Raw genomic sequence first — 72089 nt, forward strand, 5'->3', positions numbered from 1 at the left:
GCAGTCCAGTTCCTGATAGTCAGATTGAAGATGTCAGTGTTGAAGTACACCAGGATGAGGAGGATATGGGTGTTGCTGGCGCTGGGGAGGAAATTGACAAGGAGGATTCTGATGGTGAGGTGGTTTGTTTAAGTCAGGCACCCGGGGAGACACCTGTTGTCCGTGGGAGGAATATGGCCATTGACATGCCTGGTGAAAATACCAAAAAAATCAGCTCTTCGGTGTGGAAGTATTTCAACAGAAATGCGGACAACATTTGTCAAGCCGTGTGTTGCCTTTGTCAAGCTGTAATAAGTAGGGGTAAGGACGTTAACCACCTCGGAACATCCTCCCTAATACGTCACCTGCAGCGCATTCATAATAAGTCAGTGACAAGTTCAAAAACTTTGGGCGACAGCGGAAGCAGTCCACTGACCAGTAAATCCCTTCCTCTTGTAACCAAGCTCACGCAAACCACCCCACCAACTCCCTCAGTGTCAATTTCCTCCTTCCCCAGGAATGCCAATAGTCCTGCAGGCCATGTCACTGGCAATTCTGACGAGTCCTCTTCTGCCTGGGATTCCTCCGATGCATCCTTGCGTGTAACGCCTACTGCTGCTGGTGCTGCTGTTGTTGCTGCTGGGAGTCGATGGTCATCCCAGAGGGGAAGTCGTAAGACCACTTTTACTACTTCCACCAAGCAATTGACTGTCCAACAGTCCTTTGCGAGGAAGATGAAATATCACAGCAGTCATCCTACTGCAAAGCGGATAACTGAGGCCTTGGCATCCTGGGTGGTGATAAACGTGGTTCCGGTATCCATCATTACTGCAGAGCCAACTAGAGACTTGTTGGAGGTACTGTGTCCCCGGTACCAAATACCATCTAGGTTCCATTTCTCTAGGCAGGCGATACCGAAAATGTACACAGACCTCAGAAAAAGACTCACCAGTGTCCTAAAAAATGCAGCTATACCCAATGTCCACTTAACCACGGACATGTGGACAAGTGGAGCAGGGCAGGGTCAGGACTATATGACTGTGACAGCCCACTGGGTAGATGTATGGACTCCCGCCGCATGAACAGCAGCGGCGGCACCAGTAGCAGCATCTCGCAAACGCCAACTCTTTCCTAGGCAGGCTACGCTTTGTATCACCGGTTTCCAGAATACGCACACAGCTGAAAACCTCTTACGGCAACTGAGGAAGATCATCGCGGAATAGCTTACCCCAATTGGACTCTCCTGTGGATTTGTGGCATCGGACAACGCCAGCAATATTGTGTGTGCATTAAATCTGGGCAAATTCCAGCACGTCCCATGTTTTGCACATACCTTGAATTTGGTGGTGCAGAATTTTTTAAAAAACGACAGGGGCGTGCAAGAGATGCTGTCGGTGGCCAGAAGAATTGCGGGACACTTTCGGCGTACAGGCACCACGTACAGAAGACTGGAGCACCACCAAAAACGCCTGAACCTGCCCTGCCATCATCTGAAGCAAGAAGTGGTAACGAGGTGGAATTCAACCCTATATATGCTTCAGAGGTTGGAGGAGCAGCAAAAGGCCATTCAAGCCTATACAATTGAGCACGATATAGGAGGTGGAATGCACCTGTCTCAAGCGTAGTGGAGAATGATTTCAACGTTGTGCAAGGTTCTGCTGCCCTTTGAACTTGCCACACGTGAAGTCAGTTCAGACACTGCCAGCCTGAGTCAGGTCATTCCCCTCATCAGGCTTTTGCAGAAGAAGCTGGAGACATTGAAGGAGGAGCTAACACAGAGCGATTCCGCTAGGCATGTGGGACTTGTGGATGGAGCCCTTAATTCGCTTAACAAGGATTCACGGGTGGTCAATCTGTTGAAATCAGAGCACTACATTTTGGCCACCGTGCTCGATCCTAGATTTAAAACCTACCTTGGATCTCTCTTTCCGGCAGACACAAGTCTGCTGGGGTTCAAACACCTGCTGGTGAGAAAATTGTCAAGTCAAGCGGAACGCGACCTGTCAACATCTCCTCCTTCACATTCTCCCGCAACTGGGGGTGCGAGGAAAAGGCTCAGAATTCCGAGCCCACCCGCTGGCGGTGATGCAGGGCAGTCTGGAGCGACTGCTGATGCTGACATCTGGTCCGGACTGAAGGACCTGCCAACGATTACGGACATGTCGTCTACTGGCACTGCATATGATTCTCTCCCCATTGAAAGAATGGTGGAGGATTATATGAGTGACCGCATCCAAGTAGGCACGTCAGACAGTCCGTACTTATACTGGCAGGAAAAAGAGGCAATTTGGAGGCCCTTGCACAAACTGGCTTTATTCTACCTAAGTTGCCCTCCCACAAGTGTGTACTCCGAAAGAGTGTTTAGTGCCGCCGCTCACCTTGTCAGCAATCGGCGTACGAGGTTACTTCCAGAAAATGTGGAGAAGATGATGTTCATTAAAATGAATTATAATCAATTCCTCCGTGGAGACATTGACCAGCAGCAATTGCCTCCTCAAAGTACACAGGGAGCTGAGATGGTGGATTCCAGTGGGGACGAATTGATAATCTGTGAGGAGGGGGATGTACACGGTGATATATCGGAGGATGATGATGAGGTGGACATCTTGCCTCTGTAGAGCCAGTTTGTGCAAGGAGAGATTAATTGCTTCTTTTTTGGTGGGGGTCCAAACCAACCCGTCATTTCAGTCACAGTCGTGTGGCAGACCCTGTCACTGAAATGATGGGTTGGTTAAAGTGTGCATGTCCTGTTTATACAACATAAGGGTGGGTGGGAGGGCCCAAGGACAATTCCATCTTGCACCTCTTTTTTCTTTAATTTTTCTTTGCGTCATGTGCTGTTTGGGGAGTATTTTTTTGAAGGGCCATCCTGCGTGACACTGCAGTGCCACTCCTAGATGGGCCAGGTGTTTGTGTCGGCCACTAGGGTCGCTTAGCTTACTCACACAGCTACCTCATTGCGCCTCTTTTTTTCTTTGCGTCATGTGCTGTTTGGGGAGTGTTTTTTGGAAGGGCCATCCTGCGTGACACTGCAGTGCCACTCCTAGATGGGCCAGGTGTTTGTGTCGGCCACTAGGGTCGCTTAGCTTACTCACACAGCTACCTCATTGCGCCTCTTTTTTTCTTTGCGTCATGTGCTGTTTGGGGAGTGTTTTTTGGAAGGGCCATCCTGCGTGACACTGCAGTGCCACTCCTAGATGGGCCAGGTGTTTGTGTCGGCCACTAGGGTCGCTTAGCTTACTCACACAGCTACCTCATTGCGCCTCTTTTTTTCTTTGCGTCATGTGCTGTTTGGGGAGTGTTTTTTGGAAGGGCCATCCTGCGTGACACTGCAGTGCCACTCCTAGATGGGCCAGGTGTTTGTGTCGGCCACTAGGGTCGCTTAGCTTACTCACACAGCTACCTCATTGCGCCTCTTTTTTTCTTTGCGTCAAGTGCTGTTTGGGGAGTGTTTTTTGGAAGGGCCATCCTGCGTGACACTGCAGTGCCACTCCTAGATGGGCCAGGTATTTGTGTCGGCCACTAGGGTCGCTTAGCTTACTCACACAGCTACCTCATTGCGCCTCTTTTTTTCTTTGCGTCATGTGCTGCTGTTTGGGGAGTGTTTTTTGGAAGGGCCATCCTGCGTGACACTGCAGTGCCACTCCTAGATGGGCCAGGTGTTTGTGTCGGCCACTTGGGTCGCTTAGCTTAGTCATCCAGCGACCGCAGTGCAAATTTTAGGACTAAAAATAATATTGTGAGGTGTGAGGTGTTCAGAATAGACTGAAAATGAGTGGAAATTATGGTTTTTGAGGTTAATAATACTTTGGGATCAAAATGACCCCCAAATTCTATGATTTAAGCTGTTTTTTAGGGTTTTTTGAAAAAAACACCCGAATCCAAAACACACCCGAATCCGACAAAAAAAATTCGGTGAGGTTTTGCCAAAACGCGGTCGAACCCAAAACACGGCCGCGGAACCGAACCCAAAACCAAAACACAAAACCCGAAAAATTTCAAGTGCACATCTCTAGTTAAGTCTCCCATATCCAAAATGCTTGAGACCAGATGTATTTTGGATTTCAGATTTTTTCAAATTTTGGAATATTTGCATACCATAATGAGATATTTAGGGGATGGGACCAAAGTCTAAACCCACAATACATTTATGCTTCATATACACCTTATAGAAACAGCCCGAAGTCACTTTTATACAATATTTGTACGAATTTTGTGCATTGAACAAAGTTTGTGTATATTGAACCATCAGAAACCAAAGATTTCATTATCTGAACCATGCTCAAAAATTCCATATTTCGGGAATATTTAAAATTTTGGAGGACATTTTGTATGACAGGAGTGTCATAAACATCCTAAGCTTTTGCATTTTACACTCTATAAAGACACAATGGGTTAATTTGTGAGGGTTGTGGTTGTTTTGTTGTTAGTCAATAGTGTCTTGGCTTTTGTGGGTAGTTGATGGGCTTTGTGGTTCATAGTCTTGGTGCTTGTGGGAGGCAGTCTGTCTTTGGTTTGATTGTTGCCTACCCTCCTACCCTAGGTTTGTTTGGGTTATGTCCTCTTTATGGTTGTGAAGTTACGTGGCTGGTTTCAGAACAGCATTTGTTTTAAGTTGTTTTGTGTTTGTGTCCTGGGGTATTTCAAATACCAATGAGAGGTTTAGGCATAATGAACAGGATATTCTGTCAGAACCGGCTCAGAGGTCTGGTCCAACGAGGTTTCAGTAGCAGTAGAGGCTGACACTATAGGAGGGACAAGACGAAGATTGCGGATATAGTTCCTTCTCATGGGATAGACAGAACTGTAGAATAACTGGGATGGATCCAGCTGGATGGCTGGATTGCGGAGCAGAACCAAATTTATAAAACTGCCTGGTTGCTTAGCAGTATTGACTACTTAGGGTTTGCTGGGATGCAGAGCAGAACCAGCTTTGCTGGGTTGCGGAGCAGTACTGACTTCTTAGAGATTGCTGAAATGCGGAGCAGAACCAGCTTTTCAGGATTGCTTGGTTGCTGAGCAGTACTGTCTACTTAGGGTTTACTGGGCTGGAGTGGAGGTTAGGCGTAACAAGAGTACCGCACTCCAGGACTGGACCGGTGGTGGCCCTGAAACACGATCCCGCACAGAGATGGAGAACTGCACAGGATTCAATGGCTACTCCTATTCAACAGGTGTATTAGTAGGGACAAGCTGGAGCGCCAGCCAGTGGGACACTAACCCCTGCACACAGCAGTTGAGCCATTGGCCTTTTTCCTTATGAATTGTTTGGCAAGGATGTTATGCAGGTGGCCTCATCCTTCTCAATTTGTTGGCAGTTGGCCAATATTGTTAGGTCAGTTAGTGTATACTATACACTAGCCCAATCTTCTCCCTGCCACCATATCTAACTTTAATATCCAAAAAAATAAAAGATGACTCCCTTTCCCCCCCCCAATCTGTTGTCCGAATGATTCTTTATTGTATAAGGTATTATGTGTTTGGAGTGTGGAATGCATCAGTCAATACAGAGTTTAAGGGAGACTCAACCTTAACCAGTAGTCCACCCATACACATGGCCTGCGTAAGGGTGGACTACTGGCTTGAAAGAACAGTGAGCATAGAAGTACAAACAAGTACTGTATAAAATATACAATGTAAAGCAGTCAGTCACACCATGTTAGTAAAAAATAGAGAATCACCAGAATTCTCTTGGTTGGGGCACTCAACTACCAAATGTACAGTGTTGTGTATAAAACTTAACATTCATTTAAAATATTATAAAATGAGATATGGAGGTCTCAAATGGACAGACCCAACAGGCATATTACACAAAGGTTATGTACTCTTGATAATAAGAGATCACAGATCAAAGCAATAAGCCTAAAATGCTGACACTATGAACTCTTAGCTTAAAAGTACATATACAGTACCAAGATACGGACCAAAGGGCACACGGATAGTATATTAACCTATATCTTAAATAAAGCTCCAGAACACTGGAGGAATTGACATTGGGGGTAGTTCCAAGTTGATCGCAGCAGGAATTTTGTTAGCAGTTGGGCAAAACCATGTGCACTGCAGGGGAGGCAGATTTAACGTGCAGAGAGAGTTAGATTTGGGTGTGGTGTGTTCAATCGCAATCTAATTTGCAGTGTAAAAATAAAGCAGCCAGTATTTACCCTGCACAGAAACAAAATAACCCACCCAAATCTAACTCTTTCTGCACATGTTATATCTGCCTCCCCTGCAGTGCACATGGTTTTGCCCAACTGCTAACAAAATTCCTGCTTCGATCAACTTGGAATTACCCCCATTAGGAACAATAGGCAAAATGTATGCAGCCAGTAATGCAATGAGCAATGTGAGTGCACAATAAATAATTATATGCAATAAAGTATCAAAAGCCATGAAAGGATTAATGGTCACTGTCCCTAGGTGAGTATGTTAGGTATAACCCAAAATTGCAAACAAAGGCATATACCTGATGTTGAGCCTGTATTTACTGGGAAAAAAGGGACAACATTCCAGGATGATGTTAAGATACCAGCTGTTGGGATCCCGGCAGTCAGAATCCCAACATCCGCCAGAATGCTGAAGCCAAAATCCCAACAGGATCAGGTGACCAATGCCTGAGGGGGGCTTAGGGTTAAGCACCACCAGGGGGAGGTTAGGTTTTGGCACTAAGTACGGAGGGTTAGGTTGCAGGGAGAGGGTTAGGTTTAGGCACCACTGGGGGGAAGTTAGGGTTAGGCACTAAGGTGAAGGGTTACGGCTAGGGCGTAGGGGACAGGGATAAGATATTTACCTCACCCCTGTCAGGATTTCAAAGATCGGATTGCCGGCGTCGGTATTGTGACGGCCGGCATCCCATCCACCAATCAAACATACAGAATCCCAAAATTCCTTTGCAGCCACAGGGGGCAGTGTTCTATTGGTTTATAGGAATAATATTTCAAGCCAGACGCACAGAATCAGCAGAATTATAGCAATGTTTATTACATGTCAAACAGTAATTTATATAAAATTATATTAACATGACTTTGCAATTGTGATTTTTATTAAGGTATCCAAAATACAATTATAATTTCCTATTTCTTTATATTCTGTTTTCAAACTTAGCAAAAATAAGCACCAGTAAGACTTTTTCATATATATTAATATATATATTCTGTTTTTATATATATATATATATATATAAGATTTACATTTCTATTAAAATCAATATTTCTTTAATCTCTGGAACAATTACAACACACACCAGTTCCCATTATGTAACACATAGCAGTGCATGGACTTCAAGTTTATTCTTTAAGACATAATTCTAGAAAATAAAATAGGGGAAATAGTCCCCAGTTCTCTTTATATGGATGCAGCATTATTTATGGAAGAGAGATCAGTAGTGGCTATGTCCTGTAAGCAACAACTCACATTTATTAATGATTTGTCTACAACAGCTGACTTTCACATTTCATTAATCAGATCCTAATACTCGCGAGGGAATTAGAGATTCAGCATAGACGGGGGTAAAAGCTTCCACTGTGCACACAGCAATAGATAATTAAACAATAGGGTGTGGATTCCAAGCTTGATCACGGCACATATGGGTGATTCAGATCCTAATGGAATGAGGCTCTAATGACACGCCCCTTCAATGGCTGCGGTGGACGAAAGTTGTTCACCATGTGGCAGGGACTTTCATGTTCATCATTGAAGTAAAGGCCTCGGAACTTTGACAACTAAAAATAAAAACACAAATTAAAGTTTATTCATAAAAATAATATTTTTAAAACAGCATGATTGTAGTATTACTATGTACCTCTCAAAATATTGGCAGGACAAGCAGAGTGTGCCATGACATTAAGGGGGTGTGTGCGTTACTGAGGAGGTAAGGTCATGCTTCAGTGTGCGTTCCTAGTGTGAAAAGCCCTAGGTTGCCCCTTTGTCCCTTCTTGACTTTCGCAGTCACCTTTACCTCACTTGAAGATGCGTGCAGTACGCATTAACTGCTGTTCTGCGCAACAGAACAGCGGGAATGGATCATACCGCCCAACTCCCAGCCAGAGTGGAACAATAAGATTAATTAATCACCTGGTCCTGATGGACTTCACTCGAGGGTTCTTATGGAGCTTAGTTCACAACTAGCATGACCCCTATACTTGATTTTCAATAGTTCAATTAGATCAGGCATGGTACCGAAGGATTGGCGTATAGCTGAGGTAGTGCCATTATTTAAAAAGGGATCCAAAAATCTTCTAGGAAACTGCAGACCAGTTAGTTTACCATCTATAGTGGAGAAAATATTGGAAGGAATTCTAAGGGACGGCATACAGGAGTATCTACAGTCCGCTAGGATTATTAGCAAGAACCAGCATGGGTTTGTGAGGGACAGGTCATGTCAAACTAACTTAATTAGCTTCTACGAGGAAGTGAGCAATAATCTTGTTCAAGGAAAAGCAGTGGATGTGGTCTTCCTAGATTTTGCAAAAGCCTTCGATACAATTCCTCACAGGAGACTGATGATCAAATTAAAGGAGTTTGGCCTAGGAAAAACTATTTGCACAAGGATAATCAGCAGGTTGGATAGCAGGGTACAGCGAGTAGTGGTCAACGGGAAGTCCTCAACCTGGTCCCCAGTAGTCAGCGGAATACCACAAGGGTCCGTACTCGGACCACTACTGTTCAACATATTTATCAACGACCTAGAAATAGGCCTGGAAAGCGCAGTGTCAATCTTTGCAGGTGATACTAAACTGTGTAAAGTAATTAATTCAGAATTGGATGTGGAGTCCTTACAGAATGATCTATCTAAACTTGAACTCTGAGCGTCTAAATGGAAAATGAGGTTCAATACAGACAAATGCAAGGTTATGCATTTTGGGACTAAAAACAAACTTGCATCCTACATATTAAATGGGGAGCGCCTATGGAAAACAGAGTTGGAAAAAGATTTGGGGGTATTCATTGATAATAGGCTTAATAACCATACACAATGTCAAAATGCAGTAAAGAAGGCAAGTAAGGTGCTAGCGTGCATAAAAAGGGGAATTGAGACAAGGTACTCGGAAGTAATCATGCCGCTGTATAAGGCGTTGGTACGTCCGCACCTGGAATATCGTGTTCAGTTTTGGGCACCATTGTATAAAAAAGACATCAGTGAACTCGAAAGTGTTCAAAGGCGAGCTACTAAATTGATTAAAGGCCTCAAAGGACTGGACTATAAGGAAAGACTTACTAGGCTGAATATGTATACACTAGAAAAGAGGTGCCTAAGAGGAGATATTATTAATATCTTCAAATATGTAAAGGGACATCACAAAGAGTTATCAGAGGAATTATTTATTAAAAGAACACAGTGTGCACTCGCTGCGACTGGAGGAGAGAAAGTTCCAAACGCAACGGAGGAAAGGGTTCTTCACTGTTAGGGCAATCAGGATGTGGAATTCCCTGCCAGGGAAGGGGGTAATGGCGGACTCTGTAATTGGATTTAAAAAAGGAATGGATACATTTCTGAATGAAAGAGCTATCCAAGGTTATAATACTTAAAATATCAACGTGGTTAATCCGGGGGTAACATGAGTTATAGTAGCTAACTAGTCATAAAACATTATTCAGCAAGTATGTAGAATCATCACAACTTAAAACAGGTTGAACACGATGGGCAATTTGCCTCTATTCAACCTCAAATACTATGTTACTATGTTACTATGTAATCCAGTCCCTATCGTGACAGCAGGACAGAGAACTAACCTAATGACTGTCCCACCAGAATCGGAACAATTGGGAGTTACTGTATACTTGCCTACTCTAGATGACTGAGAGGAGATGCAAGTGGGTGGGGCCATGATAGCCACATCACAGGCCCTGCCCTTCATGCAAAATACCACTTTTGGTCCTAATTTGGATAGGCGTGCAGCTAAAATTACACATTTCCATAGAAATGCATCACTAGGCCCTGCCCACTTTCCGATGTCCATGGATTCCATGTATTAAACTCCCCATTCTGCCCACTTCACTAGGAAGTGGGCAGGATGCGGGAGGATTGCCCACTCTTCTGTAGGTGCAGGGGACTACCCCAAAAATAGAGTAGTGAGTAGGCAAGTATGCATTAAGGATGAACTTATAAAACAGGGATAACCCCTGTTCTCCAGAGCATTGGGTCATTACGGCTTCATCCAATTCAACAAAATAGATATTACAGATTTCTTCTGCGGGATCTCTAATCTTGAAATTTGGTTATGAATTGGCTCAACTGATCAAACAATGAAAATCTTTGCTTTTTGATGCTGTGGAACAGTGGGGGAACAGCAAAGCCGCAGAGGATTTTCTGATCCCCACCAGGCAAAATCTCAGTGGGACTGTATTGATAAATTGTTCATAAACTCCATTCTTCATCTGCGCAATACTGTAGCTACTGTATATATACGGAACTCACTCACTGACACACACGATAAATAAGTAGTATAGTATGTGAGTAATATGGGAGACTTCCAAGTGTGGTACTACAGTCTCCTTCACAGAAGATTTTTGCTGCCTGCTTTAATCGCTTTGCATGATAAAAAAACGGACGAAAGTCGTACTTGTTGTGTAGTAGTTGTGTAGCAGTTTTACCTGATTCAATAACAAATCAGAAGCTGCGCTAGTTTTTGTGTCACAAGCACTACATTAATTTTTAAAAGGTCTACACCCCGCAATCATTTCTGCTTAATGATGAAGCAATTTAGGCATGTGACTGAGCCGTTTTACAGTGAGAGAAGACATTAGAAATGACCTAGTAATCCAGCTATGTCCAAACTCCCACGTATGAGAGAGATTAGAAAGCCTTGGAGTCATACTAACGACTATGGCCTGGGGAGCATTCCTTCTAAGACATAAATGCATTATATATATATATATATATATATATATATATACATTATATATCTGAGCGTGGTATGGTGCACACACCTCCTGTGCTATTCCTTCACCCCTGACTACACTCTCTAGTAAATATCCCTTTACTTACTTACTATATATGATGAGTGTACTGTAAGTCATACAGCATAATGCTCTATGTCAGGAGCAGACAACCTGTGGCACTTCACCTGCCAGAGCTGTAACTAGGGGTGTGAGAGTGGTGTCATTGCACAGAGCACAGTAGTGCTCTGTGGGCGGCACCACTGCTGCCCCACGGTCTCTGCATCTGGCTAGTGTCACTGCTGCACCGCCACCGGAGCTCCATTTGGATGATTCAGGCATGCAACTCAGGAACATGTGGTGAAGTAAATGGGTGAGAAGATGCTGGCTAGTACCAGACCCAGATTTACACACAATTTATGAGCCAAAGAGTACATGTGGGTATTATACACAGGTGTAGCAGTAAATACTGCTGGAAATTTGGTGAGATTTGATTACCGGCCATAGACTTTTTACTCCAGAGTTTTGACTATATAAATGATTAGAATAATGCAAAGTCGATATTTATAATAGATTCTTTGTATTTTTCATATACTTTATATAGTCAAAACTCTAGTATAAATGTTAGTATGACAGGAAAGACTCTGCCTCATCCCAACGTATGCCACTGATGCAACTGACCCTGTGCATTCCCCCTGATGCATCCTGAGGATGCTTCTGTGGTGCTGCAGTTCTTCCCGATGCTGGTGGCCCTGCCCCCTTGGCATGACATCAGTGGGTGCTGTAAAGCCCTGTTATGACACATCACATCCCAGCATGCTCTGCCCCAGTTTAAACTTAGCATAACAGCAAGCTGAGCCAGGGCATGATGGCTGAGCCAGGGCATGATGGTATATGTAGTTCCACAGCAGCTGGAGTGCCTTAGGTTGCCTACCCCTGGTTTATATGAACCAACATGTTATTTAGCAGCTTGAGGTATATCTGTTTTTCATGTGAATGGTATACACATAGAAAGCCAATGATTGTTTTTACCAGCACAGAAGTTCTGCAATGGAATGAGTACATAAATGAAAGTATGAATAAAATGTAGTTTGAGGAAGATTCATGATTGTCGGCAAACTTATTCTTATAGATGCAGTTTATGTATAACAATACGTTTTTGCACAATGCCAAATAAATGTAAATGTTGGACTTGCCTGATCCTTGCTCACACTAATTGGCTCTTTAAGAACGTGCCAGACGATACACTCCAGGAGTGGTGGAGTGGTCAGAGATCCCTGATAGTTCCAGAAATCCAAAGAACTTGGGAGCAGACCTGAAGGATCATAGTTAAGGAAAGGAGCCTCTTTCCCCTGAAATTACAAGTAACAATATTTCTATATTTACCATCAAAATCACATAGTAGAAGTCATTAGTAATTATCGGATGAGTTACATATAAGAGGGCTGAGCAAATGTGGAGGTGCTGCCTATAACGATCCCTATTAGGGGTGACATTGTCAGAACCTGTGAGGATCTCACACACAGCTACTTGTGGATCTGCCGGTGGAGGGTCAGGTTATCAATTCCTCAAATATAAAACACAAAACAAACACCCCCCCAGAAGTTGTACCTTTGTTGGAATTAATGCTAAGGCATCAATCACTGGCTGCAGCGCATGGTTGGCTTTACCCACCTACAATACCAAAACAAGAAAACAGACATGCAAGAGATGTTGAGAAATATACAGTACATTATGCTACGAACAATAAAGCTAAGTCTAAGGCTTCCAATGACTCTGTTTGATAAGCAGATCATTTAGTATTTGACAAACTTACTGGGGAAAGGTAAGTATCCCGACTGCCAGCGTATCAAACCCAACCTCATAGAAGCATCAATATCAGACATGGGCCCACATTCCGAGTTGTTCGCTCGTTATTTTTCTTCGCATTGGTGCGATTTTCCGCTAACTGCGCATGCGCAATGTTCGCACTGCGGCTGCGTCAAGTAAATTTGCTAAGAAGTTTGGTATTTAACTCACGGCATTAAAGGTTTTTTCTTCGTTCTGGTGATCGGAGTGTGATTGACAGGAAGTGGGTGTTTCTGGGCGGAAACTGACCGTTTTATGGGTGTGTGAAAAAACGCTGCCGTTTCTGGGAAAAACGCGGGAGTGGCTGGAGAAACGGGGGAGTGTCTGGGCGAACGCTGGGTGTGTTTGTGACGTCAAACCAGGAACGAAACTGACTGAACTGATCGCAGTGGCAGAGTAAGTGTCGAGCTACTCAGAAACTGCTAAGAAATTTCTATTCGCAATTTTGAGAATCTTTCGTTCGCAATTCTGCTAAGCTAAGATTCACTCCCAGTAGGCGGCGGCTTAGCGTGTGCAATGCTGCTAAAAGCAGCTTGCGAGCGAACAACTCGGAATGAGGGCCATAGTCACATACATTGACCACCTGCAGACATACTTACCTGTGTGTTTTTGGAGATTGTAGCACATTATCATTAGAGATGAGCGGGTTTGGTTCATCAAGATCCGAATCCCCCCGAACTTCACCTATTTTACACGAGTCCGAGGCAGCCTTTGATCTTCCCGCCTTGCTCGGTTAACCCGAACGAGGCCGAACGTCATCATCCCGCTGTCGGATTCTCGTGAGATTCGTATTCCATATAAAGAACTGCGCGTCGCTGCCATTTTCACTCGTGCATTGTAGATTGAAAGGAGAGGACGTGGCTACGTTCTCCGCCTGAAAAGCTCCATATCTGTGCTCAGTGTGCTGCAAATATCTGTGCTCAGTGTGCTGATCAAAAAGATGGAGGCGGACCTCCTGCTGTAGCAGCGATGCTGCGCCAGAAGGAGGCTTCGATAATTTCTGCAATCACTCTGAAATTGCGATTGCACCACAATTTCAACATGATCGCAGTGGGTGGGGCCTTGCCCTGCTATGGGCGGCTCCCAGCATGCGAGTCAAGGATTGCAAATTCTTCTAAAAAGCAGAATTTGCAATACTTACTGAATAAAGGGGGTTATTTCGAGTTGATCACACGTAGCAATTTTTTGCTGCTCGTGCGATCAACCTGACGCCGCCTATGGGGGAGTGTATTTTAGCATATCAGGGCTGCGAATGCTTGTGCAGCCCTGCTATGCTAAAAAAGTTTCAAGTAGAACAAGACCAGGGCTGCAGTTACTCACCCAGTGCGACGGATCCAGCGATGAAGGTCTCGGTCCTGACGTAAGACATCCGCCCTCCAAACGCCCTGACACGCCTGCGTTGGACTCACCACGCCTGGAAAACAGTGAGTATACGCCCCGGAACGCCTCCCGCCTGTCCGTCTTCTTGCGATCGCCACTGCGATCACATTTCTCTCTGGCGGCGTCGTTGCCCGGCGACGATCATCACCAGGCAACGACGCGCATGCACATTTCCGACTCGTTCGCACCGCAGCGAAGAACCGCTGCGTGCGAACGGGTCGGAATGACCCCCAGGGTCCCAAGTCAGCATAATGAGAAGACTATTACATATCTGCATATTCAGTGATATCAGCCATCTAAATCAAATGTACTTATTGAGAAATAATAGAAAGACCGTTGCATAAATCTTATTGGTTGATGGGATTTAAATAAATATGTTGACAGTTAAAACGGTTGAACAAATTAATTTCTTTTTTTAACTATACCTGGGTATATAATCATGCAAATACGAATGCAGTTTTGTGTACTGTATATACTTCAAAATGCCATAATTGTATTGTAAACTATAACGTAACCTTAATGCTTCGTTCTACAACAGGATCGATATCTCTACAACTTCAGGCTTGTTCAGCCACTTTATTTACATATCACAGAACCAGTCCGCATGCAATGCATGATACATAGATTACCACTGTAACCATTAAATACAAAACACATTCCTTACATTTTCCAAAATATCACGCTTGCGGCATAATAATATTTAGCAGTTTCCGTACACCACTGCCTGTAATCATTTATGACAGTAGTTTAATATCAGGGATGACAATTACTATTTTTGAAAATTAAATAAAAAAAATCAAATATTGTCTGATTATATTACATGTATCCTTTGCATAGATGATACATTTTCAACAGTTTTAAAATACAAGATGACAATTCCCTTCCACATTACAGAGTGTAATCCAGCACAGAAGCCTTGTAATAGATGCTGGAATCTATGTGCTAGATACTCTAGCTGCAGTAAATATTTTAGCTATCTTTCTTCACTGTAACTTATTAGAGGCAGATGCTGTCGTTACAATACAACCAAGACAGAAATCCTAAATCAGCAAATTCATTATCTTACCTTTAGAAAAACGCCAATTACCGCAAGCCCATTGTAGTGTTTCACAGCTTCAGCAAAACTGCCGTATTGTGTGTTCCAGTGCACCAGATGGAGCTGCCGGGAAAGCAGAAATATAACACAGGTTAAACTAATTTTACAGACATTAGGGCGTTTCATTAGTGGTACCTTTGTTTATTTAAGCAGAATACTCCAGGTTCCAGCTAAGGGGCACAAAACAAGTGAAGGGCAGTACAGAACCCTACAGATAGTGGTGTGCACCTTAGGGGGGTATTCAATTAAGTGCCGTTTTTTCGACTGGACAAAAAAAAACGACACTAATTCAACACAGGGTATTCAATTGCAGGCATTTTCACCCATTTTTTAATCCATTTTCATCCATGTCATTTCACTTTTGTTTTTTGAATCGGCATGGGCAAAAATTGCACCAAAAACGGGCTAAAATGCCTGCGAATTCACCAAAAGAAGCATATCACGGGCGAATTTGGCAATACACGTGGTATTCGCCAGTGCCGGACTTTTCGACCAGTGGAAAAAAAACGGCACAGGTATTGAATAGGTCGAATGTAAATTGAACCTAAAAATGGACGTACAGTGCTGTTTTTCCGACTGGCCGAAAAACAGCACTAATTGAATACTCCCCTTAGTCTGCAACTGGATTTATGTGTTTGCAGGGCATGATGGCAGTGTTTGGAGAGAGCAATTGCTTGTCGATGACAAGAGTCTGGCAAAGTGAGGGCAAAGTAACCAAACCGGTGCGGCTTGTTTTGAAGAGCAATGCAAATACAAGAGTTGATATTGTGAATACGATTCTAGGAATTATATATTAAGGGATGGAGGAGAGCCATATTAAGGGGTGTTCTTACTATATGGAGGTGCATAAAGCCATTTCCACTCAGCAAAATGATTTAGTTTAGCGCCATCTGTGAGGTGAGGTCATGGGGTATATTTACTAACCCAAGCTTCTCACAGGCACAGATGATGAGCAGCGGCTCTGACCGATGCATTTTTAAAGCGGGAACATAAACAAATGCTGAACCAATCTGGTTGAGCATTTATTTCTTTTGCCATTTTAAATAAATTGGTCGAAGCCACGAAACATCAGCAGTTGTCACAGGTTAGTAAATATACCAGAAGGTGGCATCCTATATTGTAGGGGGCGTTTATGTGACATTTAAGGGTACATTTTGTTAAAGCTGCCAATTAACAGGACTCAATCAGACTTGCTTAACATTGATTTCTGTTGCCCTTTTAAAACTATTAGTCTGAACTGCCAAAGATCAGCAGCTTTGACAAACCATGCGTTAATAATTATACCCTTTAAACTGGTTCGCTGTACACTTCTTCATTTTGTCACCCACATCACAGTTTGTTCTGTCACGTTCTTGATAAATTTACTTGTAACCTTGGGGTGATTATGTTAATTAAAGTTATAGTTCTCAGTAAAAAAAACAAAATTTCATACTTGGCGCAATCTCTTTTCATACTGCTGTAATGAGATAACGTTATTCCCGTCATGTGGGTTTTGGGATTCTGCCAAACTTACTCCCTCTTCTATCCCTTCCCTAATTCCTCTATCCACATTGTGGTAGCACTGCAGAATTAACATCTCTATGTAAAAAAGATAAAACTTGTCTGTTATTTATACTAAAGTATGTGCATATAGCTCAGGCACCTGTGTCAGATTTAAATAGTGTGTTCCCCGTCTGTGTGTGATCTTGGCGTGGATATCCATTGGGATGGACTTTGTGACGTCAGTGACTGTGTAGGGGTGTGGTACATAATATTGACATTCAGAACATTGATATGGACGTTATGCCGACATGTTAAATGTTGACATTCCCAATGTCAACACTGGAATAACCGCGGCATTGCCAGAATGTCAACAGTCGACATATAATTTTCAGCTGACTTTAGCTTTAGCCCTGATCACAGCCTAACCCTGACTGCAGCCTATGATTAAAATGGAATGTTGACATGGTACCTGCCGACATTCACAATGTCAAGATGTAAATGTTTAGATTCAGACCATGTTGATATTCTGGTGTCAAAAATTCTGTATGTCAACATAATGACTGCATGCCAGTCCCTGACCTTGATAATTCTGTTCACAAAAGACTAAGAGGGACATTTACTTAGCAGTGATAAGAGCGGAGAAGTGAGCCAGTGGAGAAGTTTCCCCATCAACCAATCAGCAGCTCTGTATAATTTTATAGTATGCAAGTTATAGATGTTACTTCAGTGCTGATTGGCTGCCATGGGCACTTGTCCACTGTCTCACTTCTCCGCTCTTATCACTGCTTAGTAAATGTCCCCCTAATGTATATGAACTGTATCAGGCATTAAAGCTAGGACGTAGATCCCTTGTGCTGTCCTTATTACAATAATGATACTGCAGCGTGAATATATGATCAGAATGAATCATCTAAAGCAATGAGAAGTGACACCACCTGCCTACCTCTGCATCGTAGTTGCCTCCATTCACAGTGTGCTCGGAACCATGGCCATCACATGATCCCCAGTGAATGTGGAACTGCTTCAATCTGTAGGTTCCTTCCAGGGCTCCGCCTCTAACAACTGTAATTCCAGAACAAACAACAGATTACCATCTGCTTATCTATAACTACATCCTCATGTTCTTTTAATAAACACTTAAGAGACCATTGACCCATTAAGTGTCTCTTCCTACCAAGTTAGCTGAGGACTAATGAGTCACTCTTAATTAGTCAAATGCATGGTGACATGTGTCTCAAGCCAATCTTCTTAAATACATTGTTAAAGTTTTTTCTTAGTGAGGCTGTAAAATCTTCGCTTACATGTTCAGGCTCCCAACCAGAGTACAGGGAACATTCGCCCCATAGGAAATGATACAGAAATATACAAATATACTGTGCGCTTCCAGTGTTTTCAATGGCCAGTCACGTTTCCTAGCTTCTGTTTTTTTTATTTTTTTTATTATTTTTTATAATTTGCTATAAATATATTATTTTCTTCTATTATGTTCCCAATAAATTGCACAGTATATGCTATAGATGGGTACAATACAAACTCTATGCATGTCACTCTGTTACAATAATGCTATGATCTGGTGAGAACAGGCATTTAAAAAATAATAAAATTGGGATATGTTGCACTAATCGTTTATCTGACATACAGTAGTTACATTTATAACCTTCTTATATGATGCTTCAGTGAATTATTGCAACACATTTCTATCCACTAATCTCTGGTATTATTTTCCCTTGATGTATGTACTATCTGATATTTAAATAAAAAAGTCTAAAAAAAATTATAACTTTTTAAAAAAAACTTTTTAATATGTTGTTTATTTTTTAAATCAAAGGATTACTTAAAGCTTTAAGTATGTGATAACTGTATGAGCAGTACCCAGATGGAATGAATGTTCCATTGAAAAACACAAATTAAAAACAAATGGAAAAAAAAGAAATAAAAAGGTGTTTATAGTTGTTGCACATAAATATAGTATAGTACAATATACTGTATGTGTCTGTAAAGAATATCAAGTTAGATCTGGCCCTTTATGCTTGTGTTGTTCATATATTGCTGATAATAGAATTATCCAACCATCCCAACTGGATATTCACACAATGCATTACAACAGGCCAGTTTGTGACTGGTCTGAACCAGAAAATGGGGAATTTCTGCAAAAATGTACACATATGTTTCCAAATGTAAAGACAGATTTACAATGATGCAAATGTGTTTTGGCACTGTCATAGTAATTATTTATTTGTGTTTCTGCTTATTTATCTATAGGGAGGTACGTGTTGGCTATTGATCTATATGTGTATAGCAGTTACAGTGGTGATCATTGCTGCCTCCTTGTTCTGGGACCATGGGATAAAATTTGACCAGGGCAGAATTTGTATGTTATCCTCAAGTTCATAAATGTTTTCCCAGGCATGGGCAGGCAGGACCAGGGAGCAGAAACATATGGTAGATAGGATCTATCATGCCTATTAGACAACAACAAGTATGCATATTGGTGACTGGTGCTGGTCATTCACCAATCAGATTGCCAGGAGGTTCTACACACTGACAGATCAATAGCTGAAACTGTCCACCAATCAGAGTGCTGGGGGCAGTTTACTGGGTATGATGGCATCCCATCCAGATTACAATTACAGAATCTTTCTGTGGGGTAGGGATGGTTTGTGGGGGTGCCGCAGGTGGGGTTGATGTGGTGGTGCCGCAGGTGAGTGAGGGGGTCCGGTGCCACAGTGGGTGGCGGAGGAATGGTGCAGGGGTGCCGCAGGTGGGAGAGGGGCGGGTACAGTGGTGCTTGCGGGGGGAGGAGGGGGTTTGGAGCCACCGTGGGTGTTGAAGGGGGGTGTGGGGGTGCCGCGGATGAGGCCCTGACGTACTGCGAGTGAGGGAGGGGCGGGTAATGCTTCTCCTCATGGAAGCAGCTAAACTGTTGTCCTCCCTTTGGCAGTGGCTCTCCCGGATACTTGCACAGCAGCCAAGCAGCCAGCCACTATTATTAGCGCCGGTTTCCCAACATGCCACATTACAGGGAAGAAGATGCATCCAATAAACTACAGCTCCCAGCAGCCCTTAGTGCTGGAATGCTTCAGTGCTAAGGGCTGCTGGGAGCATTAGTTTATTTAGTGCATCTACTTAACTGTAATGCGGCGTGTTGGGACACCGGTGCTAACAATAGTGACTGGGTGGCAGAACTGACTGACTGGCTGAATCAATGTAAAAGGTGAATGCTGTGCAGTGTCAGCGACACTGCACACCCACTGCACTGCACAGCACTGTCACCTTTTACATTGATTCAGCGAACAGACATTACCCTCTCTATCACCCACTCTATCCATTACATTAGCCATCTCGGGCCTTCCAGGCCGGCAGCCCAGGTGCTGTGTTGCAGAGTCAGCACCTCTGGGGATCTGGGCACGGCTGTGGTGGGGAAGCACTTCTGTGACATCACATGCAGAGGAGGCTCCGGAGCTCAGAGAGTATGCAGCGCAGGGAGGGCTATGAAAGCCTTCCGCTGCGCCGCTTTCATACACATCTATGCCGGTGGCCGCAGCAGCTTTTGTTCTACCTGCGCCGCGGCTAGGAAGTGGGGATTGTTGATGCCGGAGGGGGCAGGCGGACTGGCAGCAGGACATAGGACGCTGCAGTATAAGGATTTTTTCCCCCTATCTGCAGCGCAGAGACTTGCTGCAGATGCAGTGGCATACCGTCCAACCTTACCTTTTTGTCAGGTACAGTACCTTTTTTTAATGGTCAGTACCGATTTTTGGCTCCAAACTTCCATTGAAAGTATAACAAAAGGGGCATGGCCATGTCACTTTACCCGTGGCCATGCCCCTTTTCGAATTTGTACCGATTTTTACATGTAAATTGTTGGAGGGTATGTTGCTGCACATGCAGTGGGCCTATTTTGGGGTGTGGACCTGGAACTGCAGCTCTATCAGCCACATTGTTAATCCTGCCCTGGTAACACACAGCAGCCAAAGGACAGAGCCTCCCATTGGATGTAACCTGTGTGGGAGGGCGTTTCTCGCACAATCGGCTGTGGACTGGGTGTGATAGACCTGCTGCTAACCCAATGAGAGCTCCTAGCCACTCCCAGCGTTATACACATAGGTACAGAGTCACAGATCTGGGCTATTATATAGGAGATTGATTGAGTTTTCAAAATCCCCATCCTTGAAAAAGCACAATCAGCGAAATGGGCATTAGTGTCTTCTGTTATTTACTTGAATGCTGTATGTAAGATCTCTTACTGTAGATTAGACCACAGGTTCTCATACTCGGTCCTCAGGACCCCACACAGTGCATGTTTTGCAGGTCTCCTCACAGAATCACAAGTGACATAATTCACTCCACCTGTGGACCTTTTAAAATGTGTCAGTGATTAATTAATACACCTGTGCAGCTGCTGGGTTACCTGCAAAACATGCACTGTGTGGGGTCCCGAGGACCTAGTTTGAGAACCACTGGATTAGACCATTGGAAGGTGGGCTTAGAATGTTAGATGAATGCATTTTTGGTACAATGTACCACTAGGTATCCAATACTCTGCAGGATTTGCTATATGCTATTTTGCATACCTAGCGCCTGTGGAAAACCAACGCCACAGACACATTATCAGTAATTCCCGGAACCTTACAATGAGATCACTACTGAGCGCTCCTGTAGCTACGTTGTATTATGTTACAAGAAAATAAACATTCAGATTTTTTTTTACATTTTATGTTGCAAGTGACAGAGGGGAACAAACTATTTATAATGACTCAGGTAATAAAATAACAACTGATATTGGGCCAGATGTACTAAGCCTTGAAAAGTGATAAAGTGGAGAGTGATAAAGGAGCAGCTAATAAGTTCCTAACTGCCATGGTACAGGCTGGGTTTGAAAGATGACAGTTAGAAGCTGGTTGGTACTTTATCGCTCTCCACAGCCCACTTGATCACTTTTCAAGGCTTAGTACATCTGCCCTACTGTGAGAACCATTAGTATAACTGACAATTCTTAGAACTATCCCTAACACTGTAGTTAAAAGATATCTACTTAATAGTGTTTCCTTGTCACACTAATTCTAATTGCTGGACACCACCTGCACCTGCAAAACTTGGAGCTTACATTACATACTGTACCTCCCTAATACTCAGGGCTAATTATAGGTGCTGCTGTTTAAAGTAATCTTGCAAATGAACTAGAATTACAGTGTGCACACTGTTTCATGAGATATTAGGTCATGTGCTACTGCTAATAATAATAATAATATCTTCTATGCATGTTATGACCCTTGATGGTTGACAAAAGTTGAATATTCTCCTTTTGACTATAAATGTGGCTGTGAAATCACAGTTACTGTAGCATTTCAACTTTAGGTCACACACAGTGATTATCTAACTCAGTGATCCTGCAGTCAATCACTGGAATTTTGGTGTCCAAAATCGTAATAAGGACAGAGGCTGATACTGTATGTGGATAACAATGTACCTGTTAGCCATTACAGGTTGAGTATCCCATATCCAAATATTCCGAAATACGGAATATTCCGAAATACGGACTTTTTTGAGTGAGATTGAGATAGTGAAACCTTTGTTTTCTGATGGTTCAATGTACACAAACTTTGTTTAATACACAAAGTTATTAAAAATATTGTATTAAATGTCCTTCAGGCTGTGTGTATAAGGTGTATATGAAACATAAATGAATTGTGTGAATGTACACACACTTTGTTTAATGCACAAAGTTATAAAAAATATTGGCTAAAATTACCTTCAGGCTGTGTGTATAAGGTGTATATGAAACATATATGCATTCTGTGCTTAGATTTAGGTCCCATCACCTGATATCTCATTATGGTATGCAATTATTCCAAAATACGGAAAAATCCCATATCCAAAATACCTCTGGTCCCAAGCATTTTGGATAAGGGATACTCAACCTGTACTTTCATTTAGTTTAACTGTTGATTTATTACCACACTGTAGAGAAAGATAATTTGATCAGCCAACATCAGGGTTCTCATAATAAATAATAAATATATAATAATACTGAAAAATAAATTGTTGCTCTTTGATCTAGTGTAATATTCCACATACCATAATTATATATCTTGGTACTATTAGTTGAAGGTATCCACTTATCTACAGCAGGACACACATATTTATTAATACACCTGTAAATCTCCATATAGATAAATAGGCAGTGCAAGCACATATCTCACTATAGATAAATAGGCAGTACAAGCACATATCTCACTATAGATAAATAGGCAGTGCATGCACATATCTCACTATAGATAAATAGACAGTACAAGCACATATCTCACTATAGATAAATAGGCAGTGCAAGCACATATCTCACTATAGATAAATAGGCAGTACAAGCACATATCTCACTATAGATAAATAGGCAGTGCATGCACATATCTAACTATAGATAAATAGACAGTACAAGCACATATCTCACTATAGATAAATAGGCAGTACAAGCACATATCTACATAAATAGGCAACACATGCACATATCTCCCTATAGATAAATAGACAGTACAAGCACATATCTCCTGCAGTACAAGCACATATCTCCCTATAGATAAATAGGCAGTACAAGCACATATTTCCCTATAGATAAATAGGCAGTACAAGCACATATCTCCCTATAGATAAATAGGCAGTACAAGCACATATTTCCCTATAGATAAATAGGCAGTACAAGCACATATTTCCCTATAGATAAATAGACAGTACAAGCACATATTTCCCTATAGATAAATAGGTAGTACAAGCACATATCTCACTATAGATAAATAGGCAGTACAAGCACATATTTCCCTATAGATAAATAGGCAGTACAAGCACATATCTCTCTATAGATTTATGGGCAGTACAATCACATATCTCCCTACAGATAAATAGGGAGTACAAGCACAGATAAATAGGCAGTACAAGAACATATCTCCCTATAGGTAAATAGGCATTACAAGTACATATCTCCAGATAAATAGGCATTACCAGGGCATAGATTCATACTACCTATTTATCTACAGAGAGATATGTACTTATTAAAAATATGAAAGTGGAACAAGCAATTAGCCTACAGGAGTATCTGAGAGTTATTATCTGAGAGTTATTAACATAGGGGTAGGGTAATAGGGAGTGTCTTAGATTTAATTTTCTCTGTTATGCAAACATAGAGTAGGCATGGCATTCCCACTTTATATTGCTGAACAATCAAATGGAGTCATGTTGTAGGCTTGCGCATACTGTACATACATTACATGACTCAGTTACGTGCGGTGAGGTGAGGCAGGTGAGGCATACTCCAGTATACTCCACAGTATTGACTATAAAAATGATATGAAAATTACAAATTAGATACAGGTTGAGTATCCCATATCCAAATATATCGAAATACGGAATATTCAGAAATACGGACTTTTTTGAGTGAGAGTGAGATAGTGAAACCTTTGTTTTTTGATGGCTCAATGTACACAAACTTTGTTTAATACCCAAAGTTATTAAAAATATTGTATTAAATGACCTTCAGGCTGTGTGTATAAGGTGTATATGAAACATAAATGAATTGTGTGAATGTAGACACACTTTGTTTAATGCACAAAGTTATAAATAATATTGGCTAAAATTACCTTCAGGCTGTGTGTATAAGGTGTATATGTAACATAAATGCATTTTGTGCTTAGATTTAAGTCCCATCACCATGATATCTCATTATGGTATGCAATTATTCCAAACTACGGAAAAATCCTATATCCAAAATACCTCTGGTCCCAAGCATTTTGGATAAGGGATACTCAACCTGTATTAAAAATATCTTCTTTGTATTATTCTAAGCTTTTTTTATAGTCAAAACTCTGGAGTACAAAGTCTATGACAGGAGAGTCAGTGCCTCCCCGTCCTATCTATTCCGCATATCTCTGGTCAAACCTGTGTATATCTTTTATCATCTCTGAGGAAGCTGCTGATGAGCTGTAGGCGGAGAAATGCGTAATCCGTCACTCTAGTCCGGTACCGGCTAATTCCATATGGCACACCTACTATATACCAGCAGCTGCAGCCTGAAAATTGGACACTCCAGATATGGCACCGCAAAAGATTTAAAAGCACCAGGAGCCGGGAGGAGTCTTTGGATGTCTATCTAAGAGACTGGCTAATCAGGAGATATAAAAGCCGCTTGTGCTACGCTGTGCAGTACTGCTATTAACTCTGCAAAGCAAATGCACTATAACTGCCTAATCAATTAATATACTAATACAGCTGGACTAATCATTTGTTCAACATTTGCTGTATGCTGTATGCAATAACTCTAACAACTATATGAGCTCTACTAATATCAGGACTATTGCACTAATTGAGCTGGATTAATTTGTCCAATGAAAAGCTGTTAAATTGATGATTTAACTGTTTGTGTGTGTCTATGCAAGTGTATAATCTTCTCATACAGACAGATATGTGGAGTTTAAGTAAATACTGTCCGGTATTGTGAGTTTAGTTTTTATATATGTTTTATGTGTAATTAAATAAATTATACACGATTCTTTAGAAGCGCTGTTCTTGTTTTTATGCACCTGTGTATAATGCCCACATGTATATACTGCTGCACCTGTGTATAATGCCCACATGTATATACTGCTGCACCTGTATATTGCCTACATGTATATACTGCTGCACCTGTGTATAATGCCCACATGTATATACTGCTGCATCTGTGTATAATGACCACATGTATAAACTGCTGCAACTGTGTATAATGCCCACATGTATATACTGCTGCACCTGTAAATAATGCCCACATGTATATACTGCTGCACCTGTGTATAATGCCCACATGTATATACTGCCGCACCTGTGTATAATGCACACATGTATATACTGCTGCACCTATGTATAATGCCCACATGTATATACTGCTGCACCTGTGTATAATGCCACATGTATATACTGCTGCACCTGTGTTTAATGCCCACATGTATATACTGCTGCACCTGTGAATAATGCCCATATGTATATATTGCTGCACCTGTGTATACATAAACCCTTGAGCTCTCATATTGTGTATAAATCTGGCTCTGGTACTAGCCAGTGCCTCCTGAGCCATTTACGTCACTGCAGGATTCCTATCTCAGTCATACAGCAACCTCGGAGACTGGCACACTACACTGATTACCCTGCAGGAGCATACAACATATGTAACCGCTGCAGGACAGACAGTACAAGAGTAGCATGAACACAGTTACACTGAAGTGAAGGAAAATATTTGGCAATTAATGTAACGCTACATCTTGTCTATTGCTTTCCATTTTAAGCGGCAAGATACCTGACTCTATATGCCATTAGCTTGTTCAATAATGCTACGTAGTGAGGAAATAATTCGATTGTAGGAAAACAATATAATTATTTTGTAGTTTAATTTAAATTTAATTGAAAGCTTATTATGTAGGAACCATAAAAGGCCACTTTCTGACCATAAAAAGCAATCTTCTGAACTTCACAATGCAGTGACATTTAACTATCTCTCCACTTAATGGAATAATAGCCAAATGACTTTTAGCAATAATCCTCTTACAGCAGGTATGTTGATGATGCCGGTAGTCCTGTAGTGTGGCAGACACTCCCCCCAAATAGAACTAGGAAGAACAATGACAGCACACAACTTCTGGCTATGTGGGTAAATACAGTATGTATATATATATATACACACACACACACACACACACACACACACACATATATGTATATATATATATACATACACACATAGATAGATAGATAGATAGACCACACACACACACCTATATATATATATATATATATATACTACACATTAATAAGTATACGAGACGGGATGGTAGATGTGATTCCATATCACACACACTGCTCCTCTGAATCTCCTGTTTGATGTATGTTATGCCTCTCTCACTTGCTTTGGACATCAATAAAACCAGTTAAACGTAAAGGAAATTAATTAGATAAATGTCCTATGTTGTATCAGTATACAGTATGACAAATTAAGGAATGACAAATGGCGAAAACCTTGGAACATTAAATGCTTCACAGATATCGTTCCTACCACCGTGAATAAAATATTGGATCCTAGGTTGTTTGGTGAATCTAGTATTAATCTAGTATTAACATCGGGATGACACTGATGTGCATGTGAAGCAACACAATGGACAGTTAAGTAAACAGACAAGGGAAACTTTGTTAAAGACAGGCAAAGTCATAGTCAAATATAAAAGGACAGGAGCAGGAGGGGGAGAGATACACAATGACAGACAAGGGTAAAGCCTGCACTTGTTATCATTCTCACAAAATATCACACTGGAAATGTAAAATCAGCAAGGTGTTTATATTATTAATGCAGCAAAACAAAAAAAGGGGAAAGCAGCGCTAGTTTACCTGCTGTACAGAAGCTTGTGCTGGAGGTATAGGTGAGTTTTAAAATATATTTTACTAATGGGCTTCTGATTGAGCGACTGATACATTTTTGTGAACTGGATGGCACAGTCCTAAGCTGGTTCAAATAATTTCTCACAGGCAGGTCACAGAGAGTATCGTCTGGATTATTCTCATCACCACCAGTGCCATTGCCATGTGGTGTCCCACAAGGTTCTATACTATTCCCCATGCTTTTTGCAGTATACATGCTCCCATTGGGTGAAATAATCAGGTGCCATGGGCTAGTCTACCACTGCTATGCAGATGATACACAACCGTACTTGTCCTTTGCTCCGGGCACTGATAACCCAATAGCAACCCTAATTGGCTGTTTAGCTGAACTTCAGAAGTGGATGAGTGCTAGTTGGCTGCGACTGAACCCGGATAAAACAGAGGTCCTTATGATAGGACCGCAACATCAAAGGACAAGACTGCAGCATAGCCAACCAACTGGACTTACACTCGGGGATTCAGAATTACAAACCACTGATCATGTGCAGAATCTTGGCGCTGTCCTGGATGGTGGCTTGACACTTAAACATCAGATATCAGCCACAATCAAATCCTCATTCTTCCACCTGAGGAACATAGCCAGAATCAAGCACTGAATTCCCTCAGATGATCTGCCAAAAGTCATCCATGCATTTGTATCATCTCGATTAGACTACTGTAATGCCCTCTACCTTGGTCTCCCAGCAAAAGAATTGCACCGCTTACAGCTGGTGCAAAATACAGCTGCCAGGCTGTTAACCGACCAGCCCAGTTCTAGCCACATAACCCTGTTCTAGCCACATAGATCCCTTCACTGGCTGCCTGTAAGATGGCGAATCATCTTCAAGATTGGTATACTGAGTTTCAAAGCATTACATGACCAGGGCCCAAGGTACCTGAAGCAGCTACAGACCCCATACTGCCCTACTTGATTACTGCGATCTGTAGATGAAGGACTTTTAGCAGTACCTAGAATCTCCCGTAATTCATCTGGAGGTCGAGCTTTTAGTCATGCAGCTCCGACTCTATGGAACTCACTTCCCCGCACAGTGCGAGAGGCCCCAAATATAGAATCCTTCAAAAGTAGACTCAAGACTTTCCTGTTTACTCAAGCATTCCCATAATTGTCCCTGTAGTATTTACATGCTTCTGTATTTTATGAAAATCTGTTCTGTACTTCATGATTTTCTGTACTATATTATGCTATGTATCTGTTAAGCGCCTTGAGTCCTATTGGAGAAAAAGCGCTATATAAATAAAATAATAATAATAATAATTATTATTATTATTAATAATAATAATCACTTGACGTACAATAAAACCCCTTTTCATACAAGCCTTTTTCCACTAAGTAAACCAGTGTTGCCTTTCCCCCCTTTTTGCTTTAATGTTTTATATTTGAGGTGTTAGCAGTCACCTATAGGCATTTACTTTGTACTGACTGGTATTGCTCAGCGCCCGCCGGGTACCATGTGACCTGAAATAGAATAACAGCAGATCATAAGGTGTAAGGGATCTTTGTGTTACAGTGGTGCCCATGTGTTGGATGGTACTGTGGTGCCCATGTGTTGACCAGGGCTGTGGTGCCCATGTTCTGACAAGTGCAATGGTGCCCGTGTGTTAGCTGGTACTCTGGTGCCCATGTGCTGACAAGTGCCATGATGCCCATGTGTTGGCTGGTACTGTGGTGCCAATGTGCTGACTAGTGCTGTGGTGCCCATGTGTTAAATGGTACTGTGGTGCCCATGTGTTGACTAGGGCTGTGGTGCCCATGTTCTGACAAGTGCAATTGTGCCCGTGTGTTAGCTGGTACTCTGGTGCCCATGTGCTGACAAGTGCCATGATGCCCATGTGTTGGCTGGTACTGTGGTGCCAATGTGCTGACTAGTGCTGTGGTGCCCATGTGTTGGATGGTACTGTGGTGCCCATGTGCTGTCAAGTGTGATAGTGCCCATGTGTTGGCTGCTACTTTGGTGCCAATGTGTTGGTTAGTACTATGGTTCCCATCTGCTGACTAGTGCTGTGGTGCCCATGTGTTGACTGGTACAGTGATGCCCATGTGTTGCATGGTACTATGGTGCCCATGTGTTGGCTGGTGCTGTGGTGTTCCTGCCAGGGACTGTAACAAAAAAAAAAGCTGTAGCGACATGCTTTATAACAAAGTATATAATGCAGGGAGAATAGCAGAGTGAATGCTGGCTGTACGTACTGTCATACCTACAATGAGTGTACAGTACAGTGTATTGTAGGAGCCAATGACTGAGCTCTGAGTGCATATGAGTGAAATACGGCATATACAGACATGTTTAGTGACTGCTCCCGCACATATACAGTTGGTCACCCTTGCAGACTCACCCTAAATATTAGGGATACTCCCTAAAATAGTAAGGATCTCACTGAGTCTGGCAATCTCCCTGAGGCAGTGTTTACGCGTGCGCAATCCACTGGTGATGTCACCACTTTCCGGCCCACCATGGAGGAAACACTAGTGCTATATTACTAGGTACAATGGGAGTAGGTCACTTTTATGGCACGCCTCTCAGGCAGAGGTGTACACGCGCTTGTCTGAGCTGCGCACTTAGGCGTTGCTGTCACAATCTCACTGAAATGCTTTTTTAAAGGTAGGCAAGTATTTTGTTATATATATAAATACATTCAGAAGATGTCTGTAGATGAGATATTGGCCTGTACTGTATGTGTGTGATGACACGTGATGACACAGCCGGCGCTTTGTATCGCACAGTGGTAAAAGACACGTGGTTACTTTCCTAGCCCTGGTCCTACACATGGACTTCACCAATTGCCAATATGTTATTAGTTATATGTTAGGCAATATTGTATTGTATTGTGTGGTTATTATATTGTACAGTTATATTTTATCTGTTATATTTGGTATATGTAGTTTATTTGGTTATTATATATTCAATGTAATTGTTAACTGAATAAGTCTAGGCCAGAGTGTTAGTAAAATAGTTAAATCAGTTCATTGTAATGTAAGTCCCCTAGCTGTACACTCAGATGTGATTAGGATGAGTAGGTTATGTAGTAAACAGGTTCTGTATGGAGATGCAGGTAATCTGATCCTGTGCACTCCATTGTGTACAAGAGTCCAGACACCTCGTCTCCACTCCTGACTGACCAGCTTGTGTGATGAATAGACAGGGGAGGGTATAACAAGAGGAGTGAGCTCTGCTGGGGGAGAGAGATCTGACAGAGAAGGTTAGAGAGTGACAGGAGACTGGCTAAGAAGTAATGTTCTGTCAGGAGTTCCAGGAGGGAATTGTCGTGTAGAATTGGATCACAGAAGTGTGCTGAGCTGTTTATAACCCATTCTGTTCAATAAACCACTGTTGGTTTTTCATCTACCACCATGACTGAGTGATTTGGAACCCAGTATCCTCACATTTGGTGGCAAGCAGAGGGATCACTCAGGTTACAAGCATGGATGCAAGATATTACAGCAGATTGGAGGCAGCAGCACAATATTACAAAGACATCAAGAAGGGAGTCCTGCAAGGACTGTGTCATGGAAACAAAATTGTAATCAATACAGTGGATACCAAGGAATCCCAAATTGGAAAATTGGCTCAATGGGACTTTGAGCACCCTTGTGATAAGGAGGAAGAAGAGGATATGGTCCAGGCCTCAGCGGAGGAGACCAGTAATGGAACCAGGGCAGTGGAGCTTGTGGTTGGAAGTTTGTCAGCATATCGGCAGGCTGGGAAGCCGGATCTGTTATTTATAGTTACCCAAATGCAGTACATTTGGGAGTACTGGAATGAAGCTCAGTGGGAAATCAGCAGGTGGAGAGTATCCAGCATACAGGACAAGTTGTGTCATCCTGGGAATGCGTTCATGCACTGCAGAAGTGAAGCAGCCACATGGAATCTGCTAGGGGAGCCAGAGTTTGAGGAATTCAGGGAGGAAGTGATCAAAACAGTGGCCCAAATGACACAAAGTATACAATATACAGAGACGGAAGGGCAAGTGCAGAGTAAATTCTCTTCCTGGACAGAGCCAGAGGAAGTGGCATTGGATCGGGGGCCCCTAGATACACCAGCATGGCGAGACATTGAGGAAGAAGTCGCTACTATCACCCGACCACCACTCGAGCAACAGAGCCTCCAAAGGAATCCTTCAGGTAAGCACCAACCAGTCCTGGCTACTGAGCCATTTACGGTGTTGTGTTTGGGGGAGGCTACTGAAAATGAGAAGGAAGTGGGGTCTCTCATTCAAACACCCCAGAAGAAGATGCACTATGCCTTCCCATTTGCAGAGGTGGAAGAGGAGATCTCTGTGAGGGCAGCAGTAGGTGGTAATGTCCCAACTATAAGCATGGCTAGTGCAGACAGTGTCTCACTTCAGGCTGATCAGCATATTCGGCTGAGGGAGGCCTATTGTGAAGCTATGTTCATAGCTGCCCCAGTTATTTTATCAGAAAAGGATGTTCAGGAAGGTCCCAGTGTATCCCCAGCTATTGTATCTCTCCCAGAAGATTCTGGAGGTCTGTTCCCATTCAGTGAACTTGATGGTAAGGAGCTGCAGTCTGTATGCCAGAATCTTCCCTGTGACTCAGAGAAAATCCAGGTATCAGACATGGTGAAAATAGCATCAGCTCAGGAACTGGAAGGGAACATGTTGCTCTACCCTAGGGCACCTGAATGTGTTTTGGACTGGCATTGTGTGCAAGGTGAAATGACTGACTCTAACCAGGACAATGGTGTTCAGCCAGGACATGTAGCAGTGAATGGAGAAGGTAATGCCACTGTCCCTGTGAACCTACATCCATGTTCCAGTACAACCATGGTCGAGTTGGTGGGTACACACAAGGAAGCTGAGCAGATTGTACTCCAGGCCAAAGCATACAAGACTCAGAGTAGGATCCCACAAGTTACCCAGCCAGCCAGGCTGGAGGAAGCATTTACCCAGGATAGCACAGAAGAAACTTCTGGCATGGAGGAATCCCCATTGTGCCCTGACAATTACCATACCCGTGATTCATGTTTGGGGGAGGGAAGCCACTGTCCTGATGCACCAGAGGTGATGGAAGTGGGGTTCCCAGGGAATACATTGTTGGGGAGGGAGAGTGAGGGCCCCAGAGATCAGATTTTGTTTATGGAGGAAAACTGTGACTATCTGAAATTTGAGGTTACCCAGTTGGGTGTAGGGGAATTATTAAGTCCCCAGGCTCAGTTATTGGATTTACTGAATTACACTGTTGCACATGCAGTTACCCCAACCCAGCGGCTGTCTACAAAGGGGACTTTGATTAATGTATTTGGATGGGACACCGGGGGGAAATACAAGAACTATGGACTGCTAATCACGTTTCCACCGGACCCTGGTAAGACTGTATTGATTTATGTACTGTGAGCCACGCACCCACCAGACCGGGGAAAGAAATTCCCACACAAGCCTCATGACAATTACCACAGACTTTGGACATTGGACGCTGGTGGGCTCCCTACAAGCTGTACAATGCTATTCATTAAACCACCAGACCCACTAGAGAAACCAGCCAGTAATTGTTATGATGGGGCACAGACTGTCTGATGTAGAAGAACATCACTGCGCTCAGCAAGCTTCAGCTACTTAGGACACAGGCCTAGAAAGTAGGGGGAGGTAATGTGACGACACGTGATGACACAGCCGGCGCTTTGTGTCGCACAGTGGTAAAAGACACGTGGTTACTTTCCTAGCCCTGGTCCTACACATGGACTTCACCAATTGCCAATATGTTATTAGTTATATGTTAGGCAATATTGTATTGTATTGTGTGGTTATTATATTGTACAGTTATATTTTATCTGTTATATTTGGTATATGTAGTTTATTTGGTTATTATATATTCAATGTAATTGTTAACTGAATAAGTCTAGGCCAGAGTGTTAGTAAAATAGTTAAATCAGTTCATTGTAATGTAAGTCCCCTAGCTGTACACTCAGATGTGATTAGGATGAGTAGGTTATGTAGTAAACAGGTTCTGTATGGAGATGCAGGTAATCTGATCCTGTGCACTCCATTGTGTACAAGAGTCCAGACACCTCGTCTCCACTCCTGACTGACCAGCTTGTGTGATGAATGGACAGGGGAGGGTATAACAAGAGGAGTGAGCTCTGCTGGGGGAGAGAGATCTGACAGAGAAGGTCAGAGAGTGACAGGAGACTGGCTAAGAAGTAATGTTCTGTCAGGAGTTCCAGGAGGGAATTGTCATGTAGAATTGGATCACAGAAGTGTGCTGAGCTGTTTATAACCCATTCTGTTCAATAAACCACTGTTGGTTTTTCATCTACCACCATGACTGAGTGATTTGGAACCCAGTATCCTCACATTGTGCGATCGCCTTTTGGCCTCACTTATCAGTCCCTAGTGACCCTGAATTGAATCTGGCTGATACAGTAAGGCCGGGTACACACTAGCGCGATCTCGGACCAATATGTTGTTTATGGCCAAATCGAAATGACATATTGGCTGGATCGCCCAGTGTGTTCCTGTGATTTGCGCACTCCTGCGGTTATTAGCGATGTCTTCTGGTCAGCTGCAGGTTCAACCAGAAGACATCGCTAGTGATGCCATGCTGCTGAAAGGAGCAATGCATCCTCCGTCACTACATGCCCCCCTGTGCTGGCAAGTGTGTATGTACTTGCCAATGCAGGGTCCCATCGTCTGCCAGATCGGCTGGCTACAAATCATTCTCATGTATAGCTGGGTTAAGATGATGCACATTACAATCCAATTTGCCCCTTACTTGTATGTCCACACTGCACTCTGATCTTTCCAAGGTTCATACTGTGTGCAATGTCTGAGAGAAAGGAAAACACCTAGCTCTGATGGTATAAAACCATGTCTGAAAGAGCTGGAGGAAGCCAGACTGTCACAATCCTGCCTGTGCCTATAAATTGGATCTATCACTGGGGTAAGCACAGAAAGCCATATTTACTAATTACCTCCTAACATGGGAGATCTGAATAACGGAACACAGGGTGTGGCAGCAGTGAGATGGGCACATGGCCACGCTGCTGGTTGGTGCTGTTTTTTTTGTTTTATTAATGGCGCTTGCTGCAGAGACCCCTGTGTCCACAGCATGCAGCATTGCAACATCTCCCAATTACATGTAACAGGATGAAGGAGGAACCCTGGACATTACCGCTGTTACAGAACCCTGAGTCCGGTCACCCCTTATCCCCCACTAACATGTCCATTCACCACTTAGTCAGTCCTTATAGTTATCTAGTTCACAGGTTCTCAAACTCGGTCCTCAGGACCCCACACAGTGCATGTTTTGCAGGTTTCCTCACAGAATCACAAGTGAAATAATTAGCTCCACCTGTGGACCTTTTAAAATGTGTCAGTGAGTAATTAATACACCTGTGCACCTGCTGGGTTACCTGCAAAACATGCACTGTGTGGGGTCCTGAGGACCGAGTTTGAGAACCACTGCTCTAGTTGTATAATCACTGGCAGGAGATGTTAAGTAAGCAACTATCTACTTAATGTATTGCTACCAGCTGGAACTTTATATCTGCCTAGGGACACATTATCCTGATACCATTACGCCAGTGACATTCTATGAATGTCTAGTAATAAACGCAGAATGATCATCTGTAAAAACTATATTTTAAACAGTAAAATCATAGGTTCAAAATATTGGTTTGTTCCAGGAAGATCTCAGGATAGTTTTGTAAATGACTATAAACAGTAAAAATCTATTATTTATAGGAGAGCCTCAATGCTTTTAACTATCACCTTGAAAAAGTCTTATAGATCGCCTTTGTCTAGTGTCACTGTGCATCAATTCTGGGTGCTCCCTGGGTCAGTAAGTTCATCAGTGACAGAGTAACCAGAGAAGGAACTGCCTCTATTTCTTCTTATGACGAAGAACACAATGGTATTATTTATTCAGTTACAAAGGAATAACAAGTGTGTCATACAGTGGTTTGTATCCAAATCCACAAAATCTGCAATGGATACACAGTAACTATATCAGACACTTATAGAAGAAACCGTATACTTTAGCAAACACAACAAAAAATATGTTTCAATTCTAATAATGAGTAAATGGTGTGATCAATAACTGCATTTGGGTTTCTTTCAATAACAATCAATAACAGCAAAACTTTTAATGTGACAGGGGTTGCTGTAAGAAGAACTAGATTCACAATCAGAACGCTACTTCCATGAGTGGGGGCATGTGCTAAACTGTCCTGGAAAAATATTTCTATCCTTAGTCCACCAAACCAATATGTATCTGTTTTCATAAATAACACTTTTCTGTTGGACACTATAATGAGCAGTGAAACAGAGTAGCCTATTACATTTCTTTCTAGGGCTTTGGATCTGGTGTTGGTAATAGAGGGTAAACGTACAGTACCAGCCTGCATATATTTATCTACAACATATCTGTTGCAGATAAGCCTGTAGTAACCTTGAAACGTGTAACCACCGAGCCGGGGCTTGGCGTGGCTTCTGTTATAACCTACAAGTACATACAGCACAAAGGACACGAGGTAAATATCATTGAGCACAGTGTCGGTGTCTAGTCTTCCCGATAAATGATACGTGGACTTTTACTGAAAAGGGAAAATATAGATTATAGACCTTCAATGGAAACATTTCAAAGTCCTCTTGACAATTATAACCTTTTAAAACCCCCCCAGAGGTCGGCGACCATCAAATGACTAATTACATTCTATGAAGAACTGACCTGATTTGTCTTTAGAGTCATCAAACTCTACGTTGAAGGAATGGCCATTGTTTAAGATTACTTGTGAGGTTGATGGGTCATAGCTAACTCTCAATGGTTGAAGAGATTGGTCGTACTTTGCTTGACTGGTTTCTATATTGATAGGAGACTGGTGATCATTTTGAGCGATGGGGAAGGAATGATACCAAGTGCTCGGTCCTATGAAATAGAGGAATGATTAGGGTAAATTACAATTTGATATGTTTTTAAGAGATACAGGTTGAAAGTATATACAGTACAGTTCTAATGTGACCTGTAAATGAAACTGCAGTATTCTAGTCACTAAAAATTGGGAAATGATTCTTGTTTTTCATCTTAGTGATCATTATGGCAAGCTAGCCGTCTACTGCAAGAGCTGACAAGGTGTTTCAAGGTCAAGACTCACTGAAAGTGCTTGCATGGGTTGCAAGATGGTACAAGTTTAATCAGTAGCTTTTTAAAAGTTAATGTTGAATTTGCAGCAGGGCAGTGCGGAACAGTCCTTTCCATAATATTAACTCATTCGGAAAACACCCACACACGCAAATAAATTGTTTTTAAATCTGCTCTATAATTGGGGGTCTTTAGCCAATGTAAAACTTATTATCTCAAAATAAACTGCAAATAGACCTATTTAAGGGGATGCTTTAAATATTGCACGCTAACTTGGAATTCTATACATCTTGTCATTTCAAGGTCATACAAAATAAAAGATGCACAGGGTAATATTTGCAAATGCTTTTTCCTTTTTAAATAAATGACTCACAAGTTAAAAATATAAAATTCCTAAACCTTTGGAAAAAAACATTCAGTTCATCTTCTGAATGTTCTCTATGGGCATCATAACAATTTGGTGTCTAATGAGAGAAGTGTATTAGAGCAGTGCTCAGCTATGGTGTCCAGCGTGTCATTATTCGGAACAGGACGCTGCTGGGCAGCTAAATACAACCAGATAAATGATCTGTATATTGAATCACTTCCAGATGCAATTAGTTTCATTTCTATCCCCACTGCAGCAGTCCAGAGGGAAACTCTAGTTAAGTTAATGAAAAGGCAATCCACTGAAATGAATAAACCAGGACATGGTGAGAGGGCAATCCTGAAAACTGATACTAGCCTGACTACATATACATGTTACAGAACTCAAAAATAGAAATTGTACCAAGTGTTACATTTAAAAACGTTGTCTCAAGACAAGAAACGCTTTGATTGATGGTTCCGTAAATAAATGGACATGTCACCTGTCCACAGCTCAAAATCCATTTATTTAACTGTAAAACTTTAATGTAGGTCACAAGAAGACGGCCACATGTCCCCATTACTCACCATTGTCAGGACCATATCCCCATGAATGAGCCATTATCTTCTGCTGGACAAGTCCCTTTCTTCGGTGCCGGTGAGTGAGTGTTAGCCACCAGGCTTTTTTTTGGGCACTTTATAGGGTCCCACCAACTCCATCTCACTCAGAACCACGGCAGGTGGGTTTGGCTCTTAGAGTTCAGCCTGTTTAAGGGCGGAGAGTACAATTAAACCCTTCTTCACAGTGCCACGCCGATGACTTCTGCCCCACCGACAGGTCCCTTCTTCCGTACTCCTCTCATTTAGATCTGTAACTTGTTCTGTATACAAAGCATACACACAGTAAATACACCCACAACACTGCAGGCTCTTAGCATCCACAACAAGACCAGCCATCTCCAGAACAGAATAGTGAGCTTCGGGTCTGTCCTAGGAGAGGGACAAAACTCACAGCACACAAGTCGGACTGCGGTGACACCGTCTCCAAGATAACAGGAGTCACATCATACGCTGGGTGACATTAGTAGACTTACACTGCATGGGACAAACACAGGCGCAATAACATGAAAGCCATGGCAAAGACACATACTGTAGAATACAGTGAGGTACACAGGGATGGGTCAGGCTGGTCCAGGTCACAGACCAACATGCAGAAGATCAGCCCTTATAAGTAGTGCACAGTGTCCTTCTATCAGATCCTGCAGTCACATAAGGACATTGCCATCTGGCCAGATCCCACCTGAGATTGTCCTATTTATGTGCAACAATATATTGATTTCCTATTAAATCTCAAGGTCGGTCATGTACTTCCCTCCTTAAACAATAAAGTGACTTGTCCTCTGCAGATGTATCACACAGATGACCCTTATCTGAATCTGTCACAGCTCCCAGCCACAGATACAAGAAGCAATCAGACCCCAGTAGCTGCCTTTGGGGATTCCCATACTGTAGCTGGAGGATCCTCAGTCAGAAATCACATGTTACAGGCAGCAGCACTTGTAGGAATCCAGAAAGCATTGTTTCCTATTGCAGAGAGTATGTGAGCGGGATGCTGTGCCCAGCATGGCATGTATACAGCATGTGGGCATTAAGCCTAAGCACAGCAACAGCATCTAACGGATCATGTGCCTCATCCCCTGTCTTAAAAACCCTGTGCCCCCTCCTCTCAGCATCCTTCCCACAGCAAGAGAACGGCAAAAGCACTGAGGACTTTACATCTCCCAGAGCCTTGCTGTGCAATGCATTACAGCAGTGTCCCCTAAACAGCAGGGAATCACCTGATATGACCCCAGATTATGCCAATGCACCTTACCTTGACTCCCTCAGCGTCGTATGATCCAAAAATAATTCCTAATCTCATGCATTGCAATAAATCATACATTGACCTTGCCATTCTGAGACGTGGAGCTGCGTTGGTGTGATCTGTTTCTTGAATTACGATAGGATTACACAGAATAGTTAGGTTTCTACTGCCCCCTTCTGGTAGAAGGTGGTACTAACACATTGAAACATAGAATAGTACACGTTTGACATTACCAGGGCTTAAAGTGGTCCTGGTGAGGTGGTGGAACTCTTGGAGGAGGACCATGGAGGCACCCGGACCTGAGGAAGGAGTAGGTGGATGCAGCTCATTAGCAACACTAGTGCCCCCTGTATCATCGATTGACGCAGATGATGGGTTGGGCTTTTCTGTGGGAATTACTGTGCAGGGCAATGGAGAAGGTGGAACTAGTTCCCCCTACCATTACAGGTGGTGGAACTCAGTTCCACCTCGTTCCCCCCCACTTTAACCCCTGGACATTACTATAGGCATTCTGCTGACCTGCTCCCTGGCTCACCAACTACATCTGCTGTTTGAAATATGCCAGTCCAGTTTACGTCTCACTTTTATATAATTTTTTAAGTAAATAGTATTATTATTATTATTATTATCATCATCATCATGCTGTTAAATAAAATAGATAAAACGTTGTTGTTGTTGTTGTTGTTATTATTATTATTGGTAGTAGTAGCAGTGTTATGTTTATAAAGAACTCATACATTCCTCAGAGCCACTGGAATATTTTTAATGGGTGCAGTGTATCTAGGGGGGCCCACACCACAGACCGCAAACCATGCACCCATTATTTTATTTTTTTAACTCTTCTTTATTGAAGCAAGAAATAAGTAGTGCAACAAATGCATTTGTGTGTATATAACTCATTGCACAATGGGAGTTATTCCAACCCGATCGCACGCTGCACTTTTTTGCAGCCGCGAGATCGGGTCTGAACTGCGCTTGCGCTGCGGCCGCAATGCGCAAGCGTGCCATTGCCCAGCGACGCCCGTCGCCGGGCAGTGGCGCTTTCTACGAAGAAAGCGGTCGCAGCAGCGACCACAAGAAGATTGACAGGCAGGAGGCGGATCCGGGCGTCAACTGACTGTTTTCAGGGAGTGGTGAGTCCAACGCAGGTGTGTCAAGGCGTTTGCAGGGCGGATCTCTGACGTCAATTCCGGGACCTGCCACGCTGAAGACATCGCAGTGGGTAAATGGCTCCAGACCTACTCCTGTCCTGCACAAAACTTTTTGAATAGCATGGCTGCACAGGCGATCGCAGCCTTGCTATGCAAAAATCCACTCCCCCCATAGGCAGCGTCTAGTTGATCACACGGGCTACAAAACGTTGCAGCATGCGATCAACTCGGAATGACCCCCAATGTGCAGTACATCAAGATCACAATGTTTTACCAATGGAAAAAAAAGAGTTACATAAGAGTTATGTATGGAATACATAAAAAAAAAAGAAAATTACAATTAATACAGGGTCCGGAGTCATAGCAATCAGATCAATATCATCAAACACCCATTATTTTGAATACTTACCCTCCGGAGTCCCGTGGTGCGGCAGCAAAACTGCAGAAATCACTGGGAAAATAGCTCAGCACCATTTAGCCCGGTGTTTCATGCATGCACAGCAGGAAAATCACTGGGAAAATGGCCGGAGATCTGCATATGCACTCTAAGCTCTGGAACAGCGCAGGTATCCCCTAGGGACCCTAGTGCCCAGAGCTACAGCGCTGCCGGCTAGAGAGGAGGGGACCCAGACAGAGCCTGCACACGGGCCTCCTCCTCACTAGATACGCCCCTGCGCAGAGCTATAAAGTGAGTGGAATTTTTTTTACAGTACAGGAATGTGACTTTATTAGCAAAAGTTTACAGTCTTGCATGAAATAGGGGAATTAATTCACAAACATACAGTAAGTGCAAGTATTCAACAAAGGTCTAGCCTAGTGGTTCTCAAACTGGGAGCTGTGGCACCCTGGGGTGCTTCAGAGTCCTTGCAGAATTGCAGGGGTGTCCTGGTTTAGTGGTTCAGGACCAATTCAAATTATTTATATTCAAAATAATAAGCAATCCAGTGCTTGAGGCTTCCAATACAGGTTGAGTATCCCATATCCAAATATTCCGAAATACGGAATATTCCGAAATACGGACTTTTTGGAGTGAGAGTGAGATAGTGAAACCTTTATTTTTTAATGGCTCAATGTATACAAACTTTGTTTAATACACAAAGTTATTAAAAATATTGTATTAAATGACCTCCAGGCTGTGTGTATAAGGTATATATGAAACATAAATGAATTGTGTGAATGTAGACACACTTTGTTTAATGCACAAAGTTATAAAAAAGATTGGCTAAAATAACCTTCAGGCTGTGTGTATAAGGTGTATATGAAACATAAATGCATTCTGTGCTTAGATTTAGGTCCCATCGCCATGATATCTCATTATGGTATGCAATTATTCCAAAATACGGAAAAATCCGATATCCAAAATACCTCTGGTCCCAAGCATTTTGGATAAGGGATACTCAACCTGTAATATATTAAGGGGACAAAACGAAGCGAAACCTGTCCCTCACCACATAACTGAGTCTAACGATGACATATAAACACAATTTAATTCATGTAATATTTGTGAGAGTTTTTTACTTTTCAAATATATGTAATGTACATATATAGATTCTAAGCACAGATGTAGCAATGCTCATCCATTCCGCAATGCGTATACATGGTTATTGGGCCTGCGAATGAGTTGCATGTGCACGCCATGTACTTACATCGGCGGCCGCCAGCCTGTGCATACTGCAGCATGCCGTGATGCGTATACCTGTGCATACACTTTGCAACAACACGAGTGTGGCTACATCTGTACCATATTATTTCACCAATGTTCCACCAATGGAGTTGCTGCTGACTCAGACAACCAATCAAGAGCCAGCAGCCCTATATACATTTTTTCTGGGGGGCTGACTGGTTGCCAGTACAATGTTGTTTTCTCCTAAACACCCTCATGGCTCAGCAGTGTCTAAGAACTTTGCAGTTACTTAGCTAAACATTACCGGTCCACATCCAGTTTCCATGCTATGCTTTATCCGATTCCAGCACCCGTTACTCAGCTATACTTTACATTATCAGTTCCAGTCTGGTTTCCACGATACATGTTCATATTGAAGTAATTAATAATAAAATCACCACTGATTTATTTGTTTAAATTGACAGACAGGAACAACGTTCTTCATGCATCTAGCCACCATCCTTTATCGCTATGCAAAGGTCTCCAATATTCTCAAATGTTAAGAGTAAGACGTATTGTAAGTGATGAATCTAAGTTGGAGTCTAGATTAGATTCCTTATTTACCAAATTTTTGGAGAGAGTATATTCATCTAGTGATTTACAAAATTTGAAACAAAAGGTAATGCGTATACCTCGCTCCAAAACCTTACAGAATTTGGCAAAAAGGAGTGACCAAGATAGGTTGATTTGGGTCAAAAAATTTAATACCCAAAGCAAAAACATTAATCACCTCAGTAAAAAATTCTGGACAATTTTACAGGCAGATAAACATCTTGCAACACTATCAAATACTAAGCCAGCATACAAACGGGGCAAAAACCTCTGAGATCATTTAGTTAAAACAAACATTCAGTACCCTGCATCAAAAAGTACGGCCTCATGTGGATTCCTTAGTACTTCTAAGCCTGGCTGCTTTCGTTGCCTTGGATGCATGACTTGCAGCCATATGATATCTGGTGACACTTTTCACCATCCTTATACTGGAAAAAGTTTCAAAATTAGACACCGAGTCACTTGCGCTACTAAATTTGTCATATATCTTTTAAGCTGTCCGTGTGGTCTCCACTATGTCGGGAAGACCGAATGCACTTGTAAAGAGAGGATGGCGGGACACAGGGCTTCTATTAGAGCTGCCTTAATGACAGGGCACAGTGACCAACCGGTTGCACGACATTTTCTTAATGCCCGCTACTCGCTGGCGGTGCTTAAACATCGTATAATTGATCACATACCCCCTTTAGCCCATGGTGGTAATCGTGGCTTGCTCCTATTAAAAGCAGAATCCAAATGGATATTCCTTTTGGATACACTTTCACCAAAAGGCTTAAATGAACGTTCAGGTTTTTAATGTTTTCTGTAATAGATACAATGTTAGATGTTTCGTTTTTTGATATATTGTATAGTAGCTCTTTCATATTTGGATATTATAGTGGGTATTGACCGCTTTCAATCTAATTTTATGGGTAGCAAATGGATTTGTACAATATCACTATGAGTAACATTCTGCTAGGAGAATTCTATATTTCTTAATATTTATTGAGTATGTTTATTGAGTGTCAAATACTGTGACAGAGACAATGTTCTAAAGGCCCAAATATATGTAATGCTGGACAGTACGTATATCCGTGCATGCATATATATACATGCATATATATACATGTTTACTTCCTTTGACCATTTGGCCATTGTGGACAGGTGTACTATATCTTTACATTTAGTGAGGTGTAGTCGTGGTATAAAGGACAGCGTGTGATTCCTGATTAGTGAAAAAAAAATCCAAACACTGAACAACATCACTAAACAGGTAATTTCAACTTTAAACTTGACATTTATTTTGTACTGTCTGGACATGGCTACTAATAACAGATGCACAGACAAAATTCTTAAAGCTATGTGTGCAAATGCTAGGAGCTTAGGAGACAAAATTCCAGAGCTAATTGTGATAATGACAAGGGATAACCTGGATATTGTCGCAATTACTGAGTCATGGTGCAATGAGAATCATGACTGGGACATAGCTATACCAGGATACAATTTACTTAGGAAGGATAGAATGGGAAGAATAGGAAGAGGTGTAGCAATGTATGTTAAAAAAAAGCATAAATGCTACTTTAATACAAAATGTTGAGAACAAAACTGAGGCCCTTTGGGTCACCACAGAAACCGGGGAGAAGGACATTATTTGCATTGGGGTGATCTATAGACCACCAGGCCAGCGGCAGGATTTGGACAGGAACCTATTGTTGGACATCTCTAAAATTGCTTTAAAGGGAGAAATCATAATCATGGGAGACTTTAATTTACCTGATGTAAATTGGGAGGGGTCCTTTGCAAGTTCAGCTACAAGTGGCACATTTCTAAATTCCTTACAGGGAGCATCTCTCAAGCAATTGGTGAGGTAGCCCACTCGCAAAGACTCAATATTAGATTTAATTCTTACAAATGGTGACAGGATATCAGACATATATGTGGGTGAGCACCTGGGATCCAGTGATCATCAAGCAGTATGGTTTAGTATAAAGACAGGATCCAACTCCTGTCACACAAAAACAAAGGTGTTGGATTTTAGAAATGCTGACTTTGCAAAAATGGGGAGATGTTTAAGTGATTCATTGGTGGACTAGAGGAACTTGGAAGGGGTGCAGGGGAGTTGGGAAAAATTGAAAAGTGCAATACTAAGGGCAACAGACCTTTGTATCAAAAGGGTTAGGAAAAGCACAAGGAAAAGGAAGCCAGTGAGGTTCACAAAAGAAGTATCAACTAGTGTGAAAGCAAAAAAGATGGCTTTTAGGAAATACAAACAGACTCAAAATAATAATGACAAAGAGGTGTAACTTGACAATGGAAGGATGCTAAGAAAGTGATCAGACGTGCAAAGGCAGAAGCCGAGGAGAAAATGGCCCAGTCAGTAGAGAAAGGGGGCACAACTTTTTTTAAGTATATAAATGAAAGGAGAAAATCAAATGGAGGAATAATAAGACTTAAGACAGAGAGTGAGAATTTGGTGGAGGGAGACAAGGCAATAGCAGATCACCTAAATAATAATTTTTGCTCAGTATTTACTACAGAAGGAGAAGGGAAGGGGCCAGAGTTAAGTTGCAAGGACATTCATAAAAATAAGGTAGATGAAAGTACATTTACAGAGGAGAAGGTCCTAACTGAACTTTCAAAACTAAAACTGGATAAATCAATGGGGCCAGATGGAATACACCCAAGGATACTAAAAGAGCTAAAAGATGTGCTGATGGCACCATTAACCGAATTATTTTACCAGTCACTAAATACAGGTGCCATTCCAGAGGACTGGAAAAGAGCAAATGTAGTTCCATTGTACAAAAGTGGAAGCAAGGAAGAAGCAAGTAACTACAGACCAGTAAGCCTTACATCAGTAGCAGGGAAAGTAATGGAAAAACTACTAAAAGAAAGAGTTGTGGAATATCTTTATTCAAACAAGTTACAGGATCCAAAACAGCATGTATTTACTGGTGGGAGATCATGCCAAACAAATCTTATTGACTTTTTTGACTCTGTGATGAAAATAATAGATCAAGGGGGAGCTGTAGATGTAGCATATCTAGACTTTAGTAAGGCATTTGACACTGTCCCACATCACAGACTGATAAATAAACTTGAAAGTGTGGGGGTGGATTATAAAATAGTTAAATGGATAAGAAACTGGTTGCAGGATAGGAAACAGACAGTTGTAGTAAATTAAGTACAATCTATGGAGGGAAATGTTACCAGTGGAGTACCCCAGGGATCTGTACTCGGGCCAGTTCTCTTTAATATCTTTGTTGGAGACATTGCAAATGGTATTGAAGGGAAAATATGCCTTTTTGCAGATGATACAAAGATATGCAACAGGGTAGACACACCAGGAGGGGTAAAACAAATGATTGATGACCTAGCTAGACTTGAAAAATGGTCAAGAACATGGCAACTACAGTTTAATGCTACAAAATGTAAAATCATGCACTTGGGTCTCAAAAACCTAAAGGCTAAATATAGTATCAAGGGTACTATAATGGAAACTACTGAGGAGGAAAGGGATATTTCAAGTGACTTAAAGGCAGGAAAGCAATGCAACAAAGCAATGAGAAAGGCAAGTCAGATGCTTGGTTGCATAGGAAGAGGAATCAGTAGCAGGAAAAGAGAAGTAATAATGCCACTGCATAGGTCATTGGTGCGGCCTCATCTGGAATACTGTGTCCAGTTCTGGAGACCATATCTCCAGAAGGATATAAATACATTAGAGAGTGTACAAAGAAGGGCAACTAACATGGTGCATGGCCTACATCACAAAACTTACCCGAAAAGGCTAAAAGATCTTAACATGTATAGTATGGAGGAGAGAAGGGAAAGGGGAGACATGATAGAAACTTTCAAATATACCAAAGGTTTTAACAAAGTTCAGTAGGGAAACATTCTTCAAAGGAAGAGAAGTATTAGAACTCGAGGATATCCACTGAAACTGGAGGGAGGCAGGTTCAGGGGAAATTTAAGGAAAAATTACTTCACAGAAAGGGTAGTGGATAAGTGGAATAGCCTCCCATCAGAGGTGGTAGAGGCTAAGACTGTAGAGCAATTTAAACATGCTTGGGAAAGGCATAGGAATATCCTTACAAAGAATTAAGGTTCAAAAAGGGTTGAGATTAACTAAAGGATAAAAAAAGGGGCAGACTAGATGGGCCAAGTGGTTCTTATCTGCCGTCAAATTCTATGTTTCTATGTTTCTATAGCACAAGGGTGATTCTATACAATCACAATATTAAGGTGATCTCATATTCACCATTATAGTCTAAATGCATATTCACCCATTTTTGTATTCATCTTGTATAGGAAAGTATAATCATATGAACTTTATACAGACTAAATTACCTTTGGCCTACTTTCCAGTACAAAACAAGTTAGTTAGCTGGTTCGGATTGCATGTACGCACATCCGAAAGGCTCATGAAGTCCAGTTTTAATTCCTAATATGGAATCCCCCCACACAACTAAATACAATGAAAATTGGGAAGGCTATTGTATAATTTATTATCACCAAGGACACATAGTTAAAAGCAAGAGACAACGTCGTCACAAGGATGTGTTCGTGAATATTTCTTGTTTGTTCTTGCCAATTGTCCAAATATGATCATGCTATCAGTAATCATGTGTTATCACAGTAGGCATGTATAATTAAATGTATAATGAATATATTGAAATGTAACATCTTTCTCGGGGCATTTTGACCATCATTATAGCCCAGGAAGAACTTTACTCTCTGTAAAGGTGATCTGTTTTTACCAATACATTTACTTACTTATTTAAGAATTTAAATCCAGACTATTTGCTTGCATTAGCATTTGTACATCAATTATTATATTAGACAGAGACATGTGTCTCAATATTGACTCATGGATACTTTTCTCACACTAGAATACAGAGTGCATTTAGGTATCTATGACTCATGGTTTATTATGGTTAGATTAAAGATCCTATTATATCTGTGCTCTATATGAGGGGATCCTCTATTGTTACATGATCTTAGGGTATGTAGTATACAGATGGTGATCCGCTTTTATTGTCATTATACATTTAAATGTATTTTTTTGTATTGTGGGCTGGTAATTATGTTGCTAATCACCTCACAGGTGATTTCTTTCCGTGATGCCTAGGGCCGGCTTTCTGTGATGACGTCATCTTTCTGAGCAAGGACTGTGGATGGTGAGCGCCACGGACAGACGGGCGTGGGTATAAAGGTAAGCACTGTTTGATTTATTAATTATCCTGACAAAAATGTTTCACTAAAAACATAGAAATGTTGACACATCTGACAGTGGTCTGTCGTTATTTTATGGAAAGCCGTGAGTGTCGCCGACCAGTGGCAGATTTACCGCTATGCATCCTAGGCATCCGCTTAGGGCCCCACGAGTGTCAGGGGCCTGACTGTGGCCACGGATGGGGCCCAGGAGCAGCGCTGCAACAGAGGTTTTTTTTGCAGAGTACGGAGTACGGACATTACATGTGAAGCTGAGCCGGCCCCAGCAGGCTGTCAGCACATCCTGATTGGATTGCTGCTGCTGGGACAAGCACCAGCTCACGCCCTCTCCGCTGTCAGTCACAGTGTAGCCCTCCTCTGCTGCATAGCGGCACACGTGACTGAGCAGCACGGAGAGTAGAGGAGCTCAGCCAAGCGGAGAAATTTGGCCTTCAACAACTTGTAAGTGAGCTGCAGCACAGTATCCGGGGGAAGGGGGGGGGCTGAAGTCCAGGGCCACGCCGCAGTACATTGTCCAGGGGGGTGTGTGTCTTGGGATCGGGTCTGATGTCCAGAGCTGCAGCAGTGCAATGAGTCTGGGGGTGGGGGCAGTGGCAGAGCTGAGTTTTTTTTTTTGTTCAGCTCAGCCTCAGCTTGCACAGTCACTCCCTGCACTTTCAGGCTGACATGTAGGAGGAGCAGCCAGCTCCTCCTCTGTGGGAGGATAGAGGCATTGATGTTGGCGGTGCAGGATCATTGTAGCAGCGCTGCTTATAGCTTCATTGTCCCTGCCAGCGGCCAGGCACGTAACCCCGTGGAGCAGAGCCAGTTGAGACACATGCCGGGGGTATGTGCTGGTACTCTAAAATGGCTATGGGGGAGGGTTGATGGTGCTGTCCTGTCTATGAGGGAGAGGAGATGATGGTACTACGCTGTCTATCTATGGAGAGTGGGTGATGATGCTGTCCTGCCTGTCTATGGGGAAGGGGGGGGGGTTATTGTTGGGGCTGCGTCTGTCTGACTGAGAAGGGGCGGGAGGGTTGCTGGGGGGGATTGATGTGTCCGTGCTGTCTCTATATAGGGAGGTGACGGTGGCTATGCTGTCTGTTTAAACGGGGGTGCAGGGGGGTAATGAGGCCTATAATGTGTTTGGGGGTGCACTATGTATCACATAATGGGCCTAATTCAGATCTGTTCGCTCGCTAGCTATTTTTTGCAGTGCTGCGAGCAGATAGTCGCCGCCTATAGGGGAGTGTATTTTCGCATTGTAAGTGTGTGATCGCATGTGCAGCCGAGCGGTACAAAAAAAGTTTGTGCAGTTTCTGAGTTGCCTAGAACTTACTCAGCCCTTGTGATCACTTCAGCCTATTCGAGCCCACAATTGACGTCAGACACCTGCCCTGCAAATGGTTGGACACACTTGCGTTTTTCCAAACACTCCCAGAAAACAGTCAGTTGACACCCACAAACGCCTTCTTCCTGTCAATCTCCTTGCGATTGGCTTGTTCAAATGGATTCTTCATTAAATCCATTGCACAGCAATGATCCGCTTTGTACCCGTACGACGCACCTGCACATTGCGGGGCATAGGCATGCGCAGTAGTTACCTGATCGCTGCACAGTGAAAAACACTAGCGAGCGAATGGATCTGAATTAGGCCCAATGTGTTGGGGGCACTGTGTGGCATATAATGTGTTGGGGGTACTTTGTTGCATATAATGCGTTGGGGGGTGCTGTGTGGCATATAATGTGTTCAGAGGGTGCTATGTGGCCTATAATGTGTTAATTATGGGTGCATGTAAACATCTTGGCTCCACCTCTAACTGTGCAATGTGAGGTAATGATCTCAAACTGTGCGCCCTCCCACGCTCTCACTCCTCATACCAATGCCACTGTGGAGGAGCAGCATATAGCATTCTTCTTAGGACAGAGCCAGTGGAGGACAAATTCAAACAAATTCATTGTCTTGAGTGTCACTGTGAGTGAGTGGTATGAAATAATGTGACTTTTGGCTCATACTGTGTGACGTAATGTGTATTTTGGCTCATACTGTGTGGTATAACATGAATTTTGTCTCGTACTGTGTGGCGTAATGTGAATTTGACTCATACTGTGTGGCATAATGTGACTTTCAGCTCATACCATATGGCATATTGTGACTTTTGGCTCATACTGTGTGACGTAATGTGTATTTTGGCTCATACTGTGTGGTGTAATGTGTATTTTGTCTCATACTGTGTGGTGTAATGTGTATTTCAGCTCATACTGTGTGGCCTAATGTGAATTTCGGCTCATACTGTATTGCAGTGATATAGTGAGTGGAGGTAGTGCACTTATATAGTGCTGGGATGCAATGTGGGTAGGTAGCTTAGTGACCTAGTGAGTGGATGTAGCATAGTGATGCAATGTGGGGAGGTAGATCAGTGGCCTGGTGCAGGGATGCAGTGTAGGTAGGTAGCATAGTGATATACTGTATATACGCCCAGAGTTAGAGGTGTACACTGTGGTGGCATTGGACTCAAGCGGTTGCTTTTAATCTAAGAATGCATCTGAGTGATACTGTGAATGCATCTGAGTCATACTGTGCACGCCTTCTGTAGGTAATTGCACAAAGGCACAGATTGAAATTGCATTCAATTGTTGGAGGGGGGCCCCAAACTGGTATTTTGCATGAGGTCTAAATCCGCCTCTGCCGCCGACCGTGTATATACATATGGAGACTGCTTAGTCATCTACGGAGAACACCGGCCATTTAACTTTATCATCTTCGGAACGGAGTGCCGCTGACTGGGGTTAACTATTATTGCTACACAGTTCATGCACAGAGCTGTCTGCTATATTAAAGGCACCCACTGTATATTGTAAATATCTTTCGCCTGGAACTCTCACTTTCACTGGGGTGTTTTTGTTAGGAATGTCTGTGTGTTTGTGTTGCCTTGCATTGTCTCATTCCTGCCTCTAGGGGTCTCACTTGCTGCCTTAGGTCTGAATGGCAGTTGCACACTCTGTCCCTGCAGGTTGATTACCTGATTGTGAGCAGCTGTGGCCAACACCTTGTGCTGCTATTTAGCTCCAGCTCACCAGCATTCATGTGCAGATCATTGTGGTTCTGTCTGGAGTGTGACTAGGCTTTCTCCAGTTATCCTGTCCTGCTTCTGCCATACCTACATCTTGGAGACATTTCCTGCAGTTTGCCGTTACATATGCCTTGCTACAAGACTTCTAACCCTGCTGGATCAACATCTGCATTCCTGTATTATTATTTGCAGTCTGTTTCCACCCCTGCCTGATTACTACGTTTTGGTATGTTATTTTCCCCCTGCTTGGTTAAAACCCGTATTTCTTTATGTTTATTTCACCTCTGTAATTAACCTGGACTATACCTATATTTGAGCATAATCATCCTCCCTGTTTCTATAACAAGCCATTACAATTATCTGGGAATATTGTGTTCTGTTCCATGTTAATCAAGGATCCAGTTTCTGTATGCTGATATTTTACTGGTTCTTTCTTACAATAAACCTTGTTTTAATTTTCACCTGGCTTCAGCTGACCTCATTTCAGGTATGCACACACAGAGAAACCTAGTAATCCTAACAGAATGATCTGCCCAAATAACCGTGTGCAGGAGTTTGAGGTATAGCTGAATTTCATAAAATAGCTTCATTTAAAAAAAATTCCCTGCCTCTCGAGTTTATGCCGTTTGTGGGTTCTACATTGCTAGTGGATTTCAGAGAGAAACTGGAGAATATTCAAACCCTGTCTTCAAAGATACTGTCTGCTCTGCCTGAATATTCAATAAGATTACCAGTTCCCTTTAAGGAGACGCAGGGGAAAAGGGAAAAATATGAGTCTGGTGCTCTCAATTCTGGCCGCTGTTTTCCAATCCCAAGCAAAGGCAAGTTCTGGAGCTCTCCACGACCCAGCCTCTCTGAGGAAGAAAAAAGACACAGAAGGGATAAAAAACTTTGTTTTTATTGCGGCAGGTCTGGACATTTTATTCAATTCTGTCCTGCTCGCAAACCTAAAAAGAGCTTTCCTCATTCTGCCATAGTGCCTAATTCTGCTCAGTTATGCCACTGTGGTGCTCAAATTTCAAAAGGAGGGGTGTCCGGCCCAGCGACCCCAGGAGGGGTGTCCGGCCCAGCGACCCCAGGAGGGGTGTCCGGCTCTGCTGCCCTTGCCTTCGGGCATGAGGTCCCTGCTGCCCTTGCCTTCGGGCATGAGGTCTCTGTTGCCCTTGCCTCACGGCATGAGGTCTCTGTTGCCCTTGCCTCACGGCATGAGGTCTCTGTTGCCCTTGCCTCACAGCATGAGGTCTCTGTTGCCCTTGCCTCACGGCATGAGGACCTGTCTGCCCTTGCCTCACGGCATGAGGACCTGTCTGCCCTTGCCTCACGGCATGAGGACCTGTCTGCCCTTGCCTCACAGCATGAGGACGCTGTTTTTCCGTCTATTGGGCAAATTAGGATGGCCGTGTCAATGGTCAGTCCAAATGTGATTTTGTCTTTCAGGGTCACTCAGTCATCCAAGTCTGCCTTGCCAGGGGTCCGAGAGGTGTCCACCTTGCCGGAGGTCCGAGAGGTGTCCGCCTTGCCGGAGGTCCGAGAGGTGTCCGCCTTGCTGAAGGTCCGAGAGGTGTCCGCCTTGCCGGAGGTCCGAGAGGTGTCCGCCTTGCCGGAGGTCCGAGAGGTGTCCGCCTTGCCAGAGGTCCGAGAGGTGTCCGCCTTGCCAGAGGTCTGAGAGGTGTCCGCCTTGCCAGAGGTCCGAGAGGTGTCCGCCTTGCCAGAGGTCCGAGAGGTGTCCGCCTTGCCAGAGGTCCGAGAGGTGTCCGCCTTGCCAGAGGTCATGCCAAGGCCTGTCCAGCCCCAGGAGAGGGCTCTGCCTGTCCAGCCCCAGGAGGGGGCTCTGCCTCTCCAGCCCCAGGAGGGGGCTCTGCCTGTCCAGCCCCAGGAGGGGGCTCCGCCTGTCCAGCCCCAGATAGAGGTGCCTGCCATGCCCGAGATCCAAGATTTGCCCGAGGTGTCTGCCCTGCCGGGGCCATCTGAGACTTCCCTGTCTAAGGTCCAAGAAGAGTCCATCTTGTCTGAGAGGCCATGGTTGTCTATCCTCCCTGATTTAACATCTAATTTGGAAAGCCAAGTCATTGAGGAACTGCCTTACTTTGATGGAGATATCTCTCAGTGTATAGCTCTCTTCAAGTACTATCTGAGTTTTGATGACTTTTCCCCTATTGATATCATTGCTAACATATGTATGAGGTTCAGAGGGGGGGCCTTGAAGTGGGTAAGCGGTCTTGAAGATGCGGAAGATCCAGTTTTACGAGATTTGCCCGCTTTCCTCAAGGCAGTGTCCGAAAGATTCAGTCCACCAACTGTCCTCGCTCTCCTGGATGAATCTATTAAAGTGTGCCCGTCTGAGAACCTGCCTTTGCAGTGTGGGCAGCACCCTCAGTTTTTGAGATGTGGGCACGTATCTTTAGGTGTTCACGCAGATTGCTCGGCAAGTTTGGCTTCTACAAATTTGCCAACCGCTCTTGATACGATCCAAGAAAATAAGGGGTCACTACTGCCGTTGGGTTGTGGCTCTGATTCTGAGAGTGAGCTTCTGGAGGATCCTAGACTTATAATTGATGGACCTGTACTGCCGAGTAGTGTCTTTGTGACACCTTCAAATAGGTCTAGGCAACCCAAAAAGAGGAGAGGAAAAAAGAAGAGAAGGTGAACTTTTAGGCGTCTGGAATCCGCCTGTTTAAGGGGAGGATAATGTTAGGAATGTCTGTGTGTTTGTGTTGCCTTGCATTGTCTCATTCCTGCCTCTAGGGGTCTCACTTGCTGCCTTAGGTCTGAATGGCAGTTGCACACTCTGTCCCTGCAGGTTGATTACATGATTGTGAGCAGCTGTGGCCAACACCTTGTGCTGCTATTTAGCTCCAGCTCACCGGCATTCATGTGCAGATCATTGTGGTTCTGTCTGGAGTGTGACTAGGCTCACTCCAGTTATCCTGTCCTGCTTCTGCCATACCTACATCTTGGAGACATTTCCTGCAGTGTGCCGTTACATATGCCTTGCTACAAGACTTCTAACCCTGCTGGATCAACATCTGCATTCCTGTATTATTATTTGCAGTCTGTTTCAACCCCTGCCTGATTACTACGTTTTGGTATGTTATTTTCCCCCTGCTTGGTTAAAACCCGGATTTCTTCATGTTTATTTCACCTCTGTAATTAACCTGGACTATACCTATATTTGAGCATAATCATCTTCCCTGTTTCTATAACAAGCCATTACAATTATCTGGGAATATTGTGTTCTGTTCCATGTTAATCAAGGATCCAGTTTCTGTATGCTGATATTTTACTGGTTCTTTTCTACAATAAACCTTGTTTTAATTTTCACCTGGCTTCAGCTGACCTCATTTCAGGTATGCACACACAGAGAAACCTAGTAATCCTAACAGTTTTATTGCGGGACCACCACCTGTCTATTTGTATACAACGGCTACATAGTATCAATCATGTCTATGTTCAATGACACTGATCTGGATGCACTTTTATCACCTATTGAATCGACACAAGGTGAAACATTCAGTTATTATGATTCTGATGCTACTAATATCCGATTTAAAGAAAATATCAGTACCATTGGTGGAAACTTGGATAATTTCCACTTGTTTCGTGAGCTTTTGAAACTTAAAAGGAAGGAGCAGGACTATTACTACCATGGGTTAACCCTGTCGGAAAATCACAGTGAGGGCAAAATACCCCACGGTTTTCGAATTAAAAACATCTCCACTATTGGACTATTCAATGCCGCATTTTGCAAAAAATGGATTTTAATCCTTAACAAATGCTCATATGACCTCATTCTTTTAGTTTTAGAAGAGGTCACTCGAGAATTGGCCAATATACGTTCTCCAATTGATACCTTTGAAACTACTCACAAAATTACTTTGGATTCAGATACTTCTAACAATTTGCTTGAAAAAATGTCTATTCAAATAGACAAGTAAAGAAAGATCTAATCCAATATAAGCGCAACAAATTGGATAAAGTTAACAATGACTATGTTAAAATGCAAGTTTAGCCATGGCTATCCGGTATGAGTAATACCAAAAGATTTTCAGAAGACACCCATTTAATCGTTTTAATACCGCACAATTGGATACCGAGTCTTCTACAGAGGGGGCAACATCGGCAAGTGATGTAGACCTTCAGGAGAATATCATAGGCCGACCCCCTTTAGGGGTTCGCACCAGAGCCCAACTAGCCGACCCCGAAGGCAGTATATGAGGCGAGGGGCAAGGGGCAGAGGTCGAAATGTAAAACAATGTCCTTACTCCAGACTGAAGTGATATTCAATTTATCTGACCGCTCTTTTTCCCCATTGGAAAACAGGATACTATCTATGTGATTGAATTTCACCCCTACTACGAGATTAAATCCATTTGAGAGGAAAATTGAACAATTCAAACTTGGTCGACCACTGAGACTTAAAGAACACTTTAGTTTACATCCATCTACATCTGCCGAAAAAACATCGGAGTCCCTCCCACTGGCCTTGAAATCAAAATCTAAATTTGATCCAACATCACATAAACAGGCCATTAAAACCCACTCAAACACCATAGATTATCAAGTCCGCAAGGATGATAAACAACATTCTGAGCATGCTTCTAATCTATCGAAGCAGGAATGGGAGGCACTAATTAGGCTCTCCAAATATGATGACGTGGTTATCCGCCCGGCAGATAAGGGCGGAGCAATTGTCATACAAAATACAGCCGATTATGTCAAGGAACTTGACCGACGACTTGCTGACATATCAACATATCAGAAATTGCCTATGGATCCTACTCAGGAGTTTAAAAAAGAACTTGATGCCATTTTGAAAACAGCTTTATTGGATAATAGACTCATCCAAGTAGCCTTTGATGCCCTTACCACAGCATTTCCTATTATTCCCATACTGTACTCTCTCCCGAAAAGTCACAAGAATAGTGAGATTACCCCAGCTAGACCTATAATATCTGCTAGGGGTTCCCTATATCAATGTGTTTCCATTTATCTGGACCACTTTTTGCAACCTAGTGTGCAGGCCAAAAAAACTTAACTAAAAGATACTACAACTTTATTGAATTGTCTGTCAGCTATTGATTTTGCTCCAACAGGTTGTATACTAGCCACTATTGATGTACAGTATGTAATCTCTATACCTGTATCCCCCATGATGAGGGAATACAGGCGGTGAGATTTCTAATATCTAATAATGATGCGTACTGTCAGGGCCGGTGCTAGGGTGTTCAGCGCCCCTCTGCAAACAATAATTTTGCACCCTCACATAACTGAAAAAGGGACAATGCCGCCACAAAAAAAGGGGTGTTGTCTCACAAGGAAGGAGACTTGCCATACAATAGTACTTCCAGTTCAAATAGTGTCCCTTACAAACATTTTGCCACATAGTAGTGCCACTTATACAAGTTATGCTACACAGTAGTATCCCTTATACATAAGGCAGGATAGACTCCTGGGCAAAGCAATGCACGGGGGCCCCTTCCCTATTGGCGTCAGCTGTGATGTCCGAGGGGTGTGGTGGGGGGGGGGGGGGGTGAGTGCGGTTTGAGGCACTGGAGAAATGCAGGATTTGCATGGAGGGGGTTTCATGACATACACATATATATATATATATATATATATATATAAAACAGGGTTCCATGGAAGTAGCTTGCATATCCCCCCCGAACAGCAGGCATAGGAACCAGACTCGTTTTTTTCAATAGAAATAACGTATATTCAATTAGTTAACATATAGGCGCATATTTTCTAATATAAAAAAAAATGATGAGTGCCACTTGGTTCCTATTTCAGCTGTTTGGGAAATATGCAAGCTACCTCCATGAAACCATGTTTTGCATATGATATTGGAGCAAGGCACCGCAGTTGCTGGACACACCCAAAGTGCCAATTATTTACTGTTTATAGATATGTATATATATATATATATATATATATATATATAATTTCATATAATACATATATATTATATATATTATATCAAAACCTGAGCCGAGAGGAGAATGTAAAAGAGGCATGGGGAGAGGGGAACTTATACCCCTTTCACACCGCACAAATAACCCGGTATTGCCGGGTCGACGTGGGTCGGCGTGCAGTGAGAAAGCGCCATAGTCGAAATCCCGGGTTGAATACCAGGTCAGTGGCAGCGTAAATGGGCTCCCAGGTCGATGTGACCCGGGACCAATTCACTACAACAGGAAGAGGTGGCGCGGCGCGGCTCCACCTCTGCTGCCGGCTCCCCCCCCCCCCCCGCTGCTATGGCAACCCGCATGGCAAATTGCCGGGTCGGGGAAGCTAGCAGCAGCGTCCAATGCAGGATCCCACCCGGGAAGGACCTGTTTCCAATTCCCGGGTGGGATCCGGCATTGGCGGTGTGTAAGGGGTAATAGAGAGAGAGAGACGGAGACGGAGGCACAGGGAGAGAGGTGTGGGGAGAAAGAGAGAGAGACATGGTTTGAGAGAGAAAGATAAACATTGGGAGAAAGAGAGAGAATGAGGAATATATGGATAGAGAGAGAGGGCTCCCGGGCCGTCACACACCTGTAACAGTGGCGCCGCTCTTTAAGCTGCCCACCAAACATTTGACAAGTGCTGGCTGTGTCGGCAGAAAACGTATTGCGCACAGTGACGAGTGGGGGGAAGGGTGAGCAGTACATCAGTACATAGACAGAGAGGGGAAAGACCCGCTCTTCAAGCTGCTGGCACCACACACACACACACACTACACATACATACATACATACATAGATACATATATAAATACATACACATACACTTTCTCTTACTCACTGATGGCTGGCTGGCTTGCAGGCAGGAATCAGGATCTGAACACAAAAGAAAGACAATTTTTTCTCAGTATAAGCGCCCAATATAGACATCAAAATAAATATAATGTATACGTCCCTTAAGGGTATTCAGTATGGTGATCCTTAGTTGTTCAACGAATGTTCTCAGTTGATGTAATTAGTGTCCAGTTTAAAAATGGAGATGAACCAAGTGTATAAAGGTATCTTTCACGTATATTTCTATATCAATAAAGGTGCGTACCACACTCACAAGATGAAGTGTGAAAATGTTCCTATCAAGGTATCTTTTGGATCCGCAGCTGTTTCAGGCCTCAGGATACCAGTGCGTAGTTGGACAGTTATAAATCCAAAAGGAATGAGAAATGGTGCCAATCAATCAGATTTATGGAGTATAAGGTGCACATAAATGGAACCAACAGATGTTCCAAAAAATCCCCGGGGAAGATTTCAGGTCCAAGAATGGATCACCCGTCTTCTCCTTGTCTGGTCACGTCGCCGTTCTGTCCCTCTCATCAGCCAACGCGTTTCAATCAGTGGTTCTGATCTTTTTCAAGGCATAGGATCTGTGCTGTAGCCTTGTCCAGTGTAGCTCCGCCCCCGTATGGCCCGTGTAGCTCCGCATCCTTAAGTCGTGTAGCTCCGCCCCCTACACGTCATGAAGCTCTGCCCCCTTTTCAGCTGTGCACTGTCACAGGGAAGGGAGGAGGAGGAGGTTACAAGCTGCCCGCGCTGCTGCCTATCAGTGTGACGGGCACAGCAGCCGGCAGCAGGGAGGCAGCCCAGGTGCAGCACAGGGATGCAAAGCAGGGAGAGTGCCTCTCCAGTCCAGCGCCTACCTGCTTTGCATCCCTTTGCTGAGCGGAAAGCGCCGGGCCTGCGTACTGTGGTCCAGATATTGATCTGTATTTACAAATATTACAATTGACCCTTCAACATAATTATTTAATGTTTAACAATAATTTTTATTTACAGCTTAAAGGAAGTTCTATAGGGAGTAATGTGTCATGTGTCACCTTCATTCGCAAATTCATTTATGTTTAAAGTTGCGGAACAGTTATTTTTTCCACTACAGAAAGTAGTTCCAATATTTTACTTTATTTTCATTATATAGATGATTTACTTATTTTTTGGACAGGCACACAGGAGACTTTGGAGCTTCTATTGGATGAACATAATAATTCATCATCTCCAGTTAAATTTACCTAGAAGTTGAATCCTATTATGGTGGATTTTCTGGATGTTCATATTGAAGTAATTAATAAAAAAATCACCACTCATTTATTTTCTAAATTGACACACAGGAACAACGTTCTTCATGCATCTAGCCACCATCCTTTATCACTACGCAAAGGTCTCCCATATTCTCAAATGTTGAGAGTAAGACGTATTGCAAGCGATGAATCTAAGTTGGAGTCTAAATTAGATTCCTTAATTACCAAATTTTTGGAGAGGGGATATTCATCTAGTGATTTACAAAATTTGAAACAAAAGGTAATGCGTATACCTCGCTCCAAAACCTTACAGAATTTGGCAAAAAAGAGTGACCAAGATAGGTTGATTTGGGTCAACAAATTTAATACCCAAAGCAAAAATATTAATCACCTTAGTAAAAAATTCTGGCCAATTTTACAGGTAGATAAACATCTTGCAACACTATCCAATACTCGACTAATGCCAGCATACAAACGGGGCAAAAACCTCCGATATCATTTAGTTAAAACAAACATTCAGTACCCTGCATCAAAACCTACGGCCTCAGGTGGATTCCTTAGTACTTCTAAGCCTGGCTGCTTTCGTTGCCTTGGATGCACGACTTGCAGCCATATGATATCTGGTGACACTTTTCACCATCCTTATACTGGAAAAAGTTTCAAAATTAGATACCGAGTCACTCGCTCTACTAAATTTGTCATATATCTTTCAAGCTGTTCGTGTGGTCTCCACTATGTCGGGAAGATTGAATGCACTTGTAAAGAGAGGATGGTGGGACATAGGGCTTCTATTAGAGCTGCCTTAACGACAGGGCACAGTGACCAACCGGTTGCCTGACATTTTCTTAATGCCCGCCACTCGCTGGCGGTGCTTAAACATTGTATAATTGATCACATACCCCCTTTAGCCCATGGTGGTAATCGTGGCTTGGTCCTATTAAAAGCAGAATCCAAAATTGATATTCCTTTTGGATACATTTTCACCAAAAGGCTTAAATGAACATTCAGGTTTTTCATGTTTTCTGTAATAGATACAATGTTAGATATTTCATTTTTTGATATATTGTATAGTAGCTCTTTCATATTTGGATATTATAGTGGGTATTGCCCTCTTTCAATCTAATTTTATGGGTAGCAAATGGATTTGTACAATATCACTATGAGTAACATTCTGCTAGGAAAATACTATAAATCTTAATATTTATTCAGTATATTTATTGAGTGTCAAATACTGTGACAGAGACAATGTTCTAAAGGCCCAAATATATGTATAGCTGGACAGTACATATACCTGTGCATGCATATATAGCACAAGGGTGATTCTATACAATCACAATAGTAAGGTGATCTCATATTCACCATTACAGTCTAAATGCATATTCACCCATTTTTGTATTCATCTTATATAAGAAAGTATAATCATATGAACTTTATACAGACTAAATTACCTTTGGCCTACTTTCCAGTACAAAACAAGTTAGTTAGCTGGTTCGGATTGCATGTATGCACATCCGAAAGGATCATGAAGTCCAGTTTTAATTCCTAATATGGAATCCCCCACACAACTAAATACAATGAAAATTGGGAAGGCTATTGTATAATTTATTATCACCAAGGACACATAGTTGAAAGCAAGAGACAACCTCGTCACAAGGATGTGTTCGTGAATATTTCTTGTTTGTTCTTGCCAATTGTCCAAATATGATCATGCTATCAGAAATCATGTGTTATCACAGTAGGCGTGTATAATTAAATGTATAATAAATATATTAAAATGTAACGCCTTGCTCGGGGCATTTTGACCATCATTATAGCCCAGGGAGAACTTTACTCTCTGTAAAGGTGATCTGTTTTTACCAATACATTTACTTACTTATTTAAGAATTTGAATCCAGACTATTTGCTAGCATTAGCAATTGAACATCAATTATTATATTATACAGAGACATGTGTCTCAATATTGACTCATGGATACTTTTCTCACACTAGAATACAGGGTGCATTTAGGTATCTATGACTCATGGTTTATTATGGTTAGATTAAAGATCCTATTATATCTGTGCTCGATATGAGGGGATCCTCTATTGTTACATGAACTTAGGGTATGTAGTATACAGATGGTGATACACTTTAAAATGTCATTATACATTTAAATATGGTTTTTTTGTATTGTGGGCCGGCTTCCTGTGATGACGTCATCTTTCTGAGAAAGGACTGCAGACGCTGGGCACCACGGACAGACTGGCGTGGGTATAAAGGTAAGCACTGTTTGATTTATTCATAGTCCTGACGAAAATGTTTCACTAAAAACATAGAATAGTTGACACATCTGACAGTGGTCTGTCATTATTTTATGGAAAGCCGTGAGTTCCGCTGACTGTGTATATACATATGGATACTGCTTAGTAATCTACGGAGAGCACCGGCCATTTAACTTTATCATCTTCGGAACGGAGTGCCGCTGACTAGGGTTAACTATTATTGCTACACAGTTCATGCACAGAACCGTCTGCTATATTGAAGGTACCCACTGTATATTGTAAATATCTTTCGCCTGGAACTCTCACTTTCACTGGGGTGTTTTATTGCGGGACCACCACCTGTCTATTTGTATACAACGGCTACATTGTAGCAATCATGTCTATGTCGAATGAAACAGATCTGGAGGCACTTCTAGCAGCTTTTGAATCGACACAAGGTGAAACATTCAGTTATTCTGATTCTGATGCTACTAATATCCTATTTAAAGTAAATCTCAGTACCATTGGTGGAAACCTGGATAATTTACACTTGTTTCATGAACTTTTGAAACTTAAAAGGCAGGAGCAGGACTATTACTACCATAAGATTACCCTGTCCGATTATCACTGTGAGGGCAAAATACCCTGCGGTTTTTGAATTAAAAGCATCTCCACTATTGGACGATTCAATGCCGCATTTTGCAAAAAATTTATTTTAATCCTTAACAAATGCTCCTATGACCTCATTCTTTTAGTTATAGAAGAGGTCACTTGGGAATTGGCCAATATACGTTATCAGATTGATACCTATGAAACTACTCACAAAATTACTTTGGATTCAGATACTTCTAACAATTGGCTTGAAAAAATGTCTATTCAAATAGACAAGTATAAGAAAGATCTAATACAATATAAGCGCAACAAATTGGATAAAGTTAACAATGACTATGCTAAAAGGCAAGTTTATCCATGGCTATCCGTTATGAGTAATACCAAAAGAATATCCAGAAGACGTCCATTTAACCATTTTAATACCACACAATTGGATACTGAGTCTTCTACAGAGGAGGCAACATCGGCAAAAGGATGTAGACCTTCAGGAGAACATCATAGGCAGACCCCCTTTAGGGGTTCACACCAGAGCCCAACTAGCCAACCCCGAAGGCGGTATATGAGGTAGGAAGGCCAGGGGCAGAGGTCGAAATGTAAAACAACGTCCTTACTCCAGACGGAAGTGATATTCAATTTATCTGACCACTCTTTTTCCCCATTGGAAAACAGAATACTATCTATGGGATTAAATTTCGTCCCTACTACGAGATTAAATACATTTGAGTGGAAAATTGAACAATTCAAACTTGGTCGACAACTGAGACTTAAAGAACACTTTAGTTTACATCCATCTACCTCTGCCGAAAAAAGATCTGAGTCCATCCCACTGGCCTTGAAATCAAAATCTAAATTTGATCCGACATCACATAATCAGACCATTAAAACCTACTGTAACACCATAGATTATCAAGTCTGCAAGGATGATAAACAACATTCTGAGCATGCTTCTAATCTATCGAAGCAGGAATGGGAGGCACTAATTAAGCTCTACAAATATGATGACGTGGTTATCCGCCCGGCAGATAAGGGCCGAGCTATTGTCACACAAAATACAGCCGATTATGTCAAGGAACTTGACCGACAACTTGCTGTCATATCAACATATCGGAAATTGCCTATGGATCCTACTCAAGAGTTTAAAAAAGAACTTGATGCCATTTTGAAAACAGCTTTATTGGAAAATAGACTTATGCAAGTAGCCTTTGATGCCCTTACCACAGCATTTCCTATTATTCCCATACTGTACTCTCTCCAGAAAATTCACAAGAATAGTGAGATTCCCCCAGCTAGACCTATAATATCTGCTAGGGGTTCCCTATATCAACGTGTTTCCATTTATCTGGACCATTTTTTGCAACCTTGTGTGCAGGCCAAAGAAACTTATACAAAAGATACTACAACTTTATTGAATTGTCTGTCAGCTATTGATTTCATTCCAACAGGTTTTATGCTAGCCACTATTGATGTATGTAATCTCTATACCTGTATCCCCCATGATGAGGGAATATAGGTGGTGAGATTTCTAATATCTAGTAATGCAGCGTACTGTGGTCCAGATATTGATCTGTAATTACAATTATTACAATTGACCCTTCAACGTAATTATTTTATGTTTAACAATAATTTTTATTTACAGCTTCAAGGATGTTCTATGGGGAGTAATGTGTCACCTTCATTCGCTAATTAATTTATGTAACAAATAATTTACCACCCTTTATCTAAGGCGCTTCTCAATAAACCGTCAAGTGGATGTTCAATCTCAGTGATTATAGGGATGATTGCCCTTAAAAGATAGAACATAACAGAGACATAGCATAATACTGTGACAGCAATGAAGCACACAGTAAATGGATGAAAGATCCAGACTCGTACCAGAAGGGGTGGTCTACTAATAGTAGACAAAATCGCTTTTTGTGGAGCGGATCACCGACTTGGAAATATTCTGAGTCTGTTTACTGCATAGATGGTTTTTCTTTCTTACTTCAACCAATTTGACATATGTGAAGGAAATAATACTTGGATAGTGTATTACCATAAAAAATTTATTTCCTCAAACAACATAAGATCTCTAAAAGATGGATTCTCACCAGACTGAGTGGTCTACCAAAGGTAGACAAAAGTGTTTTGTTTATGATAACTACCAGGCGTCCCCAGGAGTGATCGTCCCCAGCCAGGCGAGAGGTCCACCAAAGTCCTGCTACCCTCACCGACGCGTTTCGATAACACAGGTTATCTTCCTCAAGGTGTAGATGGTAGCAGTAGGCCCTAAGTATTTACCCTCCCAGAAACCTAATTGATCTAAAACCTAATGCCAGACATGGATCATCTAGCCACTAAAAAACATAAACACCTAGTGTAAAACAATATATGAAGAGTCCATTCCATGTATTCCCGATTTTCTCCGGAAAATCTATTTCCCGCCAGAAATCGTCATCCAATGGCATGTATTCGTTTCCTGCGGAAGTGGTCATAGACCTTATTGGTGCAGTCCAAATAACTGTTCTCCTTTGAGAGAGGATTTCCCTGTCCGTCTCTCTACGTTCTCCAAAGCCGGAAGTGACGTGGAACCCGTGATGCTGGATATTATCATAGACACCCGCTTTGTTGTGGCGTCCCGTCACCGGAAGTGACGCGGATAGCCGAAGTCACCTGACCGGAATACAGAAGTCCCGCTGTACATGGACGTACGTGCTCATGGTCCACGTCCGCGGCGCCCATCACCGGAAATGACGGGATCATGTACTAATTTAGAGGTCTCATTCCAAGGAGCCATTTTGTTGTAGCCAAATCATATATAATTGATACATAAAATAGAAAAATAAAAAATAGTTAAATTCATAAAATAATTTCACACTCTACTAGATTACTAAAACATAAATAACTGCATGATTGATTGTTCGAACTCAAAGGAACCATTTGGTCTCGAAATCTTTATTGAGGCCTCCTGGTTCTAAAGTCTTGAACTTAAAAATGGTTTGCATTTCAATTCTAGCCAATTTCTGTGATAAGTCACCTCCTCTAATGTCAGACTTCACTAGTTTTAGAGCATAAAAGTTCCGTATTTCTCTGAGGTCACAACCATGCATTTTTTTGAAATGGGCTGAGAGAGCATGGGTTTCTAGCCCTTTTTTGATGTTCCTAAAATGCTCTCCCAACCTTACTTTCAAAGCTCTGCTGGTACGTCCAATATAAAATTTACCACCTTCTGAAGGTTTCTACAGGTGTGGTTCCTGTATTGCCTGTAAAACCATCCCTAATAATTTTGGGAATAAAAAAAACGAAATTATTATTAATGAAAGAAAGCTTACCATTAAGGGGTTTATCACATGTCATTCCGTCAGTGTAATCTATGGCGTTGAATGTACGTGTGGTAAATTTTACCTCAGAGAAATAAGGAACTTTTATGCTCTAAAACAAATGAAGTCTGACATTAGAGGAGGTGACTTATCACAGAAATTGGCTAGAATTGAAATGCAAACCATTTTTAAGTTCAAGACTTTAGAACCAGGAGGCCTCAATAAAGATTTCGAGACCAAATGGTTCCTTTGAGTTCGAACAATCAATCATGCAGTTATTTATGTTTTAGTAATCTAGTAGAGTGTGAAATTATTTTATGAATTTAACTGGTTTTTATTTTTCTATTTTATGTATCAATTATATATATGATTTGGCTACAACAAAATGGCTCCTTGGAATGAGACCTCTAAATTAGTACATGATCCCGTCATTTCCGGTGATGTGCGCCGCGGACGTGGACCATGAGCACGTACGTCCATGTACAGCGGGACTTCCGTATTCCGGTCAGGTGACTTCGGCTATCCGCGTCACTTCCAGTGACGGGACGCCACAACAATGCGGGTGTCTATGATAATATCCAGCACCACGGGTTCCACGTCCATTCCGGCTTCGGAGAACGTAGAGAGACGGACAGGGAAATCCTCTCTCAAAGGAGAACAGTTATTTGGACTGCACCAATAAGGTCTATGACCACTTCCGCAGGAAACGAATACATGCCATTGGATGACGATTTCTGGCGGGAAATAGATTTTCCGGAGAAAATCGGGAATACATGGAATGGACTCTTCATATATTGTTTTACACTAGGTGTTTACGTTTTTTAGTGGCTAGATGATCCATGTCTGGCATTAGGTTTTAGATCAATTAGGTTTCTGGGAGGATAAATACTTAGGGCATACTGCTACCATCTACACCTTGAGGAAGATAACCTGTGTTATCGAAACGCGTCGGTGAGGGTAGCAGGACTTTGGTGGACCTCTCACCTGGCTGGGGACGATCACTTCTGGGGACGCCTGGTAGTTATCATAAACAAAACACTTTTGTCTACCTTTGGTAGCCCACTCAGTCTGGTGAGAATCCATCTTTTAGAGATCTTATGTTGTTTGAGGAAATACATTTTTGATGGTAATACACTATCCAAGTATTATTTCCTTCACATATGTCAAATTGGTTGAAGTAAGAAAGAAAAACCATCTATGCAGTAAACAGACTCAGAATATTTCCAAGTCGGTGATCCGCTCCACAAAAACCGATTTTGTCTACTATTAGTAGACCACCCCTTCTGGTACGAGTCTGGATCTTTCATCCATTTACTGTGTGCTTCATTGCTGTCACAGTATTATGCTATGTCTCTGTTATGTTCTATCTTTTAAGGGCAATCATCCCTATAATCACTGAGATTCAACATCCAATTGACGGTTTATTGAGAAGCGCCTTAGATAAAGGGTGGTAAATTATTTGTTACATTATATGTTTTTGAAGTATTGGTGATACTTTTAACCACCCCTTGTTTTGGCTGCTGGGGCGCACTGATTGTTATCAACTATTTTCTTAAGAGCTAATTCATTTATGTTTAAAGTTGAGGAACAGTTATTTTTTTCTACTACAGAAAGTAGTTCCAATATTTTACTTTATTTTCTTTATATAGATGATTTACTTATTTTTTGGACAGGCACACAGGAGACTTTGGAGCTTCTATTGGAAGAACATAATAATTCATCATCTCCAGTTAAATTTACCTATAACTTGAATCCTGTTATGGTGGATTTTCTGGATGTTCATATTGAAGTAATTAATAATAAAATCACCACTGATTTATTTTCTAAATTGACACACAGGAACAACGTTCTTCATGCATCTAGCCACCATCCTTTATCACTTCGCAAAGGTCTCCCATATTCTCAAATGTTGAGAGTAAGACGTATTGTAAGCGATGAATCTAAGTTGGAGTCTAGATTAGATTCCTTAATTACCAAATTTTTGGAGAGGGGATATTCATCTAGTGATTTACAAAATTTGAAACAAAAGGTAATGCGTATACCTCGCTCCAAAACCTTACAGAATTTGGCAAAAAAGTGTGACCAAGATAGGTTGATTTGGGTCAACAAATTTAATACCCAAAGCAAAAACATTAATCACCTCAGTAAAAAATTCTGGCCAATTTTACAGGCAGATAAACATCTTGCAACACTATCCAATACTCGAGCATACAAACAGGGCAAAAACCTCTATCATTTAGTTAAAACAAACATTCGGTACCCTGCATCAAAACGTACGGCCTCAGTTGGATTCCTTAGTACTTCTAAGCCTGGCTGCTTTCGTTGCCTTGGATGCATGACGTGCAGCCATATGATATCTGGTGACACTTTTCACCATCCTTATACTGGAAAAAGTTTCAAAATTAGACACTGAGTCACTCGCTCTACTAAATTTGCGATATATCTTTTAAGCTGTCCGTGTGGTCTCCACTATGTCGGGAAGACCGAATGCACTTGTAAAGAGAGGATGGCTTCTATTAGAGCTGCCTTAATGACAGTGCACTGTGACCAACCGGTTGCCCGACATTTTCTTAATGCCTGCCACTCGCTGGCGGTGCTTAAACATCGTATAATTGATCACATACCCCATTTAGCCTGTGGTGGTAATCATGGTTTGCTCCTATTAAAAGCAGAATCCAAATGGTTATTCCTTTTGGATACGCTTTTACCAAAAGGCTTAAAAGAACATTCAGGTTTTTCATGTTTTCTGTAACTGATACAATGTTAGATGTTTTGATTTTTGATATATTGTTTAGTAGCTCTTTCATATTTGGATATTATAGTGGGTATTGCCCACTTTCAATCTAATTTTATGGGCAGCAAATGGTTTTGTACAATATCACTATGAGTAACATTCTGCTAGGAAAATACTATATTTCTTAATATTTATTGAGTATATTTATTGAGTGTCAAATACTGTGACAGAGACAATGATCTAAAAGCCCAAATATATGTATTGCTGGACAGTACATATATTCGTGCATGCATAAATAGCACAAGGGTGATTCTATACAATCACAATATTAAGGTGATTTCACATTCACCATTATAGTCTAAAAGCATATTCACCCATTTTTGTATTCATATTATATAGGAAAGTATAATCATATGATCTTTATACAGACTAAATTACCTTTGGCCTACTTTCCAGTACAAAACAAGTTAGTTAGCTGGTTCGGATTTCACGTACGCACATCCAAAAGGCTAATGAAGTCCAGTTTTAATTCCTAATATGGAATCCCCCCACACAACTAAATACAATGAAATTAGGAAGGCTATTGTATAATTTATTATCACCAAGGACACATAGTTGAAAGCAAGAGACAACCTCATCACAAGGATGTGCTCGTAAATATTTCTTATTTGTTCTTGCCAATTGTCCAAATATGATCATGCTATCAGAAATCATGTGTTATCACAGTAGGCATGTATAATTAAATGTATAATGAATATGTTGAAATATAACGCCTTGCTCGGGGCATTTTGACCATCATTATAGCCCATGAAGAACTTTACTCTCTATAAAGGTGATATGTTTTTACCAATACATTTACTTACTTATTTAAGAATTTGAATCCAGACTAGTTGCTTGCATTAGCATTTGAACATCAATTATTATATTAGACAGAGACAAGTGTCTCAATATTGACTCAAGGATACTTTTCTCACACTAGAATACAGGGTGCATTTAGGTATCTATGACTCATGGTTTATTATAGTTAGATTAAAGATCCTATTATATCTGTGCTCGATATGAGGGTACCCTCTATTGTTACATGATCTTAGGGTATGTAGTATACAGATGGTGATCTAATTTTAATGTCATACATTTAAATATATTTTTTTGTATTGTGGGCTTGTAATTATGTTGCTAATCACCTCACTTTGGCCGGATTCCTGTGATGATGTCATCTTTCTGAGCAAGGACTGCGGACGCTGTGTGCCACGGACAGATGGGCATGGGTATAAAGGTAAGCACTGTTTGATTTATTAATTGTCCTGATGAAAATGTTTCACTAAAAACATAGAAACGTTGACACATCTGACAGTGGTATGTGACTGTCGTTATTTTATGTAAAGCCGCAAGTGCCGCCGACCATGTATATACAAATGGAGACTGCTTAGTCATCTACGGAGGGCACGGGCCATTTAACTTTATCATCTTTGGAACGGAGTGCCGCTGACTGGGGTTAACTGTTATTGCTACACAGTTCATGCACAGAACTGTCTGCTATATTGAAGGCACCTACTGTACATTGTGAATATCTTTTGCCTGGAACTCTCACTTTTACTGGGGTGTTTTATTGCTGGACCACCACCTGTCTATTTGTATACAATGGCTACATAGTAGCAATCATGTCTATGTCGAATGACACTGATCTGGATGCACTTCTTGCAACTTTTGAATCGACACATGGGGAAACATTCAGTCATTCTGATTCTGATGCTACTAATATCCGATTTAAAGAAAATCTCAGTACCATTGGTGGAAACCTCGATAATTTAAACTTGTTTCGTGAGCTTTTGAAACTTAAAAGGAAGGAGAAGGACTATTACTACCATGGTGTTAACCTGTTGGATTATCACTGTGAGGGCAAAATACCCCACGGTTTTCAAATTAAAAACATCTCCACTATTGGATGATTCAATGCCACATTTTGCAAAAAATGGATTTTAATCCTTGACAAATGCTCATATGACCTCATTCTTTTAGTTATAGAAGAGGTCACTTGGGAATTGGCCAATATACGTTCTCCGATTGATACCTTTGAAACTACTCACAAAATTACTTTGGAAATAGATATTTCTAACAATTGGCTTGAAAAAATGTCTATTCAAATAGACAAGTATAAGAAAGATCTAATGCAATACAGGTTGAGTATCCCTTATCCAAAATGCTTGGGAGCAGAGGTATTTTGGATATGGGATTTTTCCGTATTTTGGAATAATTGCATACCATAATGAGATATCATGGTGTTGGGACCTAAATCTAAGCACAGAATGCATTTATGTTTCATATACACCTTATACACACAGCCTGAAGGTAATTTTAGCCAATATTTTTTTATAACTTCGTGCATTAAACAAAGTGTGTCTACATTCACACAATTCATTTATGTTTCATATACACCTTATACACACAGCCTGCAGGTCATTTAATATAATATTTTTTAATAACTTTATGTATTAAACAAAGTTTGTGTACATTGAGCCATCAAAAAAAACAAAAGTTTCACTATCTCACTCTCACTCAAAAAGTCTGTATTTCGGAATATTCCGTATTTCGGATATTTGGATATGGGATACTCAACCTGTATAAGCGCAACAAATTGGATAAAGTTAACAATGAATATGCTAAAAGTCAAGTTTATCCATGGCTATCCGGTATGAGTAATACCAAAAGAATATCCAGAAGACATCCATTTAACTGTTTTAATAACATACAGTTGGATACCGAGTCTTCTACAGAGGGGGCAACATCAGCAAGTGATGTAAACCTTCAGGAGACCATCATAGGCTGACCCCCTTTAGGGGTTTGCACCAGAGCCCAACTATCCGACCCCAAAGGCGGAATACGAGGTGGGGAGGGGGCCAGGGGCAGAGATCAAAGTGCAAAGCAACATCCTTACTCCAGACAGAAGTGATATTAAATTTATCTGACCGCTCTTTTTCCCCATTGGAAAACAGAATACTATCTATGGGATTAAATTTCGTCCCTACTATGAGATTAAATCCATTTGAGTGGAAAATTGAACAATTCAAACTTGGTCGACAACTGAGACTTAAAGAACACTTTAGTTTACATCCATCTACCTCTGCCGAAAAAAGATCTGAGTCCATCCCACTGGCCTTGAAATCAAAATCTAAATTTGATCCGACATCACATAATCAGGCCATTAAAACCCACTGTAACACCATAGATTATCAAGTCTGCAAGGATGATAAACAACATTCTGAGCATGCTTCTTATCTATAGAAGCAGGAATGGGAGGCGCTAATTAAGCTCTGCAAATATGATGACGTAGTTATCCGCCCTGCAGATAAGGGCCTAGCTATTGTCATACAAAATACAGCCGATTATGTCAAGGAACTTGGACAACTTGCTGTCATATCAACATATTGGAAATTGCCTATGGATCCTACTCAAGAGTTTAAAAAAGAACTTGATGCCATTTTGAAAACAGCTTTATTGGATAATAGACTCACCCAAGTAGCCTTTGATGCCCTTACCACAATGTTTCCTATTATTCCCATACTGTACTCTCTCCAGAAAATTCACAAGAATAGTGAGATTCCCCCAGCTAGACCTATAATATCTGCTAGGGGTTCTCTATATCAATGTGTTTCCATTTATCTGGACCATTTTTTGCAACCTTGTGTGCAGGCCAAAGAAACTTATCTAAAAGATACTACAACTTTATTGAATTGTCTGTCAGCTATTGATTTCACTCCAACAGCTTTTATACTAGCCACTTTTGATGTATGTAATCTCTATACCTGTATCCCCCATGATGAGGGAATACAGGCGGTGAGATTTCTAATATCTAATAATGATGCGTACTGTGGTCCAGATATTGATCTGTATTTACAATTATTACAATTGAACCTTCAACGTAATTATTTTATGTTTAACAATAATTTTTATTTACAGCTTCAAGGATGTTCTATGGGGAGTAATGTGTCACATTCATTCGCTAATTCATTTATGTTTAAAGTTGAGGAACAGTTATTTTTTTCTACTACAGAAAGTAGTTCCAATATTTTACTTTATTTTCTTTATATAGATGATTTACTTATTTTTTGGACAGGCACACAGGAGACTTTGGAGCTTCTATTGGAAGAACATAATAATTCATCGTCTCCAGTTAAATTTACCTATAACTTGAATCCTGTTATGGTGGATTTTCTGGATGTTCATATTGAAGTAATTAATAATAAAATCACCACTGATTTATTTTCTAAATTGACACACAGGAACAACGTTCTTCATGCATCTAGCCATCATCCTTTATCGCTACGCAAAGGTCTCCCATATTCTCAAATGTTGAGGGTAAGACGTATTGTAAGCGATGAATCTAAGTTGGAGTCTAGATTAGATTCCTTAATTACCAAATTTTTGGAGAGGGGATATTCATCTAGTGATTTACAAAATTTGAAACAAAAGGTAATGCGTATACGACGCTCCAAAACCTTACAGAATTTGGCAAAAAAGAGTGACCAAGATAGGTTGATTTGGGTCAACAAATTTAATACCCAAAGCAAAAACATTAATCACCTCAGTAAAAAATTCTGGCCAATTTTACAGGCAGATAAGCATCTTGCAACACTATCCAATACTCGACTAATGCCAGCATACAAACGGGGGAAAAACCTCTGATATCATTTAGTTAAAACAAACATTCAGTACCCTGCATCAAAACGTACGGCCTCAGGTGGATTCCTTAGTACTTCTAAGCCTGGCTGCTTTCGCTGCCTTGGATGCATGACGTGCAGCCATATGATATCTGGTGACACTTTTCACCATCCTTATACTGGAAAAAGTTTCAAAATTAGACACTGAGTCACTCGCTCTACTAAATTTGCGATATATTTTTTAAGCTGTCCGTGTGGTCTCCACTATGTCGGGAAGACCGAATGCACTTGTAACGAGAGGATGGCGGGACACATGGCTTCTATTAGAGCTGCCTTTATGACAGGGCACTGTGACCAACCGGTTGCCTGACATTTTCTTAATTCCTGCCACTCGCTGGCGGTGCTTAAACATCGTATAATTGATCACATACCCCCTTTAGCCCGTGGTGGTAATCGTGGCTTGCTCCTATTAAAAGCAGAATCCAAATGG

The 72089-nt window shown here is 41.8% G+C and overlaps 1 protein-coding gene across 2 annotated transcripts; it reads right to left on the reverse strand.

Moving 5' to 3' along the window:
* Positions 1-7053: 7053 nt before the first annotated feature.
* Positions 7054-38550, reverse strand: LOC134928374 (carbonic anhydrase 2-like). 2 transcript variants are annotated; one of them, XM_063924049.1, is made up of 8 exons: positions 38422-38550; positions 37137-37429; positions 35793-35990; positions 17604-17722; positions 15170-15241; positions 12466-12528; positions 12051-12206; positions 7054-7697 (listed from the first exon to the last, which is right to left on the reverse strand). In XM_063924049.1, exons 2-8 carry the CDS (start codon positions 37168-37170, stop codon positions 7578-7580), a joined length of 762 nt encoding a protein of 253 aa, XP_063780119.1. In that variant the 5' UTR covers positions 37171-37429; positions 38422-38550; the 3' UTR covers positions 7054-7577. The 2 variants fall into 2 exon arrangements, with proteins under 2 accessions (XP_063780119.1, XP_063780118.1); XM_063924048.1 differs by having other exon boundaries at positions 15149-15241.
* Positions 38551-72089: the final 33539 nt, after the last annotated feature.

Source organism: Pseudophryne corroboree, chromosome 5, assembly GCF_028390025.1.
Source record: "Pseudophryne corroboree isolate aPseCor3 chromosome 5, aPseCor3.hap2, whole genome shotgun sequence".
NCBI classification, from domain to species: Eukaryota; Metazoa; Chordata; class Amphibia; order Anura; family Myobatrachidae; genus Pseudophryne; species Pseudophryne corroboree.

Coding starts and splice junctions, on each gene's coding strand:
- LOC134928374 (XM_063924048.1), bottom strand. CDS start 37,170: ATGGCTCATTCATGGGGATATGGTCCTGACAATG. Junction 35,991..37,136: donor GGGATATGGTCCTGACAATG/GTGAGTAATGGG, acceptor TCTATTTCATAG/GACCGAGCACTTGGTATCAT. Junction 7,698..12,050: donor TTAGTGTGAGCAAGGATCAG/GCAAGTCCAACA, acceptor TTTTATTTTTAG/TTGTCAAAGTTCCGAGGCCT.